Source organism: Rhopalosiphum maidis, chromosome 4 (genome assembly GCF_003676215.2).
Source record: "Rhopalosiphum maidis isolate BTI-1 chromosome 4, ASM367621v3, whole genome shotgun sequence".
Taxonomy (NCBI): domain Eukaryota; kingdom Metazoa; phylum Arthropoda; class Insecta; order Hemiptera; family Aphididae; genus Rhopalosiphum; species Rhopalosiphum maidis.
The window spans coordinates 12,589,400-12,650,958 of NC_040880.1; the positions used below are offsets into that span (position 1 = coordinate 12,589,400).

Sequence of the window (61,559 nt, forward strand, 5' to 3'; positions counted from 1 at the left end):
GTCCCTTATGTTGCTGATGGCTACGTTGGCCGAGCTCTTGCGGATGTCCCAGAACGCGACCTGACCGCTCATCAGACCGCCAGCCAGGCACTGTGCGTCCCTGTGGTTGAACTCGAGCGTGACGATCGGATGCGGCGACTCTATCGTGAAATAAGGAGCGGTGGAGTCCTCTAAAAGAGTGGGGCAAGAAACGTTCAAACCGAATTGTCGTTAAAGTCACCGGTCGCTAGCTATAACGGTTTTTCTGCGCACACACCCAAGTCGAATATGAACGAGTCGAAACTGGTGTCTGGGTCGGCGTTCTGGAATCGCATGTCGGCGTAGCTTACCGCGAGCAACGTGCCCTGGTCGGGTGACCAAGATATGTTTTGTACCGGTCGGGTCGGTTCCCGGGAGTCCGACATCACCGCCACCGTCCGAAAAGACGGTGCCAACGTTTGCATCTTCTGACAGCTCGGGTCGGTAAAGTATGGCTGGTAAATGTCTATCGAATTGTTTTGATTTATAAAGTGTTCGGCGAGCTGAAAAACACAACCATATAGGTATACGTCGGGCCGAATCATAGTGGTCAAACGAGTTAAAATATTAATATGTTAGAGAAACTTAACGTATTAGCACAGATGATATTCTTAAATTTAAACTTGATTGCAGGAGACCATTCTCTGTAATATTAAAGATAAGAACACAAAATTTGTTTTGAAAGACGCAAATTCGAAATGTTATACGACTTTTACGTTCGTGAGACGCAGACAATGAATGCAATATTAATTTTATTATAGTAGGTGTCGTGTCTACAGGATGCGTCTGACGCTACACACGACATACGTGTAGCTAAATTGCCTACTCATAAAGCCGTGTAATCATAATTTTATTATTGAAAATATTAATATAATATTGATTGTCGAATAAATGTTATGTAGGTAGTAAGTGTTTAAGCTATACCCGTGAAATGGATCACGTATATAATTTGCGAGGTTTTAAGTAACTCTATACATTGTCTCATTCACAAAAAGAAATTTAAAATATGTATTATTATTTAAGCAGGTACTATTGTCGGCAAATCGTATTTTATTATGGTTAGTAATGTTACCTATAATGTGTAATTATTTTTAGAAATCTACACTCACGCTAGACATTTGCATAACCGCTTGTAAATACGTTTCGTCCTTTTCCGCCTTCTTCCGGAACCTAACCACTTGTTCCGGATCGTCTAGATTTATGTCTTTGGGCCAACCACCTTCCGTGTGGAAAATCCCGCGTTCAGCATACTCCACGCGCACAGTGTTTGCCTATACAATGTATAACATTGAGAAATTCAGTCTGGAAGTGGAAGTTATAATATCATTGCATACTATATTGTGTATATATATATATATATACATAGATAGATATCAGTGTTACAATGCAACTCGACTCAACGGACTGTGTTGTGACATAATATAGTCCCAGCAAAAGTCTATGACGGACTCATTTGATTACGGATGCGGTCATCAGTATTTCTTCCCGATGCCTTTCTTAACGGACAACATTCTTAGTCCAAACTCAACTAATTTGTGTATGTACATATCGCACTATACAACAGTGGTGTCACCGGTTGTCATGGCGTAATACGGATTACGACCGATTACATACGCCTGTTGCTTATAGCCGATAATGATAACGTTAATTTATTGCGCATAATATTACGTATCATGTATAATTAAAAATATCATGTACGTATGTGCGTGTTATTATAATTAATATCACGTATTATTACATACCATTTAATATCAGATTTTTATTTTTTTCATAAAATTGTAATATTTTAATTAAATATATATATAATATATATGTGAGTGTGTAAAACAATTCTAAGACCCGTCTAAAACGGTCACTGTTGATGGTCTCTCCGTTACAATATTATATAACGGTTTCACTGTATCACTGATTATATTAAAATAGCATAACAATCATAATATTAAAGTCTATTGTTATAATAATACTCTTTGCGCAGTGTTGTATATCCGGTAAACCAACGTAATTTGATATACTACATCTAATTTAACTTCATACTGCAATTTGCACATTGCACCCCTTGTGTTAAAATCTTTGTCTCCTTTGTGTCATTGTCAAATGCATCAAGCCTATTGTCCACCGGTAAATGAATGATCCACATCACTCTGTTCTATTATGTGTAAATAGTACTAAATAGTAATTTCCTCTCCGACAACTATTAGATACGCTATAATATTTTGTTTTAATAACATAAACCTAGCTCAACCGTATATGACGTGTTGAAATAATACAACCGTATTTGTGGATTTCGATGAGAAGTATTTTGTTAATATTATTTAAGTGGCATAAAGAAAAAGAAATGTCGACTGTATTTATGGCTGTGTTGTTTATAATGATAAATGATAACATTATTTACGAGTATAATCGTATTCTTCACTGTATTACAGTTTCGAACCGTTTCCTATAAACATATAGTCATTAAACTGTCTCATAACGCGGTTATAGTATATATATATATATATATCCTACTATTAACCACGTTATATATATTATAGTTATTAGTCTTACGTTCTTCACAGGTCGTATAAATTATGCAGTAGCAGTTTACATTCATTGGAAAGTATAATATACTTCGTTTGCAGACTTAAACTCTTACAAAATGATTTATAACTATAGAATACTTAAATAAGATTATTTTGAACTTTGAACTCACTTTAAAAAAAAAAAGTCCTATGATTCGCAAAATGTATGATTTTGGGTTCGGCATAAATTTACGTAGGTATATAAAATCGAGTTTGAAATGTGTTAGTTCAGTATACGCACTCCTATAATATTTTTTATATTCTACTTAAGTATATACGATTTGTTAAAATCCCCGAAGAATTATGTGCAGCTGATAGGTGATATCAATATAAATTGACTTTGATAATATATACATTGAATTTTATTACAACCACGTAGTATAATATATTATTATTCATTGAAGTTTTATAACTTTTTGATTTTGCGTGTTCGCTTTATTCACGTCCAATATAATATTATACTTGAGAATTTTGTCTGTCGTTATAGTGTGCTCCATACAGATTGTTAATTTTGATTTTAGATTCCTTGATCTTTGATATTTTAACATAAGTTTTTTACAACAATTAGGTGAGCGTTTTAATTTACCAACGGTGTTTTTTATTTTTTTTAATTGCATTTATAATATTTAGAACATTTTATATAATTAATACATTTACAGTCATGAAAAGGTAAGTTAAGTCGGAAAACAACAATATTGTAGGTAGACCATATACTGATGTATTCGTAAATATATATTTGAATAGGTCAGGCAATGACGGTTTTTAGTTACGAGTTTTGGATGGTTCGATTGGTCTAAACTAATTTCAACTTGTCTCAAGTTTTGATGATACTGCAAAATATCATATAAAAAAAACCGTTAAACGTCATTAAAATTACTTCGTGTTCTGACCAATCGTTGCCTTTATTTGTGCTTTTGTCCACCGGATTTTCTGGTGACCATAGTTGTTCTTCTACGCCTGGTTCTGGCGTCACGTTGACCAATGCCGTTGGGCCAGACTTAACGAACGAACACTGTCGGCCGAACTCGCGCCTCAGCTTACTGTACGTATAGTTTGTGTTCATTTCTCGACAAGTTTTATTATAAGAGAAGATTTATATTTTATTTAATAAGTATAAGATATAATTAGATTAGTGTTGTGAATTAAATACACTTATTAAGAAATGTTGAATAAGTATGCAACTCTGAAATAAATACTGATAAAATAGGTGATAAAAATGCAAATGCCAAATTAAATTTTTTTTTTATTCAATTTAAGAATAATAACGAATTATTATTATGAAAAAATGCATTAAATAAACTTATCAATCATATCATAAAAAGTGCAAAACTATTTTAAAAAAACAGTGTAAAAACAATGTGAAATATTGACAAAATAATATTATTGTCAATCTTGTTTACATATTACTTGTCAAAATATATTATGGAACGCATGGTTAGATTATAATATATAAAGATTATATATGCAGCGTTAGGTATATTATAATGTATGCTCAAACCCCAAATTATGTAAAAATATGCAAAATATAATTGTATATTTACCTACCATACGTACAATATAATAATAATAATAACGTAAAACAAACTTTCAACAAACTTAATTCCTACTATACGAAAAACATGCGAATAATTCGAAATATTTAATTCACAACACCGAAAATGATGACAAATAATTTGATCGAAAACGAAAATAATAATACAAAAACAATCTCTTGAAATATATGTGATGACTTTGCAACGATTAACATAGCTCTAAGACAGGTGCGTCGTGCACAAAAGGCGGTTGGTGTGTGTAAACGGTCGCCCGTAGTTACAATAGTTCATTATTATAACTATATATTTTAAAGTACGTTATAGATTTAACATTTTCCGACGTTACGTAGAACCTACGTGTGACGTTTCCATCGTCGTCGTTAAAGACCACCTAACCGTCAAGACAATTAATGGTAATAAGTATCTAGACGATATTAATATACAATATTAAGTTAAAACAAAAAATGAAACAAAAATTCAGTTAGTTATTGATTCCTAACGGGCACATTGTAACATTTACGTGGTTTTTATCAGTTTTTAATTAAAAATTATAAACAGTAACTGACTTCTTTCTAGAACACCTCTTCTCTAAAAACTTAAAAATGTATATAACTATAGAACACGTCTTAATGAAAATTAGAAATTCAATTTTTAAAATATTTACTTGTATATCTCAATAAATATCTAATTTACCTATTGTACATTTTTCTTTACGATAAAATATTATTATTATTAAATCTCGACATATTAATTAACACCAAAAAACTATGTTTATTCGTTTTAAGTTCAAGCGCAACAACAAGTGTAATAATATTACATAATACATATTACATATTATTATATAAATCACATTTGAAGAATATCAAATAAAAAACAATTATTTTGATGAAGATCTACACCGATTGCACCTAAAACCTAATCTATATCAGACTCAAGGATGAACAAGTATTTTCCATCTATTTCATCATTATAGGTATGTCATACGTTATGAACCGATTAGGAGGTATCTACATGCCATTTGGTTTTTTTTAATTACGACAACGTAGTATGATAACCATATTATTTATAACGCGATATAAGTGATAGTTTATAAAGTCTATGTGAACACTTAAGCGTGTTGTCATGCAGATCGGTCGGCCACCTCAGCAATGCATCTCTTAGTCTTAACACATTGTCGTCTGAGTCACACAAGGAAGAGATATGTGGTATCGTCTTCGTTATGTTTTTACTTGTTTGAAGGTTGTCGATCCATTTAAGTATATAGTGTTATAACTTGGGAAACTTCTGTGGCATCCGATATTAGAAGTGGCTTCGGATCTCTCGAAGTTTTAATTAATGCATCATACGCAAATATCCGATTTTCCATAACGAGCACACCCTACCGAGCCGCAGTACACACTATATATAGTATATCTTAACGCTTAAATTAGATTAGGGTTCGCGTTTCCGCTTAATCTGCATGCCTATTCGAGTTTAACCGGACCAGTTAGAAAGTCAGATAAGGCTAAAACTAAAAAATAATACAAGTTCGTTCAAACTATATTTATCTGCCGTATACGCTGTGCCGCTGTGGCCCTTCAAACTTTCCAAGTATCAAACCCTCCCGAAAATATAGTACAGTGGATTCCGCTGAATGTGGGTACGTTGAGGCTAGCCCTATTTTCCCACATTAAGCGGTTGCCCATAAAAACTGAAATTGGTTAAAAAAAAAAAAAATTATAATATCAAAAAAGTCAACAAAATGAAGATGTAAAAAAAGAGTTCTGCATGCATTTTTATTTTTTTCCGATAAAAATGTACTTATTACAAAAAACACCAGGATGATGGGAAAAATAATTAAAAAATATTCAAGTGAAATTACCCCTAAAAGTTGATTAAGGGTTAATTTGGACACAAAATTAGTTTATGATATATTTCAATAATACTTAAAAAGCTATACTTATTTTTAAAATATTCTGGACAAAAAGTACTACAAGATAGTATTTTTTTTTACCAAAGATCGAAGTGGGTAGTTTTTCACTTTGCAAAACAATACATTTTGAGTCGTTTATTTTTCATCTAAAGTTCACAACTTTAACGCTAGGTAGATGTACTTTTCATCAAAATTGTTCGCATTTTCATGCCAAATCTGGCCGTATATATAGTAACGTTGTAACTTTATTTTCAACAATACAAACTACGAAAAACTAATTTGTGCCATTTTTGTACAATATGCAAAAAAGGGTTTTAAGATTTAAATGGTACAATGCTTTTTATTACTTTCGATAAACACAATCTCATAGATATGACGAAACCCAATTAAATTAGTCGTTTTTAAATACATATGTGTATATTCTAACACTATGACAAATCTAAAATGTACATAATATAATATAAAAATTATATATAATTATTATAGCTGTAAAATATTTTTTTATATATATATATATATATATACAAATTTTAAGTTAAAATTTGTATTAATGAGTTTGATTGACCTTATTTTGATGTTATTAATATTTACGTTATATTATGACGAAGTTTCAGACGATATTATAGAAGTAGCTCGGCGTATCAAATTTGTAGTTTATTAATTTTCACTTATTATGTGAGATAAAATCACTATATTATCATACAAGTAATATAATTAATTATCAAACATGAGTTAATTACGTAGTTATTATTCTATATCTATGGTATGTACCATGTTTATTTAATTAACTTATGTAGAACCGATTAGTAGTTGTAGACACGTAGAAATGTAAGAATTAAGTAAATTAGTTACCTTCCGCACTTGTGGAACGGCTTAAAAAATGAAATTCAAAAAAGATAATAACCAATAGTCAACTAATATTACAAAAAAAAAAAAAAATAAGGAAAAAGTCTCCATTTCCGTACACGTGGGATATTATGTAAATAACCTAAACCCACCTACTACCAGGTAATGAAACTTAAGTATAAACCTTAGTAGCTGTTAGTAAATATCTTATGGGAATCAATAGTTCAACTTTTGAAATATTTACTAAATCGATTTGTTCTATACATTTTAGATTTTGAGAGGAACAATAATGAATGTAGGTATTGGTTTTAAAATAAATGTTTGTTTTTCTTTTTTGTATTTAGAGCATCTGGGCAATATATTTATAGAAGAAAAATAGTTCGATTTTCAACTTCAGCATCTATTTTGGTAAGAAAATTTTAAAATTTGTACAAATTAGAGTAGTAAGAGTAAAAAAAAAAATACCAGAATTTTTCTTAGTAATCGAGAAAAAAATATAGAAATTAGAAATTTTTGAACAAGATCCGTTTTGGAAAAAATTGATTTTTCTCATTTTGATGTAATTTAGAAATGAATTATCATAGACATTTGAATATTTTCACCAAATGTATATGTATAAATATTTATATATATATATATGTGTTTAATTTTAAAAATATTGTGAATGTTTTAAGCTATTCATAGACATTTGGTATTTTTTATGCTTTTTTTTAGTTTTCAATTGTTGCGTCTCATTCGGGTAGGAAATCGTATAACGCTTAGCGATTACTATTCTTAAACTATTCCGTACTAAATTGTATACTTTACACTTGTGCAATCGTCTACACACTGAAAACTATCCTGCACTTGAACGGTCTTGTTACTTTGCGATCGTCGAAACTATTCTGTACACAGCTGCACTTGTTACTTACCTAATACACACGGTCATCTAAATTATTTTGTACACGATCGCATATGTCACTTACGTCATATTACTTGATCGTACCACATTATAGTGTACCAGAAAGAAACTTAATTCTGCGTGTGTGTATTTATGTCATGTACATCAAAGTGAATTATGGGCGTACATGACTTAACCTAACATATAATACACATATAATTAAATATATAGAAACGTATAAGTCATAGTCGATTTAATTCCACGTAGACATAATATTATGGATCGAACAATTGTAATTAAAAAAGTTTTTATTTATGATTAATGTTGTATTAAAATCTCACGTCTTATATTGTGTACACCACTATATATATATATAAATATACTTAAATACAAAATTTATATTTTTCGCGAAAGGATTATACATATATGGTGAAAAAATCGTGTCATTTCGTTTTTAAAATAAAATGTCGATAATTTTTCAAATTCTTAGCTTCTATCTTAATTGGAATATATATGATAAAATTGTATTATAATTTTAATTACATATCAAAAATATAAGAAATATCAGTAGAAATAAGCTATGGACATAAAATATTTTTATATCAATTTATATATTAATCATTATTTATGCCTATAAGATATATTTAATTTCATAATTATATTTTAAAATTAAAGCTTTATTGAATAAGTAGATTAGTTTTTTTTACAATAAGTTTAAACTGATGATTAAAAAATCATTATAATTAATGATTATATATACTATTGTTGGAATAACGTTGTATAAAATAGTATTAAAATTTGAAAATCTCAGCTCTAAACGACCTCAAATTTAAAAACCATTTTAAACTAAAAAAAAATATATATTACTCATTATACTTCTAGGTAAAACCTTTATAATTTAATAATGTAAATCTTACATTACATTTTAATCTAATTGTATAGATTATTATTAATCTTAATAATATTTTTTCTGGAGTTAAATATTATATTTATATTAATAAAATGTAAAAAGATTTTAATATTTTACTACGAATATGAATAATAATTTTATTACCAAACTCTATAATTTATTAAATAGCGATTAAATACGTTTTTATTGCAAATTAACTTTAAATTTAGCGGCTATTAGTTGATATAGTGATCATCGTTAACGTAAAATTTAAATATTTTAAGAAAAGAAAATGAGTTAAATTAAAGCTTTTGGAACGTCACCAATAAATTTGCCATTAGCTTAAATAAATTAAATACATTCTACATAATTCACGGGTTCACAAAACTACTCTTAACTGATCTTAAACTTTTGAAAATAACTAAAGCGAAAACAAAATAATTTACCTAATAACAATCTTACGCAAACAAATGAAATTTCCCAAGATAAAATGTATAAAATTAAATTAAAATTAAAATAACTCTAGCGATACCGTTAAAAAAATAACTGGAACTGAATAATTCAGCTGTAAAAACAGTACAAGATGAAATAAAAATAAAATTTGAACCTAAATATTCAATGTATATCATAAAATACTCATATAATAATATATAAACTGTACGTTTGGTCTATATAGAATAGTAAATTATGAGTGAATCTCTTCGAACAAACTAATAAGAAAACTCGTTTAACGTAAAGGTCAGTGGAATTTAATAGTTTTAATTTTATTTGTAACAATTATCAGAGCACCTACAGAAAATACTAAATTAAAATAAATATGAATATATACTCGTAGTTAAAAAAAAATACGATAAACTGACTCTGACGCTACTCGAATATTCAGTAATTTGAGTTTATCTAAAATGTATATATATATATATATAATAATAATAATAATAATAAATATAAATTATTATTTGTCTCGTTACAGGAAGGCAGTTTTGGATTACGTCGAGGGTTATTCATCAAAAATATTGTCCAAGAATGGATGAATAAATTTTCACTTTTTCCCTTGAAGTTGTTTTTTTCAGTATGATACTTCATTTTAATATGTATAGTAATATAATTCATATATCCTTTTTCTTTTTATATTATTCGACCAAAGGCTTGAACGCCTTTGAGTGTGAATTCAAGTTTTGCGTAGATCAATAATACTTTCACTGTCGTTCACACTTTTATGTGGGTACAATTTTAATAGTAAGATTTTTAATAATGCCAACATTTTAAAAACCTATAATAAACTACTTATAAACAAATAAAAATAAATATTATATAATAAGATTTTTGTTAAATGTAGTGATGTAATTTGTAAATATTTCAAGCTGTACATTTTTTTTCTTTTAAAACCCCAAAAATGAGTATCATTATACTATTATACTACATGCATATTATACGATCCAGAATATGAGGTTTATATCAAACATAGTTATTATTGCCTTTATACTTTATAGTAATTTCAACAATATTTATAATTGTGTTTAAAATATTTTACACACTAAATCGTTACCGAAACGGAAAATCGTTGCCATCAGATTAAATATTGATTACACGACAACCAAATATAATGTTACAAATATTATAATCCTAAATTAATACTTACGAAGTTACGAATTAATATATTATTAGATTATATATTGTTTATACGTATCAAGATGAACGCACGCGTGCAGATTAAAACATTTATTTTACGAAACATTGACAATGTCTAATTATGTTACACATTTCATGCTACATACTTATCTTTATAGGTTTATAAAAATTGTGTGGGGTATGTCCGCAATGCACTCCGAAACTGTTCGACCGATTTTCATGAAATTATGACCAATGTGTGTTATGAGGTTTCCATCATAAGATAGGATAGTTTTTATCCCGATTAATGACATCGATATTGCCACTTTATCATGTTTAGGACTGTGCGATTGTTTTTAACGAATAATACATAATCGGTTAATCGATTGAAAAATGCAAAGCTGAGCGGAGCAGCTATGTGTAAAGTTTATTTGTCGGAAATTTACACAAAATCAGAAAAAAAATATTACTTATCCACACGTTAAATGTTAGCATACGCAACCAAATTTAACACGGATGCATTTTGTACGGGAAACGAAGCGCACTGGGTTTAGCTAGTATGTAATATTATATTATCAATAATTATATTATACGTTTAAGTTTTGAAAAATTCGGAGATTATTTACTTAAGACGTATTATTTATTGTAATCTAATCGATTATTATAATATTGTAACTGTTAGTTTGAAAATATTTTTATTCATATGAAATTAAATGTAGATGATTGGAATCGTTTTTAACTATGCATCTTGAAAATCGATGCATATATACACAAATTTATTAGAAGCCGGCTTTACAACGTTCAACCATTTTTAAGCTTTAAATAATTTGATTTCTATTTATTATACACGACCTATTTTCATTATGCATAGTTATTATTACAATTTTTTTTTTTTTTAATACCTCCCAGGATGGTTTTATTTTGTTAATAAATTCAAACCACCAACCAATAAAGTAAAGTTGGTGAAAGTAAACATCATATATTATATTAACCATTTATTATTGTATACAGTATACTTATTATCTATATATATTACACACCATTAAAAACATTTAATGGTCTTTTCGAATATTAAGGGAATATATTATATTATATGGTTTTATAATTTGGTTTACGTTTGTAAATGTCCGTAATAAAATATGAATTTAATTATTCTGTGGAAATTATAAAGAAAACTGCAGTAACAACACTACTTTGAGATAAAAATATAATTATATAACCGTATATATGTATATTCAAAATATCAAACAACAAAATCAAAAGTTTAAAAAGTCAAGATACTTACAGAGCTCTGAAGTGTTTTTTAAAAATTACCTATTACAGCACTAGAAAAACAAAACTATTTTTATCGTATTGGAACCTGAATAATTTTCTGAAAATGTTGTGGCTTAAATATCAAAAAGGTAAATAGTGTTTTTTTTATTAACACGTAAGCTTGTTAAACAGTTATATTATATTAAAGTTTAAGTTATTATTCGTCCGAGTGTGAAATTAAGAAATACTGGCTGTGATTGATATATTTTATGTGGTGTAAGAAATACTTAAAACTATCTCTAATCTTATATTTCATCACTTATTATTAAAATTTTATTTTTTTGAAAATACCAATTGAAAATTTATTAAATTGAAATATATTATATCAATTGTATAATCTTATAACAAGTATAGACTTTATTTTATAATAGTTATTCGATAGAATTCGACTATATTTATCGAAATACAGCGGCTTGTCAATATACCGTCGCGTGTATTTTGTTTTCGTAGAAAACCACTTACCCATTTTTGATTGCAATATCTTAACCGGACAAATTATGGATAAAGGCATTTACCTAGGCAACAAAAACATCTAAATCCTACAATTTTGTCGGAGGGGGCGTGGAGGGGTGCGGTAAAACGACACGACCGCCACTACTGCCGCCGCAAGACAATATTCCAGCACGGCATTTCAGGGGTGGTGATTAATCACCAGCGAAATTAATTATTCCATTTACTTTAATGGCGTCATTTTTTATTAAGCATTGTGGGCGCGCCAAAATAGATTCCACGTGCCACCACCATGTTGGTAGCACGCGTAATTCGTCATTCATAAATAATCGGTACGCAATTAAATATATACACAATGTAAACGTGCTTATATATAGAGTGATCCATTTAACTGCGGACTGTACCTGTGTGTTCGCGTTACACTATTACACTTGTTATGACAATCTATTTATTTAATTTCAGAATTAGAATACCTTTGTAAAAGCTATAACGTATTTATAACAGCTTGTAAAATAGCAAGACCAAACAATAGAAACAATAACTGATATTACGGCAACGTATATTTTATCCGGTTTGTTATTATTATAGTGAATGGATATGTATCAAAGATAGTCGCGCTACAGAACAAATGAATACAAGAGACGACCACTCGGAAGGACGCCGAGGAAAAAAGATAAGTATAAGAGACTGGTAGACGGAAATGCAATACTATACCGGGCAAGGTGTTGAGTAAAGAGAGACTTGAAATCTTGCTAGTGATGGCATCGCAGATCCTTACAATGGACCGTGAAGTTGTTGAAAAAGTAAAAAATAGTTAGACTTACACAAAAAAGTTGGTGTTAAAAGTTTTTTATGAAATCCTTTATGGAAAAAAAAAACGATTTGTTCGACGTCCTATACATTAATACATTTATACATCGCTGTTTTTAAGTGTTAAAAACCATTTTTTTTTTCTTAAATAAAAATGAAAATTAGGTTTTTTATTTTTAAAAGTATAGTGTAATAGTAAACTCACGAATACTTCAAACAATAATAATATATAAATCCATTAAGAAAATAAGTGTAGCTATTTAAATGAAACACTCCGTATAATAATTTATGTATTGTGTTATAGATAGATACATATATATACTCGTAATTCATAGTCCATACATAGCAGATGTAAATTCAACTTTTGTTTTTGCTCCGGTCGTCCTCCCTCGCCGCGCGTCGATTCGAATATATGAATTCGTTGTATTATACTCGTATATCCTATATGCATACGTTTGGTGTACGGCGAATGTCGTATAAATATAATATATAGTGCGTATAATATATTTTAATGTTCGGCGCGACAAAACATCGTATATTATTATATACTATTATACTATTAAATTATACAGCCCCAGCCCCCCCCCAGGCTACGTAGTTTTTGTTTCCCCGAGTGAAATCGAATCGATAATCGTATGCTCGACTCTGCTGTGTGCCAGTTATGTGTAAATGTATGGTGTAGTATATGTGTAATAACAATATATGGTTCGGCCCTATTGAATGTGTATATATATGGCTAACGGTTATCGAATTCTCAACTACGCGCGCGGGATTTCAGTTTTTCCCACGTATTTGTGAGTAATATTCGACGGATTGAAATACTGAGATTTAAAAAAAAAAAGTGACGCCACAAAGAAATTGATGGTTTCTATAGTGATTCATATATTTCAATTGGGACGAGGAATGATGCTTATTCGATTTTTATAGAGTTGTATTTTTATATGTCTGTAAACATTTATGTATAGCATGTAGAAAAGTGACCCGGTGTCGTCCATGTAGGACCGCGATTCCGTTAGCGAGTCACAAGTAGATTATATTATAATGGAGGGATGGGCCAGTTCAAGCGTCATGCGTTTTAAGATTTATATTGTTAGAGTTTTTACATAAAAAAAAAAGTAATAAAAAAAGGACGTTTTGAAACATTCCCCTCCGTGGGACTTTTAACTTTTTAAAACTGACCCTTTGGTATGCTTGAATTTCCGATGAGCATACTTTATAGAATGGCCATTTTTTGATTTTCTCACGTTTTCATACAATAAACGAGAGAAAACCGTCCCAATTTACAAAATAACTGTTATTTTCAATCACAAACATTTTTTGATGTAATTTGATTTGAAATTATAATATGCAGCTTTGTATCTATAATACAGTAGATTCTATTATTATATCGAAGTAACTCGAACGTCCTAATCTCGAATTTTTCGTTATCTCTTATTGAAATCCCATCGAAACTAACATTAAACTTAATTGCGTTTTGCTCTTGATAACTCGAAATAAAAATAATCGTTTTTCGTTATTTCGATTACACAAATAATATTTTTATCACGGTAAAAAGAAAAAAATAAGCTGCACAACCAATATAGTGTGATTGCGATTTCAAGCGTTTATAGTCAATATTTGCAGTCATTCGTGTACAATAAAGTGAAATGGAAAATAAGCGTAAATAAAAATGTTCTTACAATTATTTTTTAATATTTCTACAAAAACAAAAGTTATATTAAACAAACTTTAATGACAGATTAAATAAAATAAACTAATTTATTCATTATTGTAGTTAATTATTATGTACCTTTGATGTAATATTAGTACTTTAAGTATTCAAATATTTCAAATTATGCATTTTAAGTCTTCAAATTATTTATACATTTTTTTAAGAATTTTAATAAAATATTATATCTGAAACTTTTTCCTGTTTTCCTTGAGATTCGATATAACGAGAATCTATTGTAATATTATTCTATCATTTTTTTATTTGTTTAATCAGTAATCAAAAATAAAACGCATTCGTAAAAACGTTACTGTTTTTTTTATAAATTCATGAGCATTATATATTATTTGATAGTGCTTGAGTCGGATAAAGTAATTCAATTGATCGTAAATAATTTACCACATGACAATAAACCTCAGTTTACCATAATTTTTAAAAATGATAATTGATCGCAATCGATCAAAATTGGTCGTAAAATTATTGATCTTACTGCGATTACGTCTTTAATAAATTAGTGAATGTAATACAAAAATCTATTCTAGTAATGATGAAAATGTATAAAAATTATTTCGGTAATTAATATAAATTATAATTATAATATAGAAAATATACTACTTGTGGAATTGTATGTAATCTTCAATATTGCAAGCTTAAGTTTTAAAATACAGATATATTTATTGTAAGTTGATAAACTTAATTGCTTATTATTGTTGCTATTCAGTTGAATAAAATTATTCATGCTTAATTCGTATAATTATTATTTATATTTTCATTAATTAAAAATGTTGTATTAATACTAAAATAGGTATTAAAATATTTAAACTTTGTAAGTTTTGATAAATATCGATTCGGTAAATTATTAACGATAAATTGACGGGATTCTGTTAGTTTTCACTTTTTTGTATATTTTATGCAATTTTTTTTTTAGAGAATTTTGTATTTTAGCCTGATTCTGCAGGTCTTTGGCTATAATATTATATGATCGTGGTATCGAGATAGATGTTAAAATGTACGACGATTACTGGAAATCCTTAAAGTGATCGCGCATAGTAGCATAATAATAATAATATGCGCTCATTAGCGCCGCATCGTTTATTACCAGCGTAAAGTCGACGAGTTTGTTGGCACATCATATAATGTTGTTTCGACTGGGACGAATGGAAATATTATAATGTGCACCGTGCCCTCGAGATCCGAGTAAGTGGCCACTCGTACGCAGGATTTGTTGACGGGGCTAGACGGGGACTGATGATCTCGTCGAGAGTTTTTGCGAGGGCGCGAGAAAGAAGTATAATAATTATTAAGGGATTTAGACGCTAGTCGGTGGAGAGGAGGCGGGGTTGATGTGAATGAAGAAAAGTGCACTCGAAACACGGTCCGCTAAAAGTATATAATATAATATAATACAATACTTATGGTTATATTTACGTATATTATTAATACTTTATGTGATAATGTATATTAGAACGCGTGTAATAATACACCGGCACTGGTGATGTTTACACCGGAGACGGCGATATCATCGGTTTTCGCCGTCTTATCGATCGTATAAGTTGCCCCCGTCGGAAAAGCGAAATCGGAAAATCCCGTTGTTGGCGCGCCATCGTGATTCCGCTGCGATGGCACATTCTAGGAGGACCGTGATAATGAATAATATATGTACATCGATCGCCCCGCTTCAGTGGACCTTTTTTTCTCCAACTATTGTTGTTCCACTGTTTAGTGTTACGATGGGGTCAAAGAAACGTTTCTAAAAAGCGGTATAGGTTTTACAACGGTATGTGCGTTTGTGTTCTTATGAGTTGTTTCAGTCTCAACACTTTTAGGGCCACTAAAAACGCTCCATGTGTTCCATCCAAAATACTTTTACTAGATTGGAAATTTTATATGCATCTGGCTTTTACACGATTCTCGAATTTCGAGAAAGTTACATAAAATTTATATTATATTATTAAGCAAAAAACATTTGTGTAGCAATATAGTTAAACGTGGCTAGACACGAAATATTCACTTTTAATATTAAAGGTATACCTGTATCAATATAACAATGTCACCGATAGATAAAATTATATTATTACCATTGTACACTTATAAATATAAATTAAAATCAATTAAAACACAATACACAATTATTTAGGCACATTATAAATGTACGATAAACGTTTGGGGTGTATTCATTAAAAATGTATACTAATGTATACTTATTACTTTTATTATACTTATCAATCTTTATATTTTATATATTATAATCTTATAAACATTGAATTCAAATGTTAAAATATGATAATAGAAATACTTAATAAATATTAAAGGATTTAAGGTGGTACCTCATTTACATATATTGTACTTTATACTACTATACCAGTATAACGTACAATATTTATTATTTGATTTGAATATTGACGTATGTAGTGAACGAGTTTTAATTGATTATTCTCAACGTAAATATTATGACGTTACCATATTTTATTAGAACTTTACTGTATTTTTCTTAGGATCAAATCCGTTGGTGGTTAATCAATATATTTAAACGACGATGACCTGCTTTTAAAGTACCTAATGCGAAAGTAATTACTAAAAGCAGTTGTCGTTCACCAATGGATTATCAACAATAATGTTCAATAAAAAAATTCACAGAAAGTTTAAATCTAACGCTCTATACACATAATTATAATAACACTTTCAAAAATAGTTAGGGAAAAGCACTTATAGTTTAGTCTTCTAAAAGTCTTAACTATACCACTTAACTTTGTTTAGATTGTAGATACAATGCTGATAGATTAAAATTAATTAAACCTATACAGTATACACAAGTCTTTAAACTTAATAAATTATATAGAAGACATGATTTTTTTATTATTATTTAATGAGATTTTTAACAAAAAATTATTAAATTTCAATAATAGAAGAGATTTGATAATAATAACTATATATTGTGAGCAAACCAGGTACAAAAAAAAAATCATAATTATTATTCTTTAAATTTTAATACACACAATCAATTCATAACAGAAGATTATCAAAAGTTTTGTTACAATATACGACACTTTTTACCAACGTTCAAAATTAAACTTCAGTAATTTAAATAACGAATTATTAAAAAAAGTAGCAGAACCATATTATTATATATAGGATTTTATAAATGTATGAGATGATAAAATAAATGTATTTTTAACCGAGGACAATATACTATAAAGTAAACGTTTATTACATTTGATTAATTTTTATTTTAATAATTTAGATTTATCTATGGATTTTTTATTGAGGAAATCACGCATTTGAACCAGTAGGAAAAATATCAACCTTTCAAGCAACTATATAATTTATAAAGAAAAGTTATGGTTATTATAAAACTATTTTTAATATATTATTGAATTGGTCATTAGTTATTTTTCGTACAGATTATCGATTTATCGTTATTATCTAATACTTAATAGTATTGTTACGTGGTGTTTAAGTGTAATAAATTGCAAAAGATTAATTATACTACGATTAATTTAAGAAATACCAATTCTCATTTCTTAATTGGTGCCACCTTATCAAATTACATTTCATATTAGACCATCTGCCTGATCTTCCCTCGGAAGAAATTATTATTTATAATTTAATTTAAAAACATATGACTATTTCTTGACTATACAATTAATATAATATAATCACATATTGCAGTTATTGTTATAACTAATTTTTGAAAATTATACATCATACATTTTGAATTCAATCACTGGAGTGGTAAATTTTATTATTTTTATTATGGAATAGAGATAAGATAGAAAAAAAAATGTAACAATAAATTATAATGAATAATATATATTTCGAATGGAAAAACGCAAGTGCAAACAAATGAATAATTAATAATAATAATAATAATAACAATAATAAATAAACAAACAATTAGAATATTTAGTTTGAATTTCAATAAATTACCAAAGATAATATAGACAATAATAAAATTAATAATCAATGTCTTATTGTCTTCTACTAATAATTCTATTTTCTACTGTATGACGTTCGAGATTTAATCTGATTTTTTTAAATGTAAAAAAAAAGACAGATATTATTATCGGCGAATAAATGAAAATTATTGGTAATTAGGTTATCTATATGTATATATACATATAATAATAATTATTTTGATAGGTAGATAGATGATAAGGTCAGAGACGTTCAAAACCGGTTTCTTTTGTCTCCAAAATCAAGTTAGATATATATATATATATAGATGGTACTATCATCGATGTTTAAATACTATAAAACATCTCTCACTTGGGACACGTTTGTCATTCGCTTCATAGACCTCGCACTCGATCGTCACTCTCAATAATATAATAGTCTAATAACCCTGAATATTATCTAACATACATCATTGTCGTTATCGATATAATGTAGGTTAGGTTAGGTATATAATAACAAATAGCCTATAAAATGTGATATCGTTAAATTAAATGAGTGTACCTATGCCAAAATAATTGAACTGTAGAAATATAAATGTATTAAATAATATTAGTTTTAAAATGACCTAACGGAAATATGGTTGCGGGGGTTTGGACAAGTGTAAAAATATTGATCAACAATTTAAGCCAGTTTGGATAACCATAGCTTATACGAGTAAGTGAAATTATTTTTAGTTATGTAAGTGATCCCTAAATATTTTTAAGCACATATCATTCAATTTTATTATTTTTTTACTGGTAAATTAATTATAATAGAACTATTTAAATATCTTTTTAAAGTTACAGTCCATTATTAATTATAGACGTTGACTGCTATTGATTATTTAAACTGAAAAGTACATATTATATAAATTGAATTAAAACTTATTCATATTTATTCGCCCAACATTTTGAGTAAATAAGCACTAGCTCAAACTATATATAACCATTTGTGCAAACTACATTTTGGGTTAATTCGCACAGTGTACAATCGAGAATATAGCGTTTCCAGTTTTATACAAAAAAATGACTGACCTTTCTCTTGGGATGTTTGCACCAGAGCTTAGAACCATATTGAAAAGAACCAGGTTATCGAAAACCAGAAACGAATTTTTTCTGATCATTATTACAATGACCATGCAAATTAAACTACAGCAAAAATAAAATTAATATAATAACGGTATACTACTTATGTTAACCTTATCAAACCGATGAATAAATATTACGTTTCCATAAAAAAAAACAAAAAAAAACCGGACCCCAAAATATCCATACAACATTTTTTTCATTAAGTAGCTTAATCGCGAAGATTATGTAATATAATAATTACGTTACCAAAACCGCCACATTGGTACATATTACTTTTAATCATAATTTTAAAAACATTTATAAATATATATTATGGTTCAATGATTTCTTATGAGTACAGAGGACTAAAAAAATCAAGTAGCGGCAACATTCGCTTTATTTTTTTTTTTATCTGTAATTAGTATTAAAAACTAAACAAATACGCATATCCAGAGCCGTAGCTAGGGTTTGGTGAAACTGGCCTAGGCCAGGGGCGCAAAATCCTGAATAAATTATACTATATATTATATTATTATTATTATATTAATTATTAATAATGTCACAGGAAAAATTGACAAATATGAGTATTATATCGATTAAATGTGAATTGGCTTCAAAAATTAATTTTGAAAATGTTATAGATGAATTCATTACTAAAAAAACACGATCAATGAAATTTTGAAATGTATAAAAGTACAATTATTTTTTTAAATTATTATATAAGGTTATAATAAATTTGGCAGTGTTTTTTTTTTTTTTTTTTTTTGTTATTAAATATAATAATTATTATAATATCTAATAAAAATAAAATAAAATAATGAATGTATAAATCTTTATGAAATATAACTTTGTTAATAATGCAGTGGCGCGGATGTCATCTGGAATATATTTAATAAATTTATATTTAGTAGTTTACTTATTACCTACTCCAACCCACCATAGGCTCATTAACTGATTTTTTTATAAACAAATTTTCTAGACTCTCTTAAGACATGATTGAATATCTGCACCAGCCTGTCACAATTGACTTTAAAGTGACACTAATACAGTGACGGCTTGTCTGCGGAGACTTTGAAATTGATTTTTTTCATAAAATAAGCAACTAATAAGTAATTAAAAAGAAAAATATACAGGTAATGACGACGGTAGCCAATTGAGTAAAACTACTGGCCGACCGTTTTAAGTCATGACATGTAATATGATGGCTGGGTGTTGGGGATGTTGCGGAGAGGGCCGGGGTGTATACTTTATAAGTCATTATTTATTTTTTTTAAGTTACATGTTTATAAAAACACGTTTAGATTTTTGTTTTACTTTTTTCTTATACGCAAATCGTCCCCAACGTACTCTATTAAATTACAACACTATTAACACTTTATTAAAGTCGACGTTCTATATATCGATCGAGTTACACGATCCTTCACAAAAACACTTATCTGTCTTATCTTACCGTTTATACAACAATGACTAACCTAATTATTATTGGGTAATCGATAGTAAAATTACAATTATTGTTACTCATTGCGTAAATGTTTTCTTAACCTATAGTTTTTAATTTTAATAATATTTCTTATTGTTATTTAATTTAATGTATATACATAATATTCAATGCTAATATGGCCAATAAACGACTTAAAATCCATTAGTAAAGGCACGTAGTCAGAAAATATTCACTGTGTGGGCCATTATTAGGTGCCATTAGTATTCGTGAGCTCATTAGCACGATTTAAAATAGTATGGTTACCCAATGAGCCATTATCAAAATATTATCACATGGCAAACGATATGAATTCCAAAGTTACGTGATTTGTTGATCGTTTTAAGTTATAGTCTATTAAATATTAGTTCATAATTATTATTTATTTATTATTTACTCATAATGTTTAAAAATTTGTATACAGACTTAAGTCATGAAGTATATGGAATACACACAAATATATTCCACTAATAGCACTAATACTCATTCTACTTATTTGAGTATTTATTTAAATTTTCTTATCATAGATTGTTGGGCAACCGTACTATCTTAACTTATGTTCGCTTTTACTAGCAATGTTTTTAAATAAAACAATACGACTCAGTGCTTTTAAATATATATTTTTTTTAATTTTTGAATACTTGATTTATAATTTTTTGAAATTATCCTCGAATTTATTCTATCACTCTGTTAACCCATGGGCTACACGAGTCATCAGCTCGTCTGCTCTATTTATAACTTTATAAGGACTCGAACAATTATTATTTATTATATAATTCAATAATTATGAATACGAGCTACTATGTACGATGTACATTAAAAAACCCTAAACATGCAAAAATAAATAAAATAAATTGTATGTGCAGAACCGTTGTCTGTAAAACACATTTTGGTATTATAAGCTAAGTATAACAAAACAATAAAAATAAATGCTAAATCAATTTATATCTGTCCTGACTATTATAAAGTTACAATATATAGCATAACATACAACGATTTATACTTTTAAAATTATTATTTAGTTAACACTGGACAATAAGCATCAACCTCAAGTCTGGATTTGGCCAGGACTATACCGGTTTTGAAAATAACATTCCGCCGGTGTTTCGATTAATTATTTCGGGACGGCCAGGATTAGGTATAGACTTCAATTAAAATTAATAATTGCGTTAAGATTTTGTCTTTGGTTAAAAATTGTTGGTAGAAATCGACGTTGATTGTTAAATGATAAAATAAGCGGGTAAATTAGTTTTTTAAAAAATGAATTCTACTTTAAAATTATTTTTCTGCTTGGTGATGACTGATTACTATTATTGACCATTATTGTTTTCCGATTACAATATTTCATTTATCTAACGATTAATTTTTCTTATCAGTTATTGCTATAATTGAACATTTCGTCGGTTTCTCATTCTAACCTGACATAGAATTAGTATCTACTTTATGAACGCATGTTGTAGAGTGCTGCGGCTCCTGTACAGGATATGTGCACAAATAGGTTAATATTTGTTTTATGTCCTCGAAAAGTTTGCATCGTTAAATTAAAAAAAAAAAAAACCACTGGAAAATTAATTGTTCTAGAATTATTAAATACATAGGTCCTAACAAAGGTTTTGGTTATTAACTTTATTTTGAAAACCGGTTCTTTCGGTTCAGTTTGATTTCAGTCTATGACTATGTCTAATAGTCTATAGTTTATGTGTGTGCAATTATTAATCTAATTTTGATTGCAATTTCCAAAATATACACGATTCGCTGTTACTTGTCACCCAGTCGATGACTACAATAGTCGCATACCGCGTTTCGAATTATGTCCCGTTTTGCATAATATATAGGGTAAACCGTAAACGTCGTCGTCGACGAAGAATATCACATAACAGAAACCCTGTTTTTTTTTCGTTTTATGATATCCCGTTCGTATTATACATAATTAATATGCAATTCGATTATGTGAGGAAAAAAAATTCGATTTTTCATAACCCGCGGTATAGTACTCGTACAGTAATAACGAGTGAAATCGATTCGGCGTCGGCGGTGGCGGTGGTAGTATTTGCGGCGGCGCGTTTACAATATAATATAATTCCTTTTCACGTCGCCATTTTGTACCCACTTGACATTTGCATATAGGAGAAACAAAACAACAGAAAAAAAAAATCGGACCCGTAACAATACTCACACATATACAATATACACGGTCGGCAGGGAGGGTGGGGGGCGGGCGTACGGGTTGTTATAAATCCTTTGCGTGACGGCCGTTTAAGCCGTTTCGTGTGTATACGCCGTCGTCGCGGGTATACGCGCGAACACATCATGTATTATAATGCTATACAGGGCGGTTTTCGCGAGTGGCAGTCATCAGTCAGTCGATCGGTCTACTTCGTACGTATACCCATACAACATCAAGCCTATATAATGTGGCTATAGATATCAGACATGATATATGGCCATATCGCGTGTCTGTCAAATACACATACATTTATAGAAATATTTATACACACATATATACATATACATGTTTGCTGGACTACGTTTCGGCGTTTGTTTCCGCGTCAATTATACTTAGAATTATTCAGCGGTTTTGAAACATGATTTTGGAAATCAATACTTTTTACTGTGTAATACGCATATAGAGATAAACACAATACGTAGTAGTATTGTTAAAATTTATTATATTTTTATTTTTTGATTTGTCCCAGTATTCAGAATGAAAATATTATTATTTTCGTTTTCGCTTTTCACACGGTAGGTAACTGCGTATATAAGGACAGGAAGTCTGCAATTCGTATAAAACTCGATTAATTCGGAAATTTTAAAACACCGATTTTCATTAAAAGAGACTTGTTCAAATAGTTACGGATGCGCTTTTAAGCCGATAATATGTAGTAAATATACCGGGCAGGATGAGCGCAGGGGTGTCGGATGTAGCGGGATATACGCGTCGACGGCGGCCGAGCGCTTAGACGAGGACAACTCGGACCAGACGAGACACCCGGTATACCTACACAATACACATAAGGACGGTGAGCTTGTGACGACGGTCGTGTGCGTGGATGTGCGTGTGCGAGCCCGTCGACACGGGGGTGACGGAGCGCTGACGACGACGGGGACGAGAGCGATAGTGAGTATAATAATAGGTATACGCTTATTTCTAAACTTTTAGTCTCGCTCGGCAGTTTTTTTTAACGTTTTTACGGATGGCTATATCGTGATACGACAACGACAACGACGATACCATCACGAGAAAACGATATAATTGCAAATATAGACGACATCGCGAATCAACCTCGTAACCTGACGCGCTATTTAAACCGTCGTCGTCGCCGAAATATAATATTACCTATAATAGTCGTCGTACGTACGCTCGTAAAACCCTACGCAGTCCATCTCGCGGTCGAGCGGCCGCCGTAACACTATGATATAATATATCGTATTATTGTAATAATATATATATCGTTACACGTCGAGTTTGACCGGCTGACGTCGCGTAGTCGTGTACACACACTTCACTGGGCCTCGTACGTAATTTAACATTGGCGTACACATTATAATAATATCATAAACACCGCAAGTTCGGGGACGGAAGTCGTGTAGCGCGGCGGTGGCGGCATCGGCGTTGGCGGCGGCGGCGGCGGCGGCGGCAGCGGGTACACGCCAAGAGGTTACACTACACACCTCAGTAGTCAGTTTCGGTCGGCTTTGCATCGCCAACGGTCGTAGGTCGCGCGCGGACTTTGGCCACGAAACGCGCTCGTCAAAAGTCGTACGCGTTATGATGACACGTACTACCGGTGTACGCGCATCGTGAAAAACCCGTATACAGGTCGGGGGGGTTGAAATTTGCAAGAGATCGCACGCGGACAGCAGCAAACGACGAGACTATGTCATCGATATAACACAATATATACCAACGCGATCGCCGATTGTGTATACCGATAATACCGAGTCGTATACCGTAGTGTACGTAGTAGAACGCTAGTGACTACGGCGATGACGACGACGACTTAACGATCGACGAAAGGCTGTTGTTTGTTTGCGTGCAGTTCGCGATCCATACCGCTCATGATATATATATATATATATATCATCGCTGCAGTACATTTACTTAATATATATATATCATGATATTTTGATCGTTCAGTTTTCCGATCAACCGGCGAATTCGATCGGTTAAACAAAGACAGTAATACTCATATTATTATTATAATATAGTGGTGCGAAGACCGCGCGACACACGTGCGTTTCACTCTCGGCACGTGCTGCGCTACTATCACTATCGGTAGGTGGACTTGTACAATATTATATTATAGTGTACGATCGATAAATATCATACACATATTCCGCATATTATGTATAATATTGTATTAAATAGATACTCAATATCATTATTATTATTATTATTATTATTCATAAAACTTTTAATACGCGTGTTTGATCGAACGATCGTAAACTTACTAGCTATACGATATTATATACTATAATTTATTATCTATAATAATGTGTATATGATATTGTGCATGTGCGTGTAATATAATATGTATAATTATGATAACCCGTCGCATACGTGTGTGCGTGTGTTACAGGTGTTCCGATGGGGTGGACGTTACAACAGCCCAGGTCCCGTCATTTGTTATTGTTATTCATAACGTTCGCGTCATGCATCACAGTCGTGTTCATCTCCAAGTCGGGTGAATAATAACTCTTATCCAATCATAATATTACGATAATTTTCCGTATTGACAACTGTAGGTACAAGATTCACGCCCTGACTCGCCCGTCGTATCGTTAAAATAGTGTAATACAGATACTGTCAGTAGCTGTCACTCGATGTAATATCATTGCATCTCGAAAATGAAATAGCTCTCTTATATGTTATATAGCTACCTATTTGAATACAACGTTTGACCGGCCCCTCACTTCCCACCAACACATTTTAGCGCTTAGTGTTGAATTTTAATTTCAATTTTTTTTGTTTGATTCGTTCACCGCTACTATTTTATTATTGTCGTTTTATCATTAAAAATGTACGAGAAATTCGTGATTCAAAAAAAAAAAAAAAAAACGATGATATCATTAAGGTAATATTTTCTGCAAACTTGCAAGTTTTCGTTTGGCAAATAACATTATTTATGATGATTTATGGTAAACGCACATACACACTTCGCGTGTTTGAAAACGAATTTGCGTTTCAGAATTCGTACACACGTGTATAATTGATAATACATTTGGATGTACAGGTTTTTTTGGTGTTGCAAAACGACAAGAATATGTGTAATAATTATTCTACCCGTGGTTCATGGTTCCCATTACACACACGTTTTTATACCTTAGAAAATCGTCCATAGTTAATAAGGCACCGGTACCCGGTTTATGCTGTACGTGATCGAGGTATGTACCATAAACGGTATACCGTTTATTATGTATAGATAGTACAATGTGCCTATGCGGCGCACGTGTGTCTGTTAAATATTGATGAATGAAATAAGTGTTTGAAATACCTCGACATCGCGATTTCCGTACAGTTTGCGTGTATTTGCAAAATACTACAATTGTATATTATAACATTTATAATAGATATCTTTAATTATCATATAAGTTCATGTCCACATATCCATCGAACTTTATTTTTTTTTCTCTATCAGCATTAATATTTTCCAACGATTTCCAATTGCATGAGATATCTTATCGTATAAACGTACCTACACAAATATTTCCAAAAAAAGGGGAATTTTTCGGTACATATTTATATTTTTTATATTTCATATTATTATGATATTATTATCTATCGATTCTTATAAATTACCTATTTATTCATTTATGTTCTTATACGTACCGATTTTATTAGAACGTTTTAAGTACAAGTATTGAAGTATATTATATCGTCGTATAGGTTTCTTATTGTTTTTTTAACCATATTATATTATGTCATAGCTACAGACCTACAGTCACGTATAGGTACACAAAATAACAAAACATATAAATCCGTACACGAACATAATATAATGCACAATAAATTACTAAAGAAAAAAAATAGTGGTTGTGAGGATAAATAGAAATCAATATTTTAAATAAATTGGTATTCCCAATCTGTGAGATATGAGTTGATGGAAATGCACATTTTTTTAAATATAAATAAAATATAATGGTATAAAAATGTTTGATAATAAAATAAAATATGGCTTGACATTGATGGGGTCGACGTTGACTACATATTACAGAAGTATTTTTTTTTTTAGATAGACTCTCGTAAAATTTTTTTTCACGATACGTTTTTACCATATTATTTCAAATGCAAAAACAAACACATAATATGTATATGTACTCGTATGTATATATATACTCTTATACTGGATTATCCATTAAACTGGCCCCACTAAATTTACAAATAAATGTTTCTATGTTTGCAAAAATGTCTTTAACATATTAATATACATATACCATAGGTAGATTAATTATTATTCGGTGTCCCATAACTTTTTATTTTATCAATATGTGTTGTTTTTGGTTTTTCGTATTTTATGATTTCGTGATTTGTAAAAGAAAAAATAATCTTCTAAAACATCAATGTGATATTATAGCAATTTTAAACTTTGAACAAATATACGTAAATAATTTTTATACGAATAGAAAGAAAACGAATTCACGGGTCATTTATTTTATCGAAACAAAAATCCCTGGCATCCCTATAAAAGTTTGAACTTTTCAAAAATCACAGTGAGAGATTTCCGAGACAGTATCCAAGACTAACACGTTATGACAGTGACACCGCCGTCTTAATTTCAAATTTGTACATAAACTTCGATCCAATCCCATCTAACTCTAATACTGTAAGTGTGTGCATGTGTATGTATGCAGTGTGTGTACGAGCGCGCGCGCGCGCGCTTCTTACGTCCGAGAAGTAGATAAACGTGACTGCGTCCATAATATGTTCACACAATACAGAGACCTACTGAGTATAAAATAATCGATACAAACGAATAATGTGTAAATTTATTGCCTTGCGTTAAATTAAAAGCAAATCGCGTGAATCTGGTTTAATTTAAAGTATATGCCATTATAAAATGTATAGGTATGTAGGTAAGTACCTAAGTATGTTTTTATCCGTTTAAATTCCAGTTTATCCAGGTATTTTTATTTCGTCAGATAAAATATTAAAATATTTTTAGTTTACCTGTGGTAACGTGGATTTGCTATACTTTATCGGTAAGCCTTATAAATTGATTGTTTTATTTTATACCTAAAACACGATATATTAAACGTATTTATAGTAATCCAAATGCTACTGTTTCCGAGGGTAATGTTAAAAAAAAATTTCATCTTGCTAATCTTTTTCACTTATTGTATATTTATATATTATATACAGGGTGATTCACCAAATATGCTTAGCTCCCATTTAGAAAAAAAAAACAACGCAATTATTCAGTCTGATTTTTGAAATTTTCAAATATATTTGCTATTAAAGATCATTTTTTCAAAATTTTTTTAAACTACTTAAAGAACTTCTTCTAGAAATACTATCTTTTGTTTTTCAAATTAAAGTCCTCCTTTTCCACTGTAAGTTGTTTTGTGGAAAAATGTTCTGAGTATTTTTTCTAAGTAAATTAAACACTAGTTCTAATATAGCATCTACTTTTTTTTATTTTTTGTAAAACCAATTTTAAAGACTTTTAAATCCTTTTTATAAACATTTTAATAACTGAATTAGCTACATTAATATTATTTTTACAACTTGTATATCACAACATGACACTCTTTAAGTAGTAGTATATACAGTCTTAAAAATTTAAAAAAAATGGTCTTAAGTATATATTTAAAATTTCTAATAATCATAATTTTAATACATTTTATATTAAATAAAAAATTGAGGTGAGCATGCTTGGAAAATCACCCTGTAACTTAATATAAGTATAATTACGATGATTTTATTATAATATATTATGAGAGCGTATTATAACATTATGCTATTGCTAGGTAGTTATAAACAATTATACAAGAAGTAGTTAATCAAAAATAAAATTGTATTAGGTAATTTTAATTTCAAAAAAACAAGATTTTATAAAGAGTTAATTTGATTTACGAAAATATTGTTGTTCTTTTTTCTTATTGAAAATTGCATTATAGAATCATATAGAATCATAAACTAAGATGAATAATTAATGACTGCTTGGATTGTCAAGCATTTCATATATTATTCTGAATTAGTTATCTATTGTTCGGTTTAGTTTGATATTTCCACAAAAATTATTTCACAACTAACAATCCAATTTCCTGCGAATTCACGAGGATCCGAAGATTCAACTAAAAACTATGTATATAATTAGGTACCTAGTGAAATCCATATTTTTTGTAAATATTATCAGAATAACTTATTCTATACGATTGGAAAATATATGATTTACAATAAATGTCGATGTCGTATTATTTAAAATTATATACATAATATAACAATAAATTGTTTGTTAAATATAATAATATATAGGTAGGTATATCAATATATTAAGTTTAAAATACATTTTTGACTTAAATATTTTTTTTACATTTTAGTTAATTATTTTTTTTTGAAAAATAAATAAACGGCTGGAATGTAACGTTAAAAACAATGTAAAATTATTAATTTACAGCGGACATATAGAGTAAATATTGTATAAGTTATGTAAATACCCTCCAGTATGGATATATTTGAAAATTTCATATTTTAAAGTATGATTATTCATTGTAGTTTGTGAGTATTTATATTTTACATTTAAAAGACGTGTGTAGAAAACACTGTATAAAATCTTTAAATTAATTTCTTTTTGAAAATTATAACATATCAATATCTTTAATTTTGAGTTTTAGCGGTATTGTTGTGGGTGTACTAGTGTATTACATATTATTATACACTATTATAATATAGAGTAAATCGAATTTATTCCCTATAAAGGAATGGTTTATGACAATGTGATAACTTTTCGTAATCACCGTTATTCGTATAACACAAAATTCAAGAGCTTGTAGTACATAATATAATATTTAGAAATATGTATAAAAAAAGCGTAAAAAATGCTTTTATTATCTTTTAAAAATAAAGCACTGGTTCTTGCTTTTGTTCACGATGAATTTAATCACGATTGGACCGCTGCCGTTATTTACCGTAATTATATTATATAACAAATGTATATATATATATATTATAATACGCTTATTGATTAAACTTCTTTTACATTTTTGATTTGACAGTTATTGAAAAGCATGGTTTTACTACCTTGCAAGATCGATATTTAAACTGATTTTCGTTAACCTGCATATAATTCGATTAATTTCATTCCTGTTATTTTCTGTCCGGGAGCTTTTTGTACAAATTTCATAAATCATTTTATATTTTTTGTCGAAATAAATAAAAAATAGTTTTAAAGGTGTTTTATTGAAATATTTAACGTATATACTCGCCTATGGTATATATTTATTTATTGTGTTTGTTTGCTGACTTGTATTTTAATAATTGATTAAAATGAATTTTATGTTTGTTGAAAAAATAATCATTATAATTATGTTCAAGTATTTCGCTTACATAAGTTCAATATCAAATTAAAGTAAATTATACAAAGAGAAAAGAGATCTTGTTTTAATAATTTTTTTTTAATTTTTATATTTTCTGATTATTCTTTTATGAAATAATTATTTTAGAACTGTTTAAACAAAGATTCAACTGATTTTATAATCACGCGTGTTTTTTTATAGTTATTTTATATGTATTTGAAAATCTCAGCACATTTTTTCTTCAAGTAGACGGAGTCTTTCAAAGGTTACATTTGATGTTAAGTATGTCCTATTAATATAAAAAATTGTAATACATCCTTAAAAGTTCAATAATAAAGACAAAATTATATTTATGGTTATAAATGCATAATATTTATGGGTATATATGGTGTATTTAAGGGTTTAATTATATGTTACAAAATTAAATCAATAATATTATGTGTCGATTATAATGTTATATTGTTTGTAAGACCGATAGAATTTTCACCTTCGAAAATAATATAAAAAATCTATTTTATAAGTTTTTAAACCGCATAAACATTTTTATTTTTCAATGTATTATTGTTTGTTTTAATGTAAAAATAAAATCTGTAATTTCGTGTGTAAATACTGTACTAAATCGAATTAAAACACGTATCCTCTTTGCGGTATACTAAAAACTGTAATCTTCACAGCATGCAATGAATAATATCTGTTTTTAATTAATTTTTTAAAGCACAGTGGATATATTCGTTACACATTTGTACGGAATTAAATTTTCAGCGCCTAAATTCATGGTCACATAAATAAAACTAGTGCCCAATTGGTTGAACACATTTTGGACTTGGTTCAAAATAAATTAATTTTAGTTGAATGGAATTCAATCTTAAGTTGACTTAACGGATTGCTAGTTTGGTGATGGTTTTCGTCCAATTTGAATTTAATTGAGTTGCTCAATGGATAGGAAAACTAGTTTCCGTCCTAGAAATGAGACTATGCGTCTTTCTGACAAGTTGGTTTAATAAATTTGTCTGGAAATGGGATATAAAAGCATAACTACGTAATCAGTTAAAGATTGTTAATGTTTAATCAAAATTAAATATACAATTTTACGAGTGAAAAAGAGAAGATAATTTTGTAATTTTTTCGAACTGTTATTATTTAAAACACAAACAAACGTTGTAGTACCTAATTAATAAAATTAATGTTGAACTCAAGTACAATGCATTGTTATTATAATAATATGTACAATGATAATGTATGCTTTATAGGTACTTTAAAACAACAATTTTGTGATATCTCTATTAATTTCCAATTTATTTTACGTCAGTTTGGATTAAAGTTATTTATGGATAGATATAATATATACGCGAACAGTTACGATGTTTTAAATTAATTTTACTAATTACTTTACTGTTTATCGATTTCTCACTTCTAAAATATATAAATGATTATTTATATAATATCAAATGTAACTTTTTTTGTGATATATTCAACGAAACCATAAATCAACTGTATGACAGCAATGATTAGTAGTATGTATAGATTTTTTTTCCTATTTTCATAACTATCTTGCTATTAATTATTATTCAATTAAAAAATCACTATCATGAGTGAAAAAATATTTCCGGCAGCTTGTTGATGAGTAGCGTAATTTGATTGACACATTTTGGGACAAAGTTGTCATTTGTCAATATACTCAAATATCTATACTTTATATTTGTAGATCAGGTAATAATATTCTAGTAATATTTCTTATAGCAAGTGGATATTATATTTTTACTTTGTATCGTGTCCTATACTATCATAATTATTTATTTATTATGTTATATGGACACTGAAATTAACTATATGAATAGGCAGTACTAACGTTCAATAGAAATAATCTAGTTTACGTCGAGTTGAGGTTGTGACAATAAGTCCCCGTTCTTTTTTTCGATGCAGGTTTTACATATCATTATGTAAATATTTTTTTTTTACCATATTCAAAAAGAAAATTCAATATATTATTATTAGTTCGTTGAAATTCGGTTGCAGATACGTTTTTTATGTGATTCGTCTAATATAAATATTTTTTAAAAAATCTTACAACATTAAAGTAAATATTGTGGTTTAAAATGCAATGTAACTAAAAATCTGAAAACAAAAAAACATACAAAAGCAATTAAACTTAAAATAATAATAATAATAATAAAAAAAAATCATACAACAACTTTTTACGAATTTAAGTAGAAATCTAATTTTATTGAAGATTTATTTACTATCTGCTAATACACTTTTAAGTAAACTTCTTGATGATTTATTTCACGATTTTTCTTAAAAGTTATTTGGAAAATGGAATTCCATCATATTCTACGTTAAGGCAATGATATTATTATAACGACGACAATATGATAGATTATACGAGTACCTATATAGTATATACACGGCAAAAAAAAAAAAAGAAGAAAAAAAAGAAGAAATATCAAATAAAAATATATTATACAGAGACTATAACCATCGATAGGGTTTTGTTGCGAATGTTTAATTAAGCATTTTAGAAGTATATCGACCATCTAGGTAAACATGTTCAGAAGAAAAATAGAGAAAACAAACTAATCAACGATAAGCATAAACGCGCGGTTTGATAATTCCACACAATTGAACGCGATCAAGTGATCACTGCTTTCCGTACGTGATAACGTCGGCTAAAGTACAAAGACACAGCTATATTCTCAAATGGCTCATAATGTTTCATATCACGTGTGCTGCGAATAATTTTTAGTACTATAAGCCGAGAGCTCTTATAATAACTATTGAAGTAATATAAAATTATGATACATATCCAGGGACGAATTGGAATTTTAGACCGGCCCGGGAAAATAACTTTTTAGCGACCCACTCGCAATCATATTTTTGTAGGGGGGAGGTGCACCATACTGAAAGTGGTAATTTTTAGCCCTTTAAAGGAGCGGTAAATATTTATTTACATTTTTTGGTGTATTCACTGTTCTTACAAAAATGATTATATTATAAAGATATAGTGAGGTTTGAATATACAGATATATGATAGGTATCTAGTTGTTATTGGTTGTAATTTTTAGTTAAAACTTAAAAACTATTTGGCCTACTTCAAATATATATGTACTGTTTTAAAAAGACTATAATATTACTAATTACATTACTTACATACTAAAACACATACCTTACCAATATAAATAAACAATATTAATTATACTTATACATATTATTTAGAATTACATATTTAGTTGGTAAACTAATATATCGATTCGACAGTATTTATTACAATATTATAAATAATTAAAAATTTAAAATAAAAATATTCTTATTATTCAGACTACAGGCCTATGCCCACTTGCATTGTTTAAATTCGTCGTCGTCACCCACCGGCTACTACCGAACGCCGACAGGAATAACAAACTGTTTATGTTTTACTGTTCACGGGGGTTGATTTTTTGATTATTATTATTTTAACTTATAGTAATATTTATTATTTATATTAATTATTGACCTATTGCTTCCTAGTTTGTTATTTAAAAAATAGCAATTTTTGCTATGAGAAAAAATTACAAGTTAAAAAATAAGAAAAAAACATCTATATCTTATTGATGTTACTTATTAATTTGTGATAGGCTACAGCTGTAAAATTTGGCGCACGTAGCGGCCCCATCAACTAATTACCACGTGGTTCATCGGAAATTTCCCAATTTCCCGATGGCCCAATCCGTCCCTGTACATATCTAAAATTACATAATTTAAAACTGTACCATTTGGTCAATATTAATATTTATTTATGTTCAACTGAATTATTTTGAGTGAACAGAAAAATTCAACCATTATAATATTATCTGGTATTCAACTTAGTAACCACATGTTAATTTCCTCATCAGTAAAATCTTTACGTTTTGTTTTAATCAGTCTTTATCATATTTGTTCAGCTTATTTTATTTTATTTTTTTAGTTATTTCGAGATATACCGTGTACACTGTTAATATAATATAATCTACATTAAATAATAATACGACACGCATAAATGGAAATACGATATGGGTATCCCAATATGGCGTGGTAAAAAGAAAAATAAGATTATAAAAAATAAAACAAGTACTTGAATAAATTGCTGATAAATTTAATTAAATTTAATTGTTAAATGCGAAATAATTAGTTTATATTTTATTTATCTAGATTTTAGTCACAGTCATAATCGCGATTTATAGACTGTATGTCTGTATCATAATAGTAAGTTGTGAAGTCATCTACATTTGACATTTAATGTAAATAACTTATTATAAAGTTCTGTACATATATTTGGCACGCAGTGTATAGAAGACTAGATTCGTATTTTCCTGCGTTGACAAGGTTACTTTACCCATTACAGTAATGAATAATGATTAAAATAGTGAATTTACTATTTACTCAATAAAAATTGTAGTGAAACTAAATTACTTTCACATACGAGTAAAATAACAATTTATGGTTATTTATTTTATTTCTTGACAATCGTAATAATTCATCAAAAAATTGAATTAAACATTGTGTGTGTTTGTATAATTTAAAAAAAATATTCAAAAACATTCTGGAAAATGATTGAAAGCTACCTATAAGTAGTGTATATTATGCAACTTTACACGTTAAAATATAAAAATAAACTATTTCCTATTTATAATCGTATAGTGCATATATTATTGAAAATTCAGAACGTTTTAATGTTATTATTTCATTTTATCATTTATTATTATTAGTATTCAAAAAATAATATTGTATTATTCTACTGTAATTAGTAAAATACATTGTACATACTATATTTTTATAATTAAATAGCTTTTCTATGCAGATCTCAATTCTTAAAAGTATTAAAAATAATTAACCAAAATAAAGATCGTGAGGAAATATAATTTATTTTTACCTATTTATGTTATATATTAATTATCATTTATATGAATGAACGTTAATAATTAATAACTAGTTTACTTATAACTTTAATTCACGTGACATATTCTTAGGAAACTTTTTATGTATTTCGAAAAAGTAATTTATGTTCTAATTAATTAACTTTTCTTATCAATTAAAACTAAATAATAATGTGACTAGCTAAAATTAAACATGTACTCGGCGTAATTAAATTATACCCAATATACACGGTTTTTCTATGACATTTTTAGTGTCATTTTTTCATTTGATTGCTTTAATTTAATTTTTTTAATTTGCAATACTCCAAACAAACCAAAATGACAACGCATTAAAATGTTATAGAAATTAAATATCCAAAGTTATTTCCATAAAATGTCCTTAAACAATCGTCGTCGCCAATTTAATATATCTTTTCTTCGAAAACTTCTCTCTAGTTCTATTGACTCTTCATCCCCCGTCGCAATTATTAATACAAAGGTACCAATTCGAAACATCCGTAATAATTATTGTTTTCTTATACCACTGTGCTCAACCAATTACTTGAGAAACGAACCTCTCTTCGGGATGATGACAATCGCCAATAAAGGTCTGTCATTCGTTTTCTAAATTATTTTGTTTAATATGTAATATATTTCATTTAAATTTTTATTATGTACTCATACTACGCATTAGTGTATATTGGGATCTTGCCCGTAATTATTATATAAATAACATAGAAACAATCATAACGAAATTACGTAACGCATTACCACGGAAAAGATTTACTGGTTAAATCATTGGGTTGTCGTGACTATCAGACGTGGCTCTGACTATGGTGTTCGGTGGAGTTTAGGTAGTGAAGTCCGGGGACTATTCTCTATCGGAATAAAAATAACAGCGTGACGAGAGTAAAGAGAATAAACCATCGAGCTCCTGAGATGTCAAACGGAAACTCATATCCCGTTTTCATGAACCGCTGTAATAATATATGCTATTAAGCAGGCGATAAGAAAATGGATATCGTCCAGGAAAACGTCTAACGTGTCATCGCGTAAGGTTATAGGTTCCGGGAAAACAGCCAGGAACAGTGTCATCCTGTGTAAGCCTGCATAAACCATGACTCTAACACCTCCGTCACAATATTGTGGTCTTCTGATAAACAATCCTATGGCGTTTGACGTTTTTCGTGATGGCAGTCTGCCCACGCCATATCACGAAATGTATTTGACCAATAATTTCGCAACGGGTATCGATTTATCAAAATAATATACAAATTAGTCATTTTACGTGCAATGACATACCTAATATTTAACGAGCTTTTGGCTGTTGGTCGTCATGACCCCGCGAGTCTGTAGACGTTGGGTTAAATAATGGTCACACGATTATGTTATTATGGTGATTATTGTGATAAATAGCGTTCTAGTGCATTAATTGCGTAAACGTGCGTAAATATTGTCAATAAATTGTATGGCTCTATTTTCTGTCATCCAAAGTTTCACATCCCAGTGCTGGTAATTTTTGTCATCCCTATAGTGGGATCTATCGATTCCGCCAATGTAGCATTGATTCCGCCAGTATCGACTCCACCAGTACTGGTAGTCTATAAACAACCTATCGATTCCGCCATCTACCAATTTATACCTTATACCTAATATTATAATTTAATTAATAGTCAATATAATAGATACAATACAATATATATATATAAGCGAAATAAAATAAATATATAATTAAATATAATACAGTAAATTCCCGTTACAACGAATATCAATACAACAAAAAATCCCGTTATAAGGAAAGTTATAGAAGTTCACTGCCGAAAATCAGGGCTTATAAAGAGCTTATTCGAATTTTCGTTACAACTAAATTTCCGTTATAACGAAAAAAAATTTGGTCCTCTGGAGTTCGTTGTAACGGGATTTTACTGTATATACAAAATAAGACAAATTAAATTTGATAACAATTTTTATCATGTATATTGTGTTATTTTTATATTTTATATACATAGTTAAAAGTTGTAAAATATTATTGCTTATAATATAATGATACCAAACTAACATAACTTTTGCATTACAGTTTTTATTAATATATTTCCACTTATAGACATATAAATACTTCACAAAGTTTGTTTTAAAGCATTTTTCATTTTGATAAATAACTAAGTTATTTTGTCGTTGACTAGTTACAATTTCGATATTTATACAAGGAAAAATCAAGACTAACCAGAATAGTGTAGGACAACTACGCTTCTACACGTTAGATTATCATCAAGCGAGCAAGTTAAGTTATGTTAATAATACTATTATATCCATAAATAAAAATCTATAAAACGATAATTTTTGTTCGGGAAGATTATTTTTTCCCTGGCGGAATCGATAGGTTATTGTTTTTAGACTAACTATACTTGAGGAGTCAATACTGGCGGAATCGATATGCCTTATCCCTTAGTATAAAAAAGTCTGGTGGAATCGATGAAGTCCTCCCCCCTCTCTAGATAGGTACTATAAAGGTAAATATTATAATCAAAAGAAATTTTTTAATTGAAGGATTACAATACTATATTTTGTCATTTGTTAGTTTTTCTCAATAATTAAAACAGAGTATGCAACTAATTGTATCAAAGTTTCTACTTTTGACCTCCAGAGTGTCAACTTTATTACGATTTGCTACCCATGGTTAAAGTTAACGTTAAAGACTGACGCGTCTTATCTGCTTGAAAAACTGTCATCATTAATCATTGTTGAATCAATAGAATAAATTTGTTTTTATTAAATAGTTTATTTCGCTTGGTATAGTAAAAAATAAAAAAAATAAAAGCTACAATAATTATATTACATTTTTTGTCTTTTGTCAAATCCAATGTTCAATTTAATATGTTTTACAATAATATAATGATTTTCACTAATACGAATAATGGCCAATTACATGGTATGGGACGGTATGATAGAACAAAAGTTTCTTATATTATATCTATCTTTCTCTCTCTCTCTCTCTATATATATGTATGTATCTGCATATATTATCCCTTTTCTAGGTCAGAATTATCATTAAAACATAACTACACTTTGCGGGTCTACTGAGGTCTGGTCGGTATTTCGACAGTTTTTTAAATATCATAAAAAACACATCGTACTTATATATTTAACATACAATTGGTATATATTTTTAAAGACGACCACGACGAAGTTCATGACAGATCTGGCAATAAATTAGTAGGGTAAGGTATTTAGGTCCAGTTTAATATATATTTAGATTAATAACACAGTTCCAATATCGTTTCGCGACGTTTACATTGACTAGTTTTAATCATCGTCGATATGAAATGAGACGCACCAAAAATGAAATACGCCTTAGTTAGCGATAGCATTTAGACGTTCGAGATAAAAACGACTCGTAACGTCTACTGTCTACAGCTAATAAACTCAATGAAGATGTTTATGTAACAAATTACCGACGACACGTATACCACTCTATTACAATATGTCCCATAGCACGAGGTGAACGTATATGCTATAGATTATAGGAAAGGAATAAGGGCATAGTAATAATACATTTGAAACGTAGTACGTAGAATGTTATTGGTCTCCGAGGACTTTTGTGGGATATAACAAATCGTTTATCGACCGGACCGCATCAGTGTTTGGAAAAAAATCAAGTCGCGTACCTATACACCACATGAATTATTTAGAATTCTAGACACCATATACTTTATGCTGGAAATAAACGCGGAAGACAAATGTTTTGGGAACACAATTTCTAATGGATTAGCAAGAATATTGAATTGAAATATATCTGTAGCAGAATTAGGGCCGTACTTATATTATATTAAATTACAAAATAAATACCAGGTGGCAGATGGCAGGTACGTTGAATAATGATTATAATATATATAGTAACCGCAAAGAATAATAATGAAAGTATAGCTGTCTTTATTGTTGTCGAAAACAAGTTAGACTTGAAATATAGTCGTTTCAACTACACGGGATAGTTGAGATGAAAATAAAATATACCCACTTAAGACATTACGTTGTACAGTGTATACACTACATTATCAAAAAAAAACAAATAACGCCTAAAAATGTAAAATATATGTCGACAAATTATGTGCGATGAAATATTCAGGAATAATATATCTTCGGTTATTATGATGAGAAAACTACCACTTTAATTAAACGTTTCTTTGTCTTAATAATATTGATCAATAAAAAATATTCCTTATCATAAACACTACATAATATTATAAAAAATTACTTTTATGAAACATTTTTTTTTTAAATATAACTTTGGGAACCGAGTAATACGAAAAGTTTTATTTTCGTTTTGATCTTGGTTTAAAAAATTAAAGATTTGGCTGAAATTGATTATTTTTGTTACTGATCTAAAGCTAATTAATTTCATTTAAGATAAACTTAATTATTTTATATAATACATGAAAAAAACTACATTGAACTTAAACATCCATAAAAAAAAAAACAACAATTTTATTATATATGGCGCGTTTTAAGAATGAGATATGATTAAAATTGTCAAATTCCTTTGTTTTTAGACTCGACCGATGAGAGCTTTTTAATCATTTGTTCATTCTGCGTGTACAACAAAAAAACTTTCACTATATGATTTGAATACTTTCATTTTCTCAAATTGTATAACTTCATAATAGTAACAAACTGCCAAGTATTTTTTTGTTCATTAAGTATTATGTAATTATGTTATTCTGTGTTTTTTTTTTGTAAAATTAATGCTAAAATTATAAATTATATTATTAAATATTATAATTTATTTGTTTGATGTATTTTTTAAGATTCATTTTTATTTTAATTCGTTTTTTTCAAAAGATTTTATATTTTTATTCCTTTTATAGTCCTTTTGTAGTTCATTAATAGTATTTACATTATAATATTATAAAACGTATAGGAACATCTTCATGGGTCTTGAATAATCGTATTTTTTATATAGTTTATTTGCAACTTTATAAGTACATTTTTATTTGTAGAAGCATTTGAATTATATGCTATATAAAATTTATTGGAATTATTCTGAAAATATTTTGATTTTTTTACATTAAAACCATTAATACAGTTTTAGACAGCTATTTATGCCAGTGTTATACTTCGATTCGATGGTTAACATCATTGTCAAGCTTTGAAAATGTTTTATCTCACTATATGATGTTGAAATTTATTTGGTTTTATAGACATTTTATAACTTGTAATGAAGAATATAGAGTTTCAAGTTTGAGAATTTAACCAAATGTTACGTTAGTTGTATAAATCATAAATACAATTCTTATTCTTAAATTAAACTATTTAAAAAAATTATACATTTTAAAAATGATTTATTACGGTGAAATAAAATTGATTAATTGTTACAAGCAATAAATGTAATGACAAAATTGTGCAAATTATATTAAAAATTATAATTTTTTTTTAACTGTACTTTTATACAAGTTTATTGCAAATGTGACTTGGCAATTGGCACTACTGTAGATCTAAAAAAATATTGGTATAAGGTTGTAGTCCTATATGGCTACAAATAAATTTAATATAGCGAGAAGATGAGTACAGAGCAATTCCTCAGGCGTACTCATTCTTTTGTATCCTTTATGCATTAAAAAAGTGTGATCCTTAGATATATTTAAAAAATTTAATAAATTCATCGTTGAAGGAAATAATAAAGCTTACTTGTTGAATCATCCTGTATAATCCTAGATTATTCCCAATTTACCTTAGGTCTTTTAATACGTATTATAGTATCTATAATAAAGTCAAAGCCTCAAATACAGGTTGGTTATGCCACATAATATTAGTTATTAGTTGTTACTTATAAAATATAAAGTTATATAACTGCTTATTAGTGTATACCTTTGACTTTAGAGGCTTTAGAATAACTTCAAACTTGTGTATTTCCATTCAAACGAGATATAATAAATTAAAAATACATTTCGTACAATCCAATAAAAATTAGATTTGAAAAGAAATATTTATAGTGCCAAGTTCTTCACTCCGAATTCACCAAGTCGTGCTAATGCAAGACCCTGTGGTATTTATAATGTATTAGTAGGTATGATATTATGTAATTTTTATTTTAGTTACATTCATTATTAATTCCTAGATCGATAATTAATTATAAACCACAGTTTTGTTGGTATTGTTTTAGAAAAACAAAAACAAAAAAAAACCATAAAAGTTTTTAATCTAGATTGATTAAAATGAATATTATTTTTATTTTATTTTCGTCAGGAATAAAAATATAATGGGTACAGGGGAGAGACGACGGTTGACGCATATAATTTAATAATATATCCATATATATATATTATATACGTCGTTAGCCGTTTTATGTAATAGTATAATATATAATATACGTAATAATAAAATGTAAATTAAATATCCGTGAACATTATTTATTCATCATGATAATATACGATCCCTACTGATTAACAATTTTTTTTTATGTGGGCTTAATTATTTTTTTCTTTTTGTACGTACACAACATAATATTATTGTTCATAATATAACTATTTACTTAACACTACCAGAATGTTCGACAACTGCAAAATATGATATTCAAATATTTTAAGGGAATACACTATATTAACGTCATTTATAATTTGTATTCATGACTACTGTTATTATTAAAGTAGGTACCTACCTACCATATCTGCGTATGTATATATATTATATGCATAGTGCACACATGTATAATTTTATTTTATTTTTTTAAATTATTTAAAATACAATAGATGAAGAATTTTTTTATTTACTTTATAAATTAATATTGTATTCTAAAAACAATATTATTAATTGGATCTTGATTTATCCGAAAACGGGTTAAGATGGTCGTATTTAGTTAACTTAAAAAACTATAATCGATTATATGTATTAAACATTTTTTCTCGAAAGCTATGAAGGAACAAATATGACCTTTTTCGAGTACAACTTGCGATAAATTTCCAATATTTATAGTATTGGGTACTAAATAGTGTCACTTAACATTTTTAGCTTTATTTCTGTTTCAAATAAAATGTAAAAAAATATATATTACAAAATTTTAATAGCTTCATTATCTACGACGACAACTGAAATTAAAAATAATATATGCATTTTGTTACAAATACTTGAAATTCGCATTTTTATATATTTTATTTTTAATGGTCACGCGAGAATGAAATTTCGGCAGACAACTAGACCATTAACCATACATTGGTCGTAAACATACACTTTTTTTTAAATTATTAGTGATATTAAAATGCTGACCTTACATAATTAAAACTTTTAAATAAAAAAAATATACATCTATACAATAATAAGAATGGAATTTTTGTATAATATACATATTAATAATAGTTTTATTTATAAAGTAGGTATATTTGGCTAAAGTATTTTGATTTGCTAAAGAATTTTATGGTATTGTTTCCGTTGTCTGGATTTGGTCCCCGTTTTCGTGTTATATGCACTTTTAACTTAAAAGTTTAAAGTATAGATAAAAACGTCAAAATAAAAATAATCAGTTACCATTTATAGTGAATTTAATCTAGTTTCAGAGAAGACGGTGTACATTTATGTTTAAATGAAAAAAAAAAATGTTTAGAGTAGCTTTTTCCATTCTGCTTCTCAGAATGTAACATTTTTTCATTATTATTATCATATTTAACTGCCAGTTAAATAAACTTTTCATTATACCTTGTATTTTACTGATGGTATTATTGTTGTATTATAACTTTTTTAATACTATCCATTTGGTGCGGACGGTTACCCATTTTCTCACAAGGTCGCATTATTATTATTTATAAAAAATTAAAACTTCTGTGTCACGAAATATGACTTAAAAACTCCGCCGTTCTATAAATGTATTGTTATTCATAATTTCTTTATTTTGCTTTCTTATGACTGTTATGGCTTTCTCGGCACGCTCGCCTTTAATTATAATATTATTAACATATCGAGTCCCAGTTCGATAAGGTTTCTATTGTACATCGCCCCGCAAACTTACGATAACCCGTCTCGTGGTTGTAGTTGGCCCTTTAAAAAAATGTAAGTTCGTCAACGAGTCAAGGTTTTTTGTGAAAGTTATAATAAAAGCAACCAATAAAAGTATGATAATCTTCGTAAATCATCATTTCATTAAAAAAAAAAAATTAAGTTGACGAATATACCTCTCACTAAATGTTTTTTAATTCGTATGTATAACCTATATATGTGATACAGGTCTGATTAAAACTTTCAACCGTGTTTTTTACAGAAAAAAGTGTTCTTATAAAGTTAAAACTAATAATTTAGGGCTTTCAAGTTTTTAGCTCGGTACACCTATTATATGTATATACCTACGCAGATATTCTTAAGAATAATAAATAAAAACCTTAAGTAGATTCGTATAATTAATTAAATTAATTTAATATGGCTTAGGTATAATATATACACTATTGAATATTATTAAATAATTTAAATAATACGGCTAAAAAATGAATTATTATGAAAATATTTTAACGTTATTATTGTTTTCGTACAGTGATGTATTGTACGTTTCATAAACCGTTTGTATATAAAGCTTACACATATAATATGCCATTATATTGATTACATTTTTATTCTTAATATCATACAAAATGTTTCGAATATTTGGGATTGAAAATATTTAATAAATTTTTATGATATTATTATTTTTATAACACGTAAAAAAATATATCAAACCCCAGAAACTTTGTCATTTGACATTAAAAATTACATGTTTTTGATAATATAAAATGTATAATATATATATTGCATAAATCCTAAAAATTTAGTGTTATATCCTACAGAATATGTTGTATAAAACACATACATTTTAGAATAAAATATATAAACGTTACAAGTTAGCTAGTGGAATTTAATATTGTTGTGTGTTATGCACAAATATAATGTACAAATACCGATGTCTCGTAATTTAAGATACTAAAAAGCTAAAGCTACAGACAAATCGTAAACTGAACCTAAACATATCCGAAAATCTCGACACCTCTCTTGAACCGAACGTGCGATGAACAATGAGACATTCATACAATTTATAAAAATCACCAACTTATTCAACAAAATCTAATACAATATATTTATATAGGTACTCGTGTATAACAATTTACCAAATAATATCGCAGTAATAGTTTTTATTTGTTCTCAAAATGTCGTAGTTTTTCCTTCACAATTACACTGTGAATTACAGGTGGTGAAAAGGGTATAACTTTATAGGCGTGCTTTTCCACATTAGAATTTATACATAGTTCTAGCACCGCTAGTTGTATACGCGTTATAAAACTTTACTTTTTACCGTTTAATTGATGTATATTATAGTTATTTGAAATCCAGTGAAAAATATTTAAAGGCACTGCGTCTACTATAATTATTCAATTAAGCCGCGATAGTATAAATCGCACTGCATTTTCATTAATAATAATATTCTTACGTTATCCAATTATACTGTACGGTTGGTTAAATAAACGTTTCAATTATTGTTTTAAACGATGCGCGCCGCATTATTTCTCGGAGCATTTAATTAGCCTTTAAGTAAAATACTTCCAGCATTTAGGAACAATCGTGCGCTATTCTTAAATAGTTAAGTCTCGAAAGTAGTATAATAATATTATATTAGTAGTGTTATACTATCCGTAATTATTATTAAATTGCACTAGGTGCAGTATAGTTCATAGACCTTGATTCGGATGAATATTGCTGCAAAATATGCGCACAGACATATCGCATATTGTACGATATCTACGCTAAACGACTCGGAGTTTATCGCCGTCGTAATTGTTGTTGTTGTTGTCTTAGTACAATTTGTAAACAATGACGGAACATATTTCATAAAAAGCAATTCTTAGTGCAGAGACATTTTTTATTACTCTCGTTTATTACAAGAATAAAGTAGGTATATAATTTATCAAGCCATATATTATTTTATGTGTGCACTATCTTTTATAAACTCATAAAAACGTTTGTATCCGACTATAATATTTTTAAAAGATTGAGCTTGGGATCCTTAATATAGCTTAGGAGCGCTAGGTTTTTAACTTTTTAAACTAAACATTATTCAGAATTTAGAACGAAATAAACATTTCCTTATTTCTTATTTAAGAATATTATATTATAGTGATTTAATAATATCAGCATATGTGCATATACATATTATACAAGAATTCGGGTTCATTGTAAACGATAGAAAAATTGATCAATGGTTTAAATCCTAAATTAAGTAAATACATCTTTATATTAAACTTTGAGATTTGAATTTTAAATGACAAATTGTTTTAAATATAATTAATTTAATGATTTTTTGTATATTATTATCGTAGCCAATAATCATTTAACTTTTGTCGTACTAATTTAAAACATTTAATTTTGGTCGACATAATGCTTATTGAGTATTGACTATTTACTATTTAGTATAATATAATTACCTATTTGTGAAACATTTCATTGTAAGATTTATAATAATGTTTGTTAATAAGTTAATAAGACAAATATAGCAAATATATCATTGTACAGTACAATTCGTACTATCGCACTAAATGCTCTATATTTTCGTATAAATCTATGGTGAAATAAGTCCGTAACGATAATCACTGTAGTGTATATAATATATATATGTATACACACAATAAAGGTTTTATTTATTGAAATAAATATTTTTTTAGAAAATAAAAAGGACAAAGATAATAATATGAATTTAAAATTTTAAAATGTGTTTGTTCATTGCATTATATGCAAACCTATTCAATAATTCTTGAAAGTCTTAATAGTTGCAAATCGTTATTTTATTTTTATTCAATTTAATGCTGAAAATATGATTTCTTCATCAGAAAACTGCAAACTATTCATCATGATTTTTTTATACATATATAAGTATAATCGGTTATAGATATGTAAGACAAAATATGTCTGTCCGAGATGTTGTTACTGAATAGTAATAATACATTATGTATGAAATAATGTACTCTACAAACAATTCATGATTTTTCGATTTTATTTCTTAAATTAATTTTTTAAAAGTATTTGCAATATTTATAATTAGTACAGAATAAACAATATTATTTCTTTTACAATATCAATCCAATATTGTATGAACATCAATCACTAATATGATCAACATAAACACCTACATTTTCATTATCCTAGTCAATTTTTTGATTGTAATTACAAACACTTATTACACTATACAATTAAGCAAAATAAATGGAAATTATCACATTTCGCTGTTCATTATATGACTAATTACAATGTATTAATACTTTTTTAAACTACGATACTGATTCAATATTACACATTTAAATGAATACATTTAGAACATGAAACAATAGTTTTTATTAGTTTATTACAGTAGTAGTTTATATGCGCTTGTTATAAAACGTGCCGTGTGCTCTATTCGGCTTGTTTAAAATTCAAATAATTGCAATTAAAAAAATTCCTATTTTATATAATATAATTTCTCCTAAAAAATACTTTAATTGGAAATGTTCTGTAGACAAATAATGTTCAAGGAGATGTAATAAGCGCACTAATATTTTTATGTGAACTACTATTTTTGAACTGTATTCTCTCCTTAACCCACATGGAATGGAAAATTTGCATTCAACAGAACCAACCTTATGTTTTTAGTTTTAGTATAAAAATTAACAATCTTAAATTCAAGATAATTATCTGTGTTTGAACGTTGAATTTTTTTCGATATTTAAATTTTTATATACGATATGAGTAAGTAAAATATTACGATAATATTATGAGAATGTCAATGTACAAACATATAAAATGGTCTAAACTTTGAGTTTGATAATTTGTCTCAAATAATAAAGCTAAAAACTCGAGATTGGTTCTGATTACATTAACAGAGCGCTGACATCCTTTTAAGTTAAAGTAAGTTGCTATTAAACCTATCAATAAACATTATAATTTTTAAATATAAATATATTGGGTTCGGATAAAAAGGCATTATAACTCATAAACATTAATTAGACTTAATGTCAATAGTCGATCTATTGATAGTCCAAATTAATAAGAAATAAAATAACACTTTGATGATTTGATATAATTATATTATACGGAATATCTTATCTGTATAATGGTTAAATAAATAACACGCTTATAATCGCATACAAACATGGAGTAGTTGTTAAGTAGTTGCTGTTTGGCACAGCTGTTTATTCGAAATAATAAAACATATTTTCGGCAATACTAGTGTATATATAAAAGTAATATTCAATCGGATTTGTTTCTATTATTATGCGAAAATAATATGATTAGTGCTCATTGTTTGCTCATCGGGTAAACTAAATTTGAACGCTTTAGAATTCTCAAACTAAATCAATATAATAAAATAATTCTGAATTTTAAAATATTATATGAAGTTGGCCTGTATTTAGAGATTAAATGCAGAGCTTTTCACATTAATTATTTATTCGTATCTCGGGTTCCCGGTACTGGATGTTTAATCATCACAATAAGAAATTTATATTAATGATTGGGTGCTCATAAATACGTTATTATTCGGACTAATATGGGTTTATGAGGGTGTTAAGTATAATTCGGGAAAAACGTAATTTGAACATTATGGATGTGCCAAATGTTTTTGACTATAATGGGTATTCCATAAATTATTACCGATGGTCAACACGTATGATAATATTTGATATTACTGAATTAAACTGAATTAAACGATGTGTAATGCATCAACGTTGAAATGAGATATTGACGAGAAATATTCAATGCTTAATATCAATTGATTGTAAGATTTTTTTTAAATAACTAATGACTAACGACAAAAGTAAATGCATAATTATATATTAACAAATGAAACATTTTGTAAAATAAAAATAAAATCGGTGTAACTAGAATGATTGATTATTCTGGTTTCGGTTAATTGAAAAAAAAACATGGTTGTAGGATTTTTTAGTTTTTAGGGGTTTAAGGATTCATGCGAATTCGGGAGCAAGCTCCTGGAAATCTGTGTATTTTATTTATGAAAATATTCAATTATATTTATATAATATATCAATTTTAAATTGATTGTATACGTAAATTAATTTATGCTGACAAAAATATGATTTATACGAAATTGTCACCAACGAGAAAAATAATACCATATTTACTCTTTTACGACGATAAGTTTTTTTTGAAAATATATGTAATATGTGGTAATACATTTTACCTACATATTTTTCGCAATGAACCAAATTTCGAAGTATCTTCCGTTTGACGTCATAATACAAATTAAGTGCAAAATCCCTTCAAGTATAAATTTTAATACTGTTGCAGTATATAGGACATAAGTAGTGTATAATATTAATTCTAACTTGATCGACGCCTTTAGAAGAGCCTCTCGAGTAAAATAACATACTCATTAATATTCTATCTTTATAGTAAGTCTTATAACAAGTTACAATATAAAATAATCATACTTTTTTTATCAGTTTACCCGGAAAGTTCAAAATAAATTTGAAGTGTATTTTGGCTTAAACTTAATATACACAAAGTTTAATATATTATGTACATTGTACACAGAGTATCTAACCATGTTTGTCACCGTCAATAATTTTTTTCTCATTAATATTTTCAAAAATGTTTTTGAATATAACGATTTTACTGCAGTGTTAAAAGTGCTATCGCCAATTATATCATTTTCATCTTCAATATCGTCGCTGGTAGAAAAATACATTTAATTAGCATACTTTTTGAAGGACAAAGTTAAAAATTATCTGAAAAAAAAAACAAAAAAAAATGAATAGCTGTGCATAGATATTTGAAATTGATACTACTGATCAAATATTCATATTAGTATTTTCTATACATAGTATTATTTTCAAAATATTTTAACTCTTTTTTTTTAGTTATTAATGGAAATTTTACACTTTTAATATTTCCCAAAAATATTAATAACGATTTTTTTCTTTATTAAACAGTTTGAATTGTATAATAAGGTTCCATATAAGTATTTTATATTTGAACCATAGAATTAAAAAGTATATAACTACAATTTTCTCTATAGACATTTTAAGTTCAAATGTATACGAAATTATAAATTTAAACGAAATATAACGACTTCAGTTTTCCGATAAATACAAATTTTCAAAATATTTAGATTAATTTTATATTATTATTATTGCATATTTGTATACTATACAAACCTATTCATAGCGTTCACGTTACGTTACGTCAAAAATTGCAAAAAAAATAATAAATAATAAATATTATATTCCAACGTTTTCGGCAAGAGTGTACCTACTAACCAAACTGTATTACTGATAGTAAATTAAATTATTAGAATACTAATTTAATTAATTTATCATAAAATATAGTTATTTATAGACTAACGATCTTAGATCAAAATCGTTCACAATGATTTATCATTGACTTGAGATTTGAACATACACGTCGCCGTGACTTACTCAATGACGAAAAACACCAGACAGTATTTACATAATTTCCTTCTTTTTTAAAACACAAACAAAATTATTAGTCAGGTGTCACGTACCTATTATACATAATTATTTTTCCAACGAGATCGGAAATTAAATCAAAATCAAAACAAACAAATGACTTATATTAAATTGAAGTATGAAATGTTTTAAATTAAAACAAGAACAGTAAATTACTTATATTATAGAATAAGTTTTAATTGCTATGTTTTTGAAACAATGAGTTATATTATTTTAAATATTTCGATGCGATGGAAATTAAATCTTTAAATGTAAAACGATGACATTGCATATTCTTAATATATTGTATACTCATTAATAAAATACAAAAATCTATAGAATCATAAATTTGAATTTGGCTCCTCGTCGTGGTACGTTTACGGTATAATATATAAATTAAAATCACAAAATATACCTATATACGTAATTGCGTTAAGGTGCGAGTCGTGGAGATAGGTAACAATTTAGAATATAGTTTGAACGCTTACACACTATAACTACAATACATATATATAAATATATTAAAATAATATATAATTTATGTTTTTCGTTTGTTTATTCAACTGCGTCATTGATTTAATCGTTCTGTGTATACAATTTTACAGATACCAGAGATTTATACGACCACAGTTCGGTGACGTATAAGATGGCGGAAATGGAAATGCGTGTAGATCACTTGACCAGATTGTACGAACTGAAAGACAAAGACGTTCAAGAACTAATCAAGCATTTCAGCTCGGTTCTCAAAACGATCGTCAAGTCATTGAACGTTTCCGTTTCCGAAGATATAGAATCCTTAATGATTGCTTACAACAAGTCCGTGGAAATGGTCAGGTCGCCGATGGCACATTTCGACGTGTACACATTCTTACCCCATCTGCGGTCCCACGAGAATTATTTGAAGCCGTTGATATTACATTCCGGAGGCAGAAATGCAGGTTATTTACTCGTTTAATTTTACACGGGGGACCAATGGGAACGGTGTACGGTACAGATAAACAATATTAGTTACAAACAGTATACCTACGTTAGTGAAAATAAATAAGATATATAGGTCAAGAATGAAGGCCATCACAGACCACAGTACGAAATAAGGAATTTTATAAAATTCCTTAGCAATGTTGTAGTTGCATATTTATATAGGTACTGTTATACCAGTTATAATACCTGGATACCTATACTTATATATCAATTTTTATTATTATTAATTTCTTCATTAACAATATCACCATATAACTTATGACAGTAGTTGTTAAATGTAAAGGAGAAATAATATCACACGAATTTCGTTAGCAATAGTCAACAATACACGCTCAATACTTTTTACTTGTAATTTTCATCGTTAAAATTACAACGCTAATTTATAATTGGTATACATAACTTGTTAATAGTTATAACTTTGAAATTATAGCAGTAGTTCAAAATTTAAAACATATAATTCTTACTTCTCTTTTCGTAAAACCAATATATTGTAATATAAATATTAAGTCATATATTTGTTTACATAAGCACTTTATTCGTAAACAAACATGTCACGATAGTATCGATGTTTTATGCAATGAACCGTATGAATGTATACATATTATATTTTTCGAGCGTAAAATAGCAGAATATCCAATAAATAAAACGAATGTATATATCAATTTTTTTTTTATTTTTGTAAAGAATGAAACTTATTAAGTTTAATATTTAAATCAATATCGAAAAAAAAATCCTAATCTGCATACCTAATCTGCAAACTCGAATCAATTAAATCACCTCCAATGTAAACGACATAAAAAAGAAAATAAGATTAATTTATATACATAATATATTTTTACTGTCATTTTCACTTTAAATGGTAGACAACCTAATCGGTTACATTATTCATCGGCTATTTAATTGACTAAAAATTTCTGTATCAAAATAATGAGTGAGGACGCCAATAATTCAAAACAACCAAAAACCCTAATCAAGGTTTATAGTTTTAAATTTATATGTGTGTGTGTGTGTGTGTTTTTTTTTAGTGTCTATGGTGTTTGGAGTTCCTACTGTTCGTCGCCAACAACAGACTTACTTGATACAGACGTTGATTAACATCGTAAGCAACATGAATCAAACTGAACAGAAGGATTCGTTAATAGTAGTGATGATTGGCGAAGTAATGTGCACTTGTGATTATTCAGTATTGAATATATTATCAGTCGATTGATATTTGTATCGGACGTGTTTAAACTGTTACAGATCGATCAGCAATACACGCAACAAGTAACTGCGGAAATCAAAAATCGGTAATTATTTACACTATACACTATCCAGATTACACAAATAAAACATTTGTTATTGTTGAATATAATACGATTTCAGGTTACCGGAAGCAGTGAACTCGGGTCTCGTGGACATAATCGCTCCGTCCCCGGAATACTATCCAGATTTCAGCAAACTTCGCATTACGCTCGGTGACTCCGAAGACCGGGTCCGGTGGAGGAGCAAACAAAATTTAGATTATGTTTTCTTAATGATGTACTGCCAACCGAAAGGATCATTTTATGTTCAACTCGAAGATGACGTAGTCGCAAAGCCGCAATTCCACACTATTATGAAAAAAACGGCGTTGCAGAGGATAGCCGACGGACAAGAGTGGTTCATATTAGATTTCTGTCGACTTGGTTTTATCGGTAAAATCTATCGCAGTGATAAAGTAACGTCACTGTAGTAATGTATTATATTACAATGTATAACGTTTTGATTTAGGCAAAATGATGAGATGTTCTGATTTGCCATGGCTGATTCAATTCATCGTGATGTTTTATAACGATAAACCAGGAGATTGGCTTCTAGACGGGATGATGGAGACAAAAGCTTGTAATCTCGAAAAAGATCTCGTGAGTGAATTGTTCTTAATAGTGGGCATGTATTTTAAGATTTTAAAAAAGTCACGTTTAATCACATTTTCAAATTGAACTCGATTTGGAATAAATAGCTTAATAAGTATCGTATAATAATATGATTCATACTATAGATATACATAGGTACTCTTAAATGCTGCCAATCACTTTTTCGGCAAAACTTAAAAATCGGAATTATTGAAACGTATAAAACATAATTATAAATATATCGTTATTAATGGTGTACGAGATATGTTTTGTGAATTATTAATAAATATTGTTCTTATTAGAGAGATTGTCGAAAACGAAAAGACGAAATATGGGTAACATTTAGACCGTCTCTTTTTCAACATATCGGAACCAGGTCATCGTTGAATGGCAAAATTCAACTGTTGAAGGTAATTTTATAATTTATGTATCGAAATACTACAAGTTAAATAATATTGCACGTTAAGTAAAGTACTAAGAAAATAAATATGTTTTGCCTCACAGGATAGCCTTTTCAAGAAAAGCGTCAACGTAAAACGCATAAATAAAATCAGAGGAAAATGACCTATGGCAAGGTACAGGTTACCTGTAGCGAAAATCAAAAAAAGATCTCATCAAACGATGATGATATAATTAGAATAACAATGAATCGTCTGTGATTGCTCGAGTGAAATAATTTATTAATAATATGTAAGCACACCTATTGTTTTGTATGAAAGTTCAAATTTAAACGTTGTCCGTATGACTGTATAATAATAATTTAACTCGATATATATATATGCATATATTTCTATATATATATATAGAAATAATATAATTACTGGTTACTTTAAATTATTGAAACGCATAATTATTGTTATTGAGACGTGTTTGTTATTCGTGCGAGGTTTACATTTGCGTATAGCATTTATTTCCACTCAATTTACGCCAAAAATAAACAATGACACATTGACATCTGAGACAAAAACATTTTTCAACAATATAAAACGTGTACAAATTTACAACATTTGTAGGATAACAGATTATAACAAAAAAATACACGATTATTCAGGGTTAATTTAAGGGACCTAATTATTTTAGTGTTTAATATTTTCATTAAATGCGTATACTATAGCTGATATATTATTATTATGTTCGTAGAAATAATTAAATGTGTCACTTTGAAAATTGTATTGTACTTGATTAAAATATGTGCCCAAGTGATAACTATATTTTGTAGAATATGATGTCTAGATGATTCAAAAGAAAAATTAAAACTACCAAGTATACGTTAAATTATTAAATATTTACTTATCGAAATTTTTTTCATAGATATAATAAATTAATAAACATATAAGTTTATTATATTATATTTTTCTTTTGGTTTAGTTGAATTTCAAATTCTTAGACCATCATAATGTAAATAACTTGTACGTAATAGTATCATCATAATGTACCTATATAGTATATTATAATCTTAGATGTGATAACGCGTTTTCAATGAATATCATAATAAATGTTAGTTTCAAAACATAAAAAAAATAAAAATAAAAATCAGAGGACATTCGGTAGAAAAGAGATATATAGGTAGTTCATACCTATTACCTACGTCATACTGACGTGGAAACAACATAAACAATACTATTTAAAATTTGATTTTATTAAAATATTAAATACTTAAAGTATTAACTTACTGATGGTAGTACTTGCAATAGTGATAAATTTAGTTATATTTTATATGAGTATAATATATTGAGTGTATACCATAGACATTATACGTCTATGGTGTATACTGTACAACATAATATGATACGTACCTAAGTATTTATAAGCTAATGTTACTAAATATACTGTATACTGTATATTACTGTTTTGTAAAAAAAAGTTGTTAATTTCATGATAACCACAAATAAACAAGTATAACCTAAACATATTTTCAGAAATGTATTGTAATTACCTCAAATTACCTATCCTATATATTAGTATTCAAGTTCAAGGCTCGTAAATGTGATTAATTTATAGAGCTGAGTGCGCATAATGTTTCTTGTTTGGTTTTAACTTTGATGTGTATTGTTATTATTAATAATAAACATAGAAATATTTCGTCGCCTGTGTTCGAGTTTCACGCGAAAATATTAAAAGCACTTCCGAGAATTATTTGTACTATACATTGAAAGTTAAAACGCATTAATCGGCTGTTTATTTTAATTTATAAACTATGGATATAATATTATGTGTAGGTAGTACATTATGTTAAAGCGAATTGAGTTGAGCAAAATGAATTATTTAAATCGATTAATAATAACTTACATTTTAGATTCTGAGCGGAATAAGGTTGAATGTATTAGTTATACAATGAAAAGTGTGGTTTTGTTATTTTTGGGGCGCAATCTTTAACCTCCGGTGAGGTTTCTGGTAGTGAATTGGAACTAGTTTGTACTTTTCAGAATAATTTCCCAGTTCTATACGAGGTAAATCGTGATTAACAAAACAAAAACAACGAGAATATTTACGCAATACCGATGAATTTTACATATTACAGATATTTGTGTGTATTGCGAGAGCTTTGATTTTATATTTGGGTAAAGTAAAAATATAACCAGCTGTTGAGAATTCGTGTATGTGTGTGTGTGTGTGTGCGCGCGCGCGATTGACTGGAAGGGAGGTGCAAGCCAGTCTTTTATTGAGCGTAATGTCAATATTTATTTGACTTCCGAAGAGGTTTGAATTGGGTATTTCTTGGAATTGGAGAAATTTAGGGTCGGATATTTTGAATGTGTATGGTTACATACGACGTATAGATTTTCCAGAGATTAATTTTGATTTTTGATTTGAATGAACAACTGTCGATTACTTTATTTATTTTAAGCAGAATGGTTGTTTCTATTCTAGGTAATTTCCAACAAAACGAATTTTAATCTCATCACGCACGCTTATACGCAATAAGTGGCTACAGTGCTATTTATTTGAATACATAGAAACGATGTATCCCAATATAGTTGTTATTATCATCAGTATTTGTTTTCAATCAAAGTCATTATTTTAATACAAAGATCTGAAAACTAATAAAACGTGTTCTGTTTGATTATAAGTTAAATTCTTAAATTATAAATTATAATGCATTATTTATAGAAAGATATCATCGCCGTATATTAAATTATTAATATATAATCAGTTAGAGGAAAGTTGATCAAACCGTTTGACTTCGTCGAATCGCATTACATTATTGCATTATTTATTCCGACAAATTGGTTGGTTTATATATTCCCGAACGGGCGAACCGTACAAAATACACGATAAATATTGAGTTCGAACTACGATAGATAAGTTTCATCGTGAGGCTGCCGAGAACACCGAAAATGATCGTCATCGTGGTATATGCAATATCTGGAGATATGTCTAACTAAACCGGAAACTGGAGAACGAGAACATCAACAAAAAAAAAAAAAAATGCTCTAACGAAGACGGTTCTATTTCAAAATATTGTGTACCTATATCTAATTACATATTATTTTGGTATGAACACCATGACTGAAAGAATAAATATTGATGCTCCACTGGGTTTATAGTTGTACCATTATCGGCATGATAAAACTGAACACATTAAAATAATATTGACAATAATTGTGATCATTTAGGATGAGGATGTCATGCCAGTGTTGTCCACGTCTTATAAACTTGACCCGTCACTGGTGTCGCTAATATTTTGACACCATTAGTGTCGTGTTAGCGTTTCGCTCACCTATTAAAACACACGTGTACAAATATACTATGGTACCGACAAATGTCAATATTAGACTGCTATAGTATAATAATATAATAAGATAATAATAAAATAACAAGATAATAAACCGAAAATAAAAACAGTATAATTATAAAATATACGGTAAGGCGATCATTGACGGGCGAGTACAACGCTAACTAAACGGTATTATTACATACACGGCAACATTGGACTTCGATAACTTTGTAAGTTTATTTAAAACTTTTTATATTTTTCCGTCATCATTATCGTAAACAACTCAAGATATAATATTGTCAAAATCTAATAATATTTAAACTATAAGCTTTAATATTACAGTTATTTGATCTATTATCAAACCATATAAGGTAAGGACATTATCTGTTTTTCGTTAAAGACTTTTAAAATATTTTAATTTTTAATTTGTAATATTTTATATGCTCATCTCATACTTAGAAAGTTAAGATATCATAAAACGTCTATGAAAAATTAAAATACAAATTAAGTTATAAGATTAATGTTCGATATTTGGTCAATTTACTTTATTATTAAAGCTTATTGGAAAATCAAGATTGCCAAACTCAAATTTTGTTATATTGTACTTACGTCTGTAAGTTGATGGAAATGAATAAAGTTTGTTGTCGATCAATAACACAAATAATATTTTTGTGGTTTTTTATTATATAATATATTGGTATGATACGTCAATAGAAATTATGCCGCATAATCTTTTATACATAAGTGTGTATTTTTTATGACGATTAGTTAGTCTTTATAATAATTCGTACTAAAGCTGCCGGTCGTGGCGGTAAATTGCGGTAAGCTACGATTGAACGAACATATAACTTTTTAACCACGCAGGTTTAACATGGAATATTTTAAATTACATTATCTCAAAGGAATTAAAATTTGATTTTTTTTTAACAATATATATTTTTTAACTTTACCGTGATAAGCAGGAACCTTTTTTTATATTATCATCTTAATATCAACACGCAAGTTGTATATTACGACGGAATAGCTATGAAATAACGTTATTTTTTAATTCATATACTATAATATTATTATGTCATGTACTCATGTATTGAAATTATTAAAATTAATATTTGTTGTATAATAACCTATAGCCCAGAGACCAGAATAATTTTACATAATATCAGAATAGTCAAGTTAATTTCGATAATGTATTGATACAGTGAATATAGTAATAATATAAGAAGACTTAATTAGATATTAACCTTTATTCAGTGGAGTAAATACATAATTATTGTTATAAGTTTTCATCTTGCAACTCTAAAATGACTTTTTATTTAAATTAAATAAAGGAATAATATTTGAAATGATTCAATTTTTTTAATTATTATTTGTTTTTTAAATAATATTACTTTAAGCTTAAAATAATGTATGTTGAAAATAAAACATTTATGGTACATGTTGTATGTTTATTGGTAGTGTATTGTAGATAATGCGTTACTATAGAACATAATATTATGCAGATAACAAAAGGTTTTGTTCGCAACCATAATAAAATTATTTAAAATTAAAATAAATCAGAAAATCGATGACTAAGTAATAAAAAACCTTTACTATATACGCGCGTGTTACATATTATAACATACTTACATGTTTGCGTTCACCAGTTTTCAATTTTTATTATTTATTTCACCTATGGTATGGTATGATATGGTATGGTAGGTATGGTAGCATTAGGTATAATGATAAATCGACGACAACCGTACGCTCTTGTTATTGTTATAATATTATCCATAACGACCAAATCATTTGCTGGATATATAGGTATGATTAACCTATAAACATAGTAAACCATCCGAATTTGCAATATTGTTTGGGGATAAGATTTTTATTTTTATTTTTTTTTATTATTATTATTATTCGTGAATATAATGGGCCCCACCGAAAATGCCTTTATTGTACTTAAAATATAGTGGCTTATAATGGCATAATATAGCATACATATTATATAATGTCTCTAAATATTAAAATCTCTCTTTATATTACTCATGTGGTAAAAATGTAAAATTAGATTCACTTTTTATCAATCATCAACCTTGGTTTTGAAATTTTTGATCTTTTACCCAGTCTTAAACAGTAAATAACAGAATTAATTTTTTTTTATAACGGATCGTTTGAAGTATATTTCCTCTTAATAAGGCTTTACAGGGATAGTACAATAAAATATACTTATAATATATATATAATATATATTATACTCATAGTTTATTATTTAGGGTGATTTAATGTTCATACGATGATAATGAAGAAATACAACTTATTGTTGGATTAAATATTTATATTTGCACTTTATTCCTATATATTATATTGAACTTAAGCGATTATAGTTGTTAAGCTTATAAAAAATAAAATTATAGAACTTAAAACTTTGAACGTAAAAAAATTCAAGGAAAATGTGGACAAAAACTTGAAATAAATAACGAGGAAAAGTTTCTTGATAGGTTTTAAATTATTAAGAAAAAAAATAAGAAACTCAGATATAATTTATAAAAACAGCTTATAAAATAATTTTTTATGTATACGTTCAATACAGTGAAATAATAATAAAAAAAAAATTATTTAAAAATTGTCATTTGGTAGATATCTAAATTAGTCTTATAGATCATAAAATACAATATCTGCAGAGATTGATCTAACGTTCAGTTGTATACAAGATATTTGCAGTTCTTATTTAAATGTTACCTATGATTTATAATCTATACATTAAACTCTCTGCGTTCAACACAAGTGTCAGTTTAAAGGAGGTAGATAAATTATGTATTTATGTTTTCTTTGTAAAATGTTGAATAATAATAAATATATATAATTTAAATAAATGAAAAAAAAAATAATGAAATTCAAATACATATAAATTGTTGTAATTCGAATTTTTTATAAATTACGATTAAACATGGACAGTAAATAAATAGTTATTTATGAAAATCAAGTGATTAAAACCACAATATTCAGTGGTTAAAACTACAGTTAAAGATTAAATGATTATGATTAAATATAGTGTATCATTGAAACGTATTTTACGATTAAGATGTTTTAACCATTTTTAGAATAAATTGATTATACAATTAGGTATGTAGTTTTTTTTTACGTGTATATAACCGAAAAGTGATCTTCAAATAATAATCGTAAATTGGATCTATAGTTTGGTCAAAATGTAAAATGCTCAGTATTTTTAAAAATAATCTAAAAAAAAAAACAAATAAAAAGTTTAAGAAAACGCGAATCCCGTTAACGACAAAATTGATTTTTTTTTGTTTGATTCAATTCATATACTAAGATTGGTAGATGTTTCAAAGTTTAATCAAATATTTTTATCCGCATCTTTTGTTCATGACACATTTTTCAAAATATTTTGATTAGTTTTGATCTATTTATAATAGGCCTGAACAATTTCCAATTTTTAAATTATCATCGATAAAAAGTGTTTGCTCATTTATTATTACATATTTTATATTTGTAAACCTATATTTGAATAATATTTTTTATATTTATGTAGTATAGTTTCCATTTATTAATACATCTAAATTACAAAATATTAATTCCATAAAATATACATAAAGCTGATAACTGATTAGTTATAAAAAAATCTACTTATGCTTATATTAATATATATGAATCTATTTTAGATCGCATTTATTGGTATAAAAAAGTATAGTACATTTATTATGAAATCAAACCAAGATTTTACCAGCTGATTCGTTCGAAAAAAAAGTTATTTCTATTAGTTCTGTTATCATAGAAATGTGTATCATAACACAACCATTATAGTATACCTTTTACCTGTACAAAATATGTATGTAATAAATTTTAGTTTTTGTCGTCAGAAAGTTTATCTAAATAAATAGTTATTATAATGTTATTGCATTTTATCAATGCGACATGCAATATAGCCTGTTCACCATGTATATAGGTTCTATAATTACTCATTGTTACGTCAGGTCATATTGTATAATATATTATCTATACCCATCGGCCTCTGCTAACAATATTGTGAATAACTACCAAAAATAATGTACATCACTCCAAACGGTAAAATCATAATGAACTGTATTACGATTATAAATATAGTTAAAATTATAAAAAAATATACAATTATAATTATTAAAATCAAATATAAAGTTTTGATTTATATTTAAAAAAAAAAAAATGGTTTGACTAAATAGGAGAAGTTTCGTAGGCATTTGAAATATATTTAGAGAAAACCAAGATTTTTATTTTTTTGTTTTACTGAATTTTTGTATTTTTCTGTTCATAATATGTGTATAAAAAAATGTAAGCATATGAACACCACATGAACTTAATGCTTATAACTTAGTGCTTACACTTATAGTGTATACAAATCATAAACATCCCTCCTAATCGAAGATATAAGTTTATGATTTGACGACATACAGTCAACTCTAATTACAACTTTAAGCTAGTAAAATCGTTAAAAAGGAATACCGTCAAAACTTTACAACTATACATAGATAAGTATACTCATTAGTAAAATCGTGCTTGAGGGATATATCCAACTTTATACAGTCGCCCGAGGTGGATAATTGATGGTGGGTGGATGCATGAACTTATCAAAATATGTTATACACATAATCAATTAACAAGTAGACTGCAGCTCCAATGTATTTCGGTGGCGTGCGCAAAGTTTAATTAACTGCAGTAGTTGTAATTCATACATCAAACACCAATCACCTTACTAGACGCATCTAAATATGATGTATCTATTTAAAATGGTTAAGAAAGAAGAAATCCTGTTTGGAGGTTGGGTGGGGGGTTGCAGAATCTACCTTTTTTTTTAACAAGCTCTTTGCATAGTTTCTAGCGGGGGATGTATTATTATTCAAAGACATGGCGAATATCCGGTTTTATTGACTGATGGCGATTACAATAAACGAGTAGATATTAAACATTATACGTCATATCATCTAATATATGAAAACAATAATATTAAGTTTGTTTTACTTTGTAATACATTTATGTTAATATTATTAATTTTAATACATTTAGTTATGCACTATGACCAATATTATATGTAAACATTAATGTTCAGGCTTTTTTTTCGGGTGTGCGAGGTATCAAGCAAGCCATTTTGAAATTTCGCCAGGCCACATAAAAATAGATATACTACATAT

The 61,559-nt window shown here is 27.9% G+C and overlaps 2 protein-coding genes across 2 annotated transcripts in view; one reads left to right on the forward strand and one right to left on the reverse strand.

The window, feature by feature from the left end:
* The window catches only part of LOC113549330 (dynein intermediate chain 3, ciliary-like), a 10,648-nt gene extending 7,009 nt beyond the window's left edge, over positions 1 to 3,639 (reverse strand). Inside the window, exons 1-4 of the mRNA XM_026950579.1 lie at positions 3,454 to 3,639; positions 1,128 to 1,289; positions 257 to 521; positions 1 to 170 (exon numbers count right to left, since the gene is read on the reverse strand). The exon at positions 1 to 170 is cut by the window's left edge and continues 84 nt beyond it. Coding sequence (XP_026806380.1) covers positions 1 to 170; positions 257 to 521; positions 1,128 to 1,289; positions 3,454 to 3,639 — 783 coding nt within the window. The remainder of the gene's footprint in view (positions 171 to 256; positions 522 to 1,127; positions 1,290 to 3,453) is intronic.
* Positions 3,640 to 24,692: 21,053 nt separating this feature from the next.
* LOC113560604 (alpha-1,3-mannosyl-glycoprotein 4-beta-N-acetylglucosaminyltransferase B) lies at positions 24,693 to 53,977 on the forward strand. The gene is made up of 9 exons (XM_026966587.1): positions 24,693 to 25,278; positions 25,583 to 25,687; positions 50,430 to 50,762; positions 51,831 to 51,964; positions 52,048 to 52,094; positions 52,171 to 52,481; positions 52,558 to 52,688; positions 52,982 to 53,089; positions 53,184 to 53,977. The coding sequence occupies exons 2-9, from the start codon at positions 25,591 to 25,593 to the stop codon at positions 53,241 to 53,243; spliced, it is 1,221 nt and encodes a 406-aa protein (XP_026822388.1). The 5' UTR covers positions 24,693 to 25,278; positions 25,583 to 25,590; the 3' UTR covers positions 53,244 to 53,977.
* Positions 53,978 to 61,559: the final 7,582 nt, after the last annotated feature.

Excerpts from the sequence above, each read along its gene's own strand:
- LOC113560604 (XM_026966587.1), top strand. The coding sequence starts at position 25,591 with ATGGGGTGGACGTTACAACAGCCCAGGTCCCGTCATTTGTTATTGTTA. Across the intron at positions 50,763-51,830 it reads TTCCGGAGGCAGAAATGCAG|TGTCTATGGTGTTTGGAGTT; the intron begins GTTATTTACTCG and ends GTTTTTTTTTAG. Across the intron at positions 51,965-52,047 it reads TAGTAGTGATGATTGGCGAA|ATCGATCAGCAATACACGCA; the intron begins GTAATGTGCACT and ends AAACTGTTACAG.